Source organism: Lissotriton vulgaris, chromosome 7 (genome assembly GCF_964263255.1).
Source record: "Lissotriton vulgaris chromosome 7, aLisVul1.2, whole genome shotgun sequence".
In the NCBI taxonomy this organism is placed as follows: Eukaryota; Metazoa; Chordata; class Amphibia; order Caudata; family Salamandridae; genus Lissotriton; species Lissotriton vulgaris.
The window spans coordinates 1,667,428,143-1,667,490,811 of NC_141695.1; the positions used below are offsets into that span (position 1 = coordinate 1,667,428,143).

General features: G+C 45.0%; 1 protein-coding gene across 1 annotated transcript; it reads left to right on the forward strand.

The window, feature by feature from the left end:
• Positions 1 to 16,316: 16,316 nt before the first annotated feature.
• PDRG1 (p53 and DNA damage regulated 1) lies at positions 16,317 to 59,785 on the forward strand. Its single transcript, XM_086932681.1, has 5 exons — positions 16,317 to 16,464; positions 29,327 to 29,402; positions 40,447 to 40,521; positions 52,737 to 52,817; positions 58,803 to 59,785. The coding sequence occupies exons 1-5, from the start codon at positions 16,369 to 16,371 to the stop codon at positions 58,883 to 58,885; spliced, it is 411 nt and encodes a 136-aa protein (XP_086788807.1). The 5' UTR covers positions 16,317 to 16,368; the 3' UTR covers positions 58,886 to 59,785.
• Positions 59,786 to 62,669: the final 2,884 nt, after the last annotated feature.

A 62,669-nucleotide genomic window follows, 5' to 3' on the forward strand; every position in this document is an offset into this window, starting at 1 on the left:
GAAGACACTAGTTTGCAAGGAACCACTGGGTTGAGGAAGTCACAAAGGCAAAAGTCATAGCGCCTTGAGAACCTCACGGGTGAATAGCCATGCTTTACAAATCCCTGATTGATTGATTGATTGATTGATTGATTAAGGTCACATGCAGCCCCTTATCACTTCAAATCAGACCCAAACATACATCAAAGTCAGACCAATTTTAAACCGAAAACAAGAGCTAAACGTTTCTCTATTACCTTTGCTTTAGCATATTTCCAAATGCAACATTATCGCTAAATTAAAGATTGTGAGGCTGAGAATTGCCTCTCTGTTAAGCCTGCTGATATGAGCAGTACAGAGAATGAGTGCTGGCTTTAAGTCATCTGGATTTATAGGCTCCCCACTTTTCATGCCCAGACTAAGATCTGCCCCCTGTGTGCCCAGGTCCCACCTTCTCCTTCCTCTGCCCCCTCAGGCCCATGTACAAGGCAAACCTCTTTAACTCAAGGGATTCCAAATTGGAGGAAAACTGGTGATGGGTCCACGAGAAGTAGGGGTAGAGGGTGGGAAGACCACATAGTATTATGCCTTACCATAACATGTAAACAGGTCAACAGTCATGTATGGCTGATTCCTGAACCTTTTGAAAGCCCCCAGGTGCCAGAGTGGAGCCAGAAATATCTGCAAGCGCTCTCGGCGGCCTTGTTTGCAGCAGCACCCAAGGCTCCCACCATAGCCCCTTACTGACGCCGGCACCCATACAAACATGGACAGTGGCGCCTGCCCCACCTTCTGACTTTAGGCCTTAGACTTAGGCTATCCCGAAGTGCTCATGAGTTCAAGGCTACTACAGGGGACAAGGTGCAGAGATTACACTCTGTTCAACCCTAAGCCGGGGAGGAATACTGCCAGAGGTCAGGGAACATCTTTGGGTTGGACTCCGGTCACCTCATATGCCACTGGTATTTCTACATGATGATGATGACAGCTGTGAGAGGTTCAATTTGCTCCCACCTGAAGATGCAGACGTCACAGACAACTTATACCTTCAAAACGCTAATGACCTCGACACCACTCCGGAGGTAGAAGCGCCCCTCTGCAACCAGTCTGCAAAGGTACTGAGATTGCCCCTTCCAATGGCGGAGAGTAAGTCAGATCTCTTAACAGAGATCCTACTCCCCTTTTATGAGGCGCCAAGGGAAGCCTCAAAGCAGACTGCGACACACCCACTTCTGCACCACCGGTGTAAAGGATGATTGCTGTTGGCTACAGACTGGCACCCGGGAATCTAGAGTTACTGTCCATTCACGCTTCACCGGAAAGCCTGGTAATACAGGCTTTGTTGTGATCTAAACAAACCCCACGATCCTTCCATACTGCGCCTTCCCAAAAGGGAATCACAGAAGCTGAATGCAATGGGGGACGAAGCATGGAGAAGGAAATATTCTCTGTAGGACGCCTGGCCCTTAGGTCACTGAATGCCACATGCTTATTGGCCAGATACATCCTTGCACTGTGGAAGATTGTGCAGATGGTGCTGCCAAGCCTCCCAAACCAACGGAAAGATAACTTTGTGGAGGTAGTCCTGTGAGGGCAAAATGCAGCAAAGCAGATCTTTAAACTGGGTCAGGACTCCCTAGATTTAGTGGCTAGGGTGATGACGGGCTTCTGCGGCACTTTGAAGGCATGCATGGCTGTGTTTTATTGGCTTTTTAGATGATGTCTAAGGTAGCATAATGGATATGCCCTTTGATGGGTCTTGCCTCTTTGGCAACTAGTCTGATTCGACCATCAAGAGATGTAAAGCGGGGTCAGCTACGGCTTGTTCTTTAGGTTTGGCGATTCCGGCCGCGAATTCCATAGACAAAAATGGCCATTTTTTGCTGGAGCTTCAAACTCACTGAGGCAAACATTCCTTATGAGTCCTGTGGGGGCTGCACCAACCTGTCAGGAGCTGTGCATGTGCATCAGTGTCAGCTGCAAGAGGGTCTGGTGGTCGCCTCTGCAGGACTTCAGAGCTCTGGATCACGTATGCGAGTACATGGGAAGAGGGCGATGGGCTTTCGTGAAAGCAAGATAAATGGCCTAAGGGTATCATAGTCCACAGATTTTCATCTGCAGTAGCACTATGAAGCTAATCCTATTCACCCCCACAAAGAGACCATGATTTCTAATTGCAATAGAAATCACAGCTGCCTATACAGAGGGGACATGGGGAAGAGAGGGAAACCACTCATGTGAGGCTCATCACAATTCCTTGGGAACTGCTTATGGAAGTCTGCAATGAAACAATTCAAGATAAGAAATTAACCTTGTGACATGACATTTAATATCAAATACAATCTTTTCACCTGATTACCTCAAGTAACAAATCTCCCAAATTAGCCCTTTCTCTTCTAAAACTTACAGCAGTTCTCTCACTGGAAATATAAGAAGCCAATGGTTATTACTTGTCCCTTTAAAACTCCTCGCGGTGCAGGTTTTGCAAATGACTTTAATGAAGCTGCAAGAGAGTTTGATGCACATACGTTCCAAATGAGTTCCAGTCTTGTAAATCCAGGAAAAAATGACGATATAAACAAAGTTGATGATGTGAATATAAGAATGTGCCCAAAAAAACAAAAAATGTGGTAGAAAATAGTGTGCACACAAAATAGATACAAATGTACAAGGCCTTCACAATAGTAATGCCTGTGAGAACGATATGGATAGATAAGCCACCACAAAAGTAGGAAGTCAAAGTTACAATTCGAGCCTCTTACCACAAAACACTAGCTCCACAATGATCCTCTGGCCCCCTTCCCTGGGCCTCGCGGCACTGGGCCGTAGATGTGACACAGAGGGGACGTGGCCCTACCCTGTCCTAGTAGTGCTGGATCATTGAAGTGAACCCTATAGGATAGGGCCCAGTGATGTAGTAATAGTGCCATGGGCTCTGATACAAGCAAGGGAAATTGACTATCAGCCACCTGACTCCCTCCACCCCTGTCCATTGACCGGACATTAAAATACAGCCTCAATTTGGATGCTTTGGGCCTCTAAATGCTCTTGGGCCCGCAAATGTGCCTGGTGCACTATGCACAGGTGAGCAGGGGTGTAGTTAGGCCGATAATATTTGGGAGGGCGCACTTCAGATTTTCCGACAATCAGGCTGGCATATACTTATTTTTATTTATTTATAAAGTTTTATATAGCGCAAACTTGATCCCGAAGGATATCAGAGCGCTTTAAAATTTGAGGCAATTAAATAATGTTTAAATACTTAATAGGACAAGTAGGGTGCATGCGAGGGGCCTAAAGGGAAAGTGGAAAGTGAGAGGAACGGGGGTTGGTAGGGGCACTAGCGGAGAGAACACAATATTTTGTAATATAACTAATATTCTGAGGACATTCAAAACAGAGAGGGAGAGAGTGTGTATTTTATTTACAAAGTTTTATAAATTGTGTGTGTGTGTTTTTGTCTGTGCATGTAAAAATCCCTGGTAAAATCCGACTGGCATCTCACAATACCCAACTGAAAGCACCTGTACCCAAATATTTATCAGAAAATACATTTATTAGAGGGGTGTAAGACCCCAAACACCCCCCACGACAGACATGCCCCTGTAGGTGAGTTGCTAAGAGGGCCCCTTCCTCCTGTTCCTCACAAACCTTTTAATAATATCCCATCATGCTCTGCCAAGGTGTGTTGCAACCGCGCACCAGAAATTGTGATCAAAGGGGCACACAAAGCTGGTGTAAGGCTATAGACCGGTGCCCGCACGCCCCATGGCTATGGCCGGCCCTGCTGTTGAACGTTTCCCATTAGTAGCGTTTGAAAAAAATTGAGAGAAAAATTTCTCCAGCTTTTAATACCAGCCCTTTGAAGATTTGTCTACTGAACATTTTAAGAATACTGCAAAGACAGATTTGTTCCTCTTGCAGTTGCTGCTAGAGTTTCTACCTGAGCCAGCAATAAAAGGATTAAGGCTGGCCACAGTACTCAAAGCACACTTAGATAGCTTGTAATGTATGCTTAGTGATGTCTTCTCGGTCAGAATTTAAAGCCACATGATCATTCCCTCTGATCTGGACCCAATTTCATGTCATGATGTCCTGTGAGGTTCTTAGCTCATTTTGCCTCTGATGGCCGGTGATGTTGTTAGTATGCTATTTATCTGTCTTGACACATGATAATCCTAACTCTTTCCGGTCACAGAATTTTGAAACGAATATCAACAGTGCTCTTCGAATTATACTGGCTCGCAGGTAACTCCTGAAAATATTTGATGTACTGCACACGTGGGCACAAGGCCTTATATGGAGATGGTCTCAGCTACTTGAAGATAGATTGGCATTCTACAGTCCACCCCAGAACTTGGACTCTGGAACAAACAGTCACAAGAAAAAACCCAGTGCCCAGGGAGGCTTGTGTTGGTGGTAATGATTTAGCATTCCAGGCCAGCAAAATATCTAATTCTACCCCAACATCTATATGGTAGATCAGCAATATATTCAGTTTTACGAATAAAAAATAAAAACTTAGGGGCACATTATGATGGAGGATTTTCCACATCCTCCGGGCCGGCGGAAGCCCCCGCCGGCCCGGCGAATGCGGAAAATCCTCTGCGGACCCACCAAAGACCCACCGCCACATTAGGATGGCTGGTGGGTCCTGGTTTAGGTCCGCTTCTTTTACGCCGCGGTTGGCTTACAACCGCGGTGGAAAAGGGCTAATATGGTGACAGTGTCTCTCAGACACCGCCAGCCATATTAGGATGTCTGAATTTCAATGCCTTTACACGGCGGCATGTCCGCCGTGCAAAGGCATAAGGATTCTTGTTTGGGGGCCCATTGCGGGCCCCCAGGGGTGAAGGGGGGTGCACATGGGGGGTACATATGGTACCCCCTGCATTTGCGTGCACAGAGTGTGGTGCCTGCTGCTTTGTGTATGCAAATGCAGAGCTTTCATTTTTAACAATGCGGCGGGTGCTGCTTGAAGCAGCACCCGCCGCAATGTTAAAAATAGAGGATGTGACCGCCAGGGTGGCGGTCACATCCTAATTGCACAGGAGGGAACTCCGCAGGCCATGCGGAGGTTCCCTCCTCCTCTATGGTCGCGGACAGACTCAAGTCCGTCCGCGATCATAATGACCCCCTTAATTTTCTTAGTTACCTGTTCACTAGATTGTTCTTTTATGTACTTGGAGGCCTTCGTGCAATGTCAAGGAAAAAGACTAAAGGCCTGATTACGACATTGGCAGCGAGGCACCGGGTCCGCCCCACTGCTGCACCACAAAAGCTGTGTTCAGACCACCCTCCAGATTAGGAGTTTCCTCCTGTCTGGCGGGCTTTGTTTTTGACGTTCCCGCGGCAGTGCCCTGAAAATTGACACCGCAATGGGACGCCAAAAACTGTTCCTGCATGGCTAGGACAGTAAAGTCCATGCCGTGCAGGAAAAGATGTGCATGCACATAGGGGGGGCACATGTTGTGACCCCTTTGTGAAGCCACAGAGCGTGAGGTCCCAGGGGGCCCTGTAGGGCCCCCTTTGTTTCATCTCTGCCACGGTTTTTATGGTGGTGAAACCGTCATGAAAACCGTGGCGGAAACTTGTGTTATGCTCCGCGGGACCATGGCGGTTCCGCCAAGCGTATTACTGCCTCCAGACTGCGGCAACACCGTCAGGGAACAGCACCCATATCGTAAGAGGGCAGTCAGGAGACCGCCATCGCCGCTCCCCCACAAGTCTGGCGGTCCGTAAACCGCTAGACCCGTAATCAAGACCAAAATGTTGAAAATGAGGCTGAAGATAGACCATGACACATTCTCATGTGCAATCTGCTGAATGCTGGAAGCAGCTTTCTGAAAGGCTACAATGAACTAATAATGACCTCATAGGCCAATAAGGGCCAATTAGGTAGCCTGTAACAAACCCATTCAAAGGCTCAAAGTGCTGACAACGGATGTTAATACCAGATAGTGGTTACTATGTGCCTTGGTCGCCGGTGTCGGCACCAACATTTGTTTTTTGGGAATAGGGCATATATTTCATTATCAAACTTGTGCACTTTTGAATCCCTCCATGCAAGAGAGAAAAAGGCATTGAAAGGGGGAAAAAATGGAAGACCAATATGGTGACAAAGGGAGGAAGTAGGGATTGAAAGGAAACTGCAGGAGTAAGATAAAGAGATATGAAGTTTAGGGTGGTGTAGAAAGAGGAATGAAGAATAAGACCCTTGGAATTTAGCAACCTTGGTATCAGCCGTGCCAGAGGCTGGCTACTAAGGAAAACTTTGGGCCCCTTCACTTGCATGTTTTCTTTGTTACAAGTTATTGATGCAAGTCTGATCCTGTGATCTCCAGGCTACGCATGGTTCTTCATACACCAAGAAATTTGCCCAGTAAGCTACCTAGGAGAGACATAGTTGTTATTATTTATTGAAGCTGCAGGAAGGGGCGTAGGTTCGGGGGGGGGGGGGAGGGGAGTGTTACAGTGTTTCGCCCCCCCCCAATAAATGCATTTTCTGATAAATAGTTGGGTACAGGTGCTTTCAGTTGGTTATTGTGAGATGCCAGTCAGATTTTCACCAGTAGACAGAAAAACACACTCTCTGCTTAGAAAGTCCTTAAAAATATTGGTTATTTAAATTTTTGATAAAATATCGTGTTTTCTATCTTGGTACCCCTATCAATTCGCATTCCTCCCCCTTCCGCTGCCCCTCAGGCCCCTCTCATGTACTCTGCTTCTCCTATAATGTATTTAAACATTGTATGCCAGCCTGATTCCAGGGAAATCTGAAGTCCACTCCCACCAATCTAACTGACCAAACCATGCCCCTGGCTGCAGGGCCGGTGGACTGCCTGCTTATTCCATCGGGTGTTTGTTTTCCGGGTGGGACGGAGCTACTGGGTTCTGGTTTCTGAAAGCAGGGGGCTGCAGTCGGCTCCTCGGCCTCATTTATCCAGCAATCCAAGGCAATGATAGCAAGCACAATAGAGGAGAGAGAGAGAGGGGGAAGGAGAGAGAGAGAGAGAAAGAGAGAGAGAGGAAGAGGGAGGGGAGAGAGAGAGAGAGAGAGAGAGAGAGAGAGAGAGAGAGAGAGAGAAAGATAAAGAGAGAAAGAAGGAGAGAGAGAGGGAGAGAGAGAAGGAGAGAGAAGGAGAGAGAGAAAGGGAGAAAGAGGGAGGGGAGAGAGAAAGAAGGAGAGAGAGAGAGAGAGAGGGAAAGAGAGAGAAAGAGAAAGAGGGAGGGGGAGAGAGAAAGAAGGAGAGAGAGAGAGAGAGAGGGAAAGAGAGAGAAAGAGAAAGAGGGAGGGGAGAGAGAGAGAAAGAGAGGGGGAAGAGAGAGAGAGAAAGAGAGGGGGAGAGAGAGAGAGGAGGGAAGAGAGAGAGAGAAAGAGAGGGGGAGAGAGAGAGAGAGAGAAAGAGAGAAAGAGGGAGGGGAGAGAGAGAGAAAGAGAGGGGGGAAGAGAGAGAGAGAAAGAGGGGAGAGAGAGAGAGAGAGGGAGGGGAGGGGGAAAGAAAGAGAGGGGGGGGGGGAGAGAGAGAAATATATATATAGAGAGAGGTTTGAAAGCACTTGCCAGGGATGTTCTAGTTCCTATTCCGGCTCTGAGCAGTTGCAGTGGCATCGGGGCCCCGTGGTTTAAGGGGCCCCCTGCACCAAATTGCGGGTGTTTGTATTACTGCTGAAAAGGACCACTATACTTAAATTCAAACAAACGAGGATATGGCGCTGCTACGTCACTGCTATTTAGCAAGCGTCCCGAGCAAAGCAGAAGTAACTCGTACTAGAATATTGATATCTGCATCATTTAACGACGCCGTTTATCTAACAAATGCTTCGGATCCCAGAGAGACGGTTTTTAGTGCCCTATTAAAACGGTCTGCGGCAACAAGGACAGAGCGTCTGGCTGAGCCGAGACTGCCGCCGGGCTATAAACCAAGCGACGGAGGGCTGAAGAGACGGTGACAGGATTCATGCGCCCGGGAGCACGACGCAGATCTGTCAATGGAAATCAATCTGCGAGCGAGGCGCGGTTTCCAGACAAACTCTTGTGAATGGAGAAATATGACCGTCTCAGCCGGGTCGGGCCCCGTCTGGGCAACAGTCCCCAGCAGTGACTCAGCAAGGGCGCCAACCAGGGGCCCAAGGCGAGCAAGAAGGAAATAGAGCCCCCAGGCCGCCAGTAGTAAAATACAGCAAGAATTAGCATTCAGTAGGACCACAGGACTCCGGGTCCCGGTGCAACTGCACCTGCTGCACCATTGATAGCCTTGCCCGTGAACTCCGTCTGTGGAATAAAAACACAAGTGCGGCCTTTCTTCAGTGGCTGTTGCTCGTCACCATGTTTGCACTGTATAAATTGAAATTTAGTGAATATGAAGTGTATTATGTGAGATTACTCTTAGCATATGTTTTTCCTGTCAAGGATGTCGAGTCACCAAAATGCTAGGAGTGCCTGATGAAGATACCTCGCCTTTTAAACATCGATGACATCACTGTGACGCCACCAATGCTCAATGTGATGTCAACAATGTTCAGTGCGAAGGCCTGCCCTTAGGCTCTCAACGGCCTTCTGTTTTCTGCACAGTGGATTGGGAAATGACAACTGGACTGCAAACTGCAGAAAGTAATCCGGATTATCAGACACCTTCTTTACTTTCTGTCCGTGTCTATCAGTGGTTACATTTTTTTTTCTCACACTGCTGCCCACTAGAGGTTGGCACTAGAGTGATAAAAACTCCCTTGGAGTTCCCTAGTGGACCTTGGATTATTTTTCTAAATGGCCACGACTAAAAATTGTTAACAGTGTAACTCCTGATGTTATGATAGTATGTATGGGTGATGTGTTTGTAGGGGAAGGATGGCTTAAGGTAATTTTGATGGACATTAGCCCAGCGTTTGATTCAATGCATATGGAGTGTTTATTGAACCATAACGGGGTTGATCATAATCATACTGCTTTGTATCATCCACAGGAGGATGGACAACTAGAGAGGTTCAACCGTGTGTTGTCGAGAGAATACAACTGCTCACTGTGACCTGCATTGGAAAGGGGAGGTTCCGAAAATGTTGTGGAAATATAAGAGTACTGAATGAAAATTTGACATAGTCGGGGGGGGGGGGGGGGGGAGGGTGGAGTGAGAAGGTAGGAAGGTATCAGGAGGGTTACTGAGCATGTCATTCAGCAGAATTGTCAGAAATGTCTGCCGGCAAGTGGCATTTATTATGGCATATGGTATACACTGTGATCTTTGTTTGGTTGTCATGTTATGTTCATTGTTATTTTTAGTATTTTCTTTAACTCTCTGTAGTGTTTATTCTGAATGTTTCTGAGATGCATGCATTTTGGGACTCTGTGGAGTAATGCTAGGAGTGAGGGTTCCAAACTGGGCCAGATGCTGCTGGCAAGAAGAAGCCGTTGGATGTGTACCTATAATCATAATAAACTCGTATTTCATATAAGTTCCTGTGCACGCTGCTAAAGACCACGCAAGATGCTGCAGACGTGAGGGCACAAGCGAACCCCATAAAACCACACCAATCAAACAATAAAACGACAGCGATCAATCATACCCAAAAGGGTGGGCAAACGTAAACTCCAAAGACTACTCAGATACTGATAATATACTAAAAGAGCTCAAACCTGTAAACATTTAATTCAACACAGTCAGCGAATACATCAGGAGACAGTGTAGAGCCAATAGAAATTGAAGATTTACACAAACAAGAACACTGTTGCAAGAACCACCGGAACATCTGAAGAGGTTTTGACTGACCAATAGCATAATATACAACCTAAAATGACAACACCAATATTATGCACCGGAAAAACACCTAGAACGCTATGTCATCTTTGACAGTTCTGCTACGTCACTATGATACCATGGCACTTGTTCCCCTTTAAGGTCTTTAAAGACACATGTTGCTCTATCACAATCAAGCTATCCTGGCTGATGAGGGCTGAAAACCTGAAACTGGTCCCAGGATGCTTGTTTCCAGTCCATGGAGGACCTGGCCTGGCAGTTTGGGCTGGACTGTTCCCATTGGGTGTAGGGTCAAGACTGATTTGCATATGGCTGGGTCCAAACTGGAATGGCATGGTGAGCAAAAAAACAATGGATTTAGGCCCAGATCTCTGTACTGGGGCAAATGTATGACATTGTTCTGCATTCTGTCCATCAACTATTCCTTTTGCGCTCTATCACAACCACCAGTCTCAAGGGCACCATGTCAAGAAACAAATGTACTCTAACCACATGTTGCACTGCACATAATCTTCCTCCGGAGATCACTGCACGTACAATAAGCACAGAGACACTTCTACAACACCTATAACTACCCTAACGACAGAAGATACACAAGGCCGGTGCATAGCTTTCAGTGGTAGAGCAAATTCAGTGGCACCTGAGCCTCAGAAGTCAGGAGACCAATGTGACCAGCACAGACTGCAGTTAGTTACCATTCTGTCAGCTCAGATTTTGTTTGTGATTGCCTGCTTGAGGCTTGTCCGAGTTTTTGTTTCAGGATGGATTGGTGACATAGAGGGAGGCAAGTCCCTGGTAGGCACTGGCACCCCAAATCGCAGAGTGTACAACTTGGGCTTGTATTGAGTTTCTGTAAGCATAGCCGGGTACTAGGCTGCTGCTAGCTTGTTCCACACATGTGACTTGTTGAAGCTGCTGATTGGCCACTCCGCAGCTGTGCAGCAGGCAAGCAGTTCCCAACGATACAAAAAAAAGTCTCCATGTGCCGGGCAGGAAGAGAGACCTGGTAGGCTTTGGTACGTGCAGCAGAAGGGTGCGACATGAGCGCTAACCTTGGTGTGGGAGAGGCATGGCAATTAAAATCTGGGGTGGCTCCATGCACAATATCAGTGTTCTGTGGCATTTGGGCCTGAACCTGATTATCGACCACAGTGGCAGCCACGTGTGGCTACCATCTTGCCCACAGCCTACGATAGTGATAATGGAATCCGTTTCCTAGCCTGGCTAGTAAACTATATTTCCGAGCCACCATACCCAGTGAGTAGACCAAAAGTACTAATTGTAAATGGACTCTGTTTCTAAGCGTTTCCAATAAAAAATACTAATGTACAGCTTTCTTCTTGGAGACAACACTGCTGCTGACAGTTTTAACATAGTGCGGCAACTTTTGTCATCCGGATCAACTTATTTCAGCCAATGCTTGCGTGACAACTTCAGCTAATCCTAAGCTTTGGTCAAGCACACACACATTCCAGGGCGTTTTGTATCACTTTTACCATTGTCATGTAGGCTTTCAAAATCCTAACAAGCAAAGTGTTATTGACTTCAAGGGTCAGGAGTGGTTGAAGGAATCTCACGCGGTCAACTGGCCACTTGGCAAGAAGGATTGTGCCACTTAAACAGGTATTTTGTGCGTGCACTTTTTAAGGAGACCCAGAGCAAAGCAGGTCAAACCTTCACCACCCATGTAAAGTTCTCATACACATACTGTCATCTGGGTACATCTAAAAATCTGGGGACATCTAATAGGACACTTCAGAGAATACAGTGAGGGAACGTCAATTCCCCATTATTAAGCATTGGAGTGGAGGACGTTACATGGGAGGGCGCTAAAATACTATTTGGCTTAGAAATTGTGAGTCTTGCACCTAAATTTGGGAGTTTTGGCATATACGATGCATATCACATTGAAAAGGCAATAAAACAAAGAAGACAGATTCTGACAATTAGAAGTAACAAGCCAAACTGGAGATTCTTGAAACTGCACATAAAAATTCAAATTGAAACGTAAACAGTTGCACTCAGAGTGGTTTCACTGAAATAATCCTCTAAAAAATAAATGACATATGGTTTATTTATAAAGCAAACTTGAAATTCAAAAACCAAACGCTTTAGCAGAATCCTGCTCAGCGATACTTTTTAAGCAACATTTGTTATTTTATATCACAGACACAAGCCTAGACCAGGACACTGGGAAGTTTTACATTTTCTAAACTCTTGCTGTCTTTCTGAGTCTTGAAGTTCATAACAGGCCAGATGCACTCAGTTGGGGAAAAACCAGGAGTACCCAACGGATGGATCAGCTAATGAAGCAAAGATGTTATAGTCCAGTTTCAAGTTTATTTTAATACATGCTTGTAAGACCCAGTGTTTTTGGGTTGGCTGGGATGCAACAAAGGCAGTCAAAATCAACGGTTCCAAATAGGATAAGTACGATACACTTGTCCGATAACCAGTGCTGACCCTCTGGTAGCTTGACACTGAGCAGCCAGGCTTATCGTCAGGGTTTGAGTATATAGTATTGGCACAACACCATAAAAAGGCTCCACACGTAATGTATAAAACACTTGTCTTTGTATTACACACACATGCACACTGATATCAAAACGAGATACGCATTGTATATACACTTTAAAGTTATACGCAATTGTCAGACTTCTCTATTGAAATCAAAACAAAACACCCATTGTATATACACTTTAAAGTTATATGCAATTAACTGACTTTCCCATTAGCAGAAAGGTCAAACAGTCCCAGGTCTTTGACTATGCATCGTGACCCAGCCCCTCAGTTCATCAACTCCACCACCCACCGATACACGTTGCCTCGGCTGGTGCCCCAATGACTAAGCAGTCAGAACCACCTAACAGTTACTTAGTTTTGTTAGGATTAGGCCTCTAGGTGCCCGGCAGCACCTGTGCGAGTGCGGGATCACAATCCCCCATATATAAAAGGTTGTAACCTAGGAAGCTGGTGTGCTTCCAGGTCTGTAGAAATGTTGCCCCTCAAGCCGAGGTGTGACCTGCCGTAGCCCCCAACAGTCAGCTGTAGGTGCCAACATGGCACCTGAAACCTCTCGGGCCTCATCACCACAGTTCCCTCGAGAAGGCGCCTGTGCGGCCGCTCATCTTCATTCTTGATGCCACACAGAGATGGATTTACAGTGCGCACACTTTTAATATGGCAGATGACTGATAACTGCTTCTTCGTCAACATCCTATCATACGGTTGTGTATTAGGCCAGCTTTCCTTTTATTAAAACTGTATACATGTCAAAGATCAGAAAGGAAAAGCAGCATGGCTACTTTCTAAAAGCATGCACAGTAACATGTTTTCATTTCTAAATGCAGCAGTGAGATTTCGGTGTTTTCTTTGGAATGGTGATACTTCTCATTAAATAAGCTTCTTTGTAACTCGAACATGCCTAGTCATGTCTTCCCTTCTAGACAGAAGCCTTGTTCACTCCTTTGTTTATGTTTTAAGTAAAGTTTATTTAGGCTTTTCAAAATAAACTGAAGAAAGAGGTTGCTTATAACAACTGAGACCATTTCAGCTGGTTCTTTTGCCTCAGGTAGACAGACAGATAGATAGATGGATATATTAGTGCAATGTCCAAAATAAAATGGCTGTTGTTAGGTTGGTGCTAAGTACGACTGAAGACTCTTCGCTGCTACTTCAGTCCGGACCTGCTGCAAATCCATCTTTCCCAGCACAAAGAACATATACTATTCTGCCAATGTATCTCCGTACCTACCAGGAGGACATCTCAATCCTGACTATTATCACAATGGCACATAGTAAACTATGAGAAGTTTTTAGAACCTGCTACTGGGGTCAGACTCAGCTCACTTCTGCAGGAAAAGTAAACTTAATACCGGTCCATGCCAAATATAGCTCCTCATGTCTGTAATAGTCTATGTCTAGGAACTTGTACTTTAGATGATACGGTAACTGAGACACAGTGATGTAAAGCGACTTGCTTAGGATCACACAGTGTGGTTAAGAGGAGAATGTAGGACTTAAGAGAAAACAAACCAGTCATGAAATGAGAGTATGAGAGGTGGTAGAAGACTGAATATTGGTGCATCATGGCAATTAGCCATGGTTTTTAACAATTCACTTGTTCGTTATTTTTTATTTTACTCTATTTTTTGTTTTATTTTTCAACCATCTGTACACTGCTTGCTATCTTTAGGCTATGAGGTGCTCTATAAACTATAGCATTAAAAATTATAAATGTGAATTCGTGTTTGTCATGTGTGTATCAATAGGTGTTTTTTAGGGACACGCATTCTTCTTCTCCCTGCAGTTTTGTCCAAATTACGTGTCAAAGTGCCATGTATGTCTACAGGCCCGATATGGCAATGCCCATTGGGACTGAGGCAGCAGAAAAAAAATGCATGTCTCACAACATAGATAAGATTCATGCTGTTTACACTGCCCACGTGTATTTCAAGAATGCTGATATGTGAAAGGGAAATAAAGGCAAATTGTGTTAAGTGATTTGAATGGAAGAAAGAAATTAAAGAGGAAGCCAATCCTAACAGTAGTATACAGAAGGGGCAGAGGAACCCAAGGTGAGGAATACAAAGCGTAAGAAATAAAGAATGGGAGAGAGAGAAAGAAAGGAGGGGAAAGACTTAGACAGGGGAAAAGGGAAATGGAGAGAGGTAAAGCAGACCATCTGCTCAATTAAGATAAGCAGAGCAACAAAAAGTGAGCCAAGTCTATATAGGAATTTAAAGAATACAAAATCTGGGCCACTGTACATCAAATTTAGAGTTGGGGATTGGACTTTTTAGTTTTTAGTATTTTTGTTAGACAAAATGTTATGTTAAAAACTGGAGGTAGAATATTTCACAATGGCACTGATTGTTATGTATGGATCTAATGACGTGGAAGGCATGGATTGAGCAGGTCTATCAAATAACCAGCTCTAGGGTTTAAAAAAAACAAACATTTAAATATATACTGTATTTTTATAACTTGCCAATAATTGTAGTATACCATTATTTCTGTCATGGATGTATGTAACTGGATTCATTTATTTGATTTTTGCTCCATAATAAAAAATAAATTAAAAAAAGAAAGTGGGGTCGGTATTTTTTCCAGCAAAGGTGGCAATCTCAGGCCACTTACACACATCTTAAGTAACAGAAAATAGCATAAATCATAAGGCAACACAGAAATGCTCAAAGTTCAGCCCGTTTTTAGGTTGAGCCTGGGCAGCGCATGTACTGCTCTGCGAGGCATGCTGTATTTAGGTATGGAATACAAGCTCCGCCCATTTCCCGCCCATCTTGTCAATTGGCTCCTGTTACTGTCCTTTCAAAATCATTGCTTTTGATTGATAAATAGGCTTAGTAGTCCCTCCTTGGTACCGCCTTGTCTGCATTTGTAACCTCCAATGAGAACTGGACTTTTCACTTGTGTTGTTACACAGTCTGCTTTATTGAAGCTGTGAGCCCTATTTTGTTTAATGATCTAACACTATTCCACCCACAACAACATGCTTTCCTACAAGGCAGCATGCCACCCACTTTTATATTTTTAATAGTAATATATTTATTTAATTTCCAGCACTGTCCGCTTTAACTATAGCGCCTGCACTTATTTATTTAATTTACAGCGCAGTCCTCTTTCACTATAGCGAAAGCGCTTATTTATTTAATTTACAGCAGGGTCTGCTTTCAGTTTAGCGGGCACGCTATAGAACCTTTAGTTATTTATTTATGTTTTCTTTTTGGGTGAAAGTGTCCCATACTGCGCTTTCAATTTAATGTTGACTGCACCCCTTTCTTTAGACGCTGCTCACTGTAACCTGAATATGGCGAGCAGCATCTAAAGAAAGGGGCGCAGCCACCATTAAAGTGGTCTTGTATCTGCGAGAGTATGAGCAACTGGCATTATAAATAACAAAGCCTTTTCTATGTGTGTTGCTTTTAAAAACACATAAATAAAAGGCATTCATTTACATTTCCAATAGCTTAAACTCTCGCAAATGCGAGACCTTTTGCATTGACAATGCTTGTTAGCAGTGGCAATCAAAATAAAAGACTGTCAGCGAAGCCTTCGTAGAGGAGCCTGCTACGAAACCCGAATTATGGAGTCATGTCTTCTTCGGAGTACCATAATAATAGTTTTACTTTGTCTAATATTTGTCTCCGGTGGTTTTCTACTATGCTTTAAATAACAGAGGCACTGGTATTAGAAAACAGTTAAATCAGCTAATTAAAGCAGCACTTTACAAGTAAATGTAGCGAAAGTTCATGGAAGAGCTGCCGACTTTTCAACTGCAAAACCAGGTTCTAATCTCGGCGTGGGCTCAGCATCTTGTGACTCTGCGCAGATCACTTAATCTCCTCGTTCCTATAAAAAAAACAAATGAACGAGTCCTTGTGTAACGTAACTGGTGATCATGTAAAGCGCTCAAATTCCTTTGGGTCGAGATCGCGCTATAAAAATCAAGAAATGTCCCTCCATGGGTCTCATGCTTCCCTTTAAGTTCTACTTCCGTGTTCATGCGCGTTATGTATTGCATTGGGCTACTTTTAGTAGAAAGTGTGCTTGTTGTGGGCTTCTCTTGACGGGTGGTTGGGCTTGTCGCAGGTTTCAGATCTGAAGCTTTGGAAGAAGGATGGCGCTGGCTCAGGGAAGGGAACCCGACCTTGTGTTGCGCTTCCTGCAGGAGGTGGAGGAGCGAGCCGAGGAGGTGCTGGCGGACAAACAGCAGGTGAACAAGGAAGGGCATGGGCACTGGGAGGAGTATGCAACTGAGTTATGGAAAGGGCGCACCAAGCAGGACGCAGGATCTTGTCTTAATCACTGACACGGTGTTTGAAATAGAGAGTTCTGACAAGACCGATGGAAAAAGCATAGCAGTCAGCCAATTGGGGATATTAAACAACAAAACAAGCAGAAGTTGCCTCTGGCGTTTGAATTCAGCCATAATGACATAGCAGAGTTAAACGTAGTAGTTTTGGAAACTCTAAAGTATCTTATGTTCGCCTATGGCCTAAGAGTAAGAGAGCCCTTGTACAGTGGCAAAACAAACGAAGAAAGTATGAGATAAGCGCAATAAGTAAATTACTTAAATTCTATAATCTTCAATTTTGTGCAGTCTTAGTGATGAAAACGAAGGAAGGTTAGACCAGTACATTACATAGGTTCAGTAAACGTTCAATGTCAGAATAGCAAACCATTGTGTTATAGTTGCGAATTTTGTGGAAGAGTAGGGTCAGGAAGTGTAAGTCTTGGTGGACAGGTTATTTTGTGTTTTGAAGGAAAATGCAGGTTAAGGAGAAAAAAGTTTTACCTTTAGTTTGAGAGGGTGTTGTACGAATGTACGGGAGGTGGTGACAACATGCGAAAGATGCGAGGGTGAAGCTTCCAATCACTGTAATCTCTCAGATGACGAGAGTTCCAGTCTGCAATCCGATTGTCGCGACCCGGCAAGTACTCTGCAATAACTGTGATCTGACGTTGCAGACAAAGATGCCAGAAGTTTTTCGCAATCTCCGCTAGAAGTCTGGACTTGGTACCCCCCAGTTTGTTGACATAATGCACTGCCGAGATATTGTCCATTCTGAGAAGAATGCAACAATTCGTCTGCTGAGGAGACAGACACCGAATCACGAAGGAGCCCGCTAGAAGCTCCAAGCAATTGATGTGAAGGGACAACTCCTCCTGGGACCATCGACCTCCCGTCGCAACTGGACCGCACCGGGCTCCCCAACCCCAAAGGCTGGCATCTGATTCGATCACAACATTCGGTGTCCTCCTGAACAGCGCACGGCCGTTCCAAGATTCCATGTGGTCCAACCACCACAACATCTATGCCTGGGCATCCTCCGTCAGAGGAATGTGATCAGAAGACCCTTCTGCAGATGTCTGATTTTGAGACGCTGCAGAGCACGATAATGCAATGGGCCCGAAAAGATCGCTTGAATCGAAGAGGACAGAAGACCTACTATTCGAGCCACCGATCTCAAGGATACAGTATGTTGAGCCAAGAGCAATCGCAAGTCCCTCTTGATGGACCTGATTGTCTGTCCGGGCAAGAGGAGCTGACAGGAGACCGAATCTATCCGAAAGTCAAGGAAATCCATCGACTGAGACGGAACAAAGTCGGACTTCTGTGGATTCACTAGAAATCCCAGAGATTGTAATAGATCTATGGACCAACGTAAATGAGTCTGAAGAACAAGAGGGCACTGAGCCAGGATGAAAACGTCGTCCAGATAAACGATCAAGCGAACTCCGTGCGCCCGCAAAGACTCCATCACTGGACGAAGAAGCTTCGTGAAGCACCACGGAGCCGATGAGAGGCCGAATGGAAGGACTGTGTACTCGTACCAGGTCCCGAGCCACTGAAGCTGGAGGTAACGACGATGAGGGGCGTAAATCGGAACCGAGAGATACACATCCTTCAGGTCTAGGCGAACCATCCAATCGCCCTCCCGAAGCAGATCTCTCAGCAGATGGATGCCCTCCATCTTGAAATGACGGTACACCACTCCGCCATTGAACTCCTTTAGGTTGAGGACCAAACGAGCACCTCCTCCCTTTTTCTCCACGAGAAACACGTTGCTGACGAATCCCTGTGGATGAGGTGTCATGGAGACGATGGCCCCTTTGGCCAGAAGAGAAGCGATCTCTTCGGAAATTAAGGGCTGATCTTGTTGGGAAAAAACAAGTGGAAGAGGCCGATGGTGTTGGCGAGGATGACTGTAAAGCGATCTCTTCGGAAATGAAGGTCTGATCTTGTTGGGAAAAAACAAGTGGAAGAGGCCGATGGTGTTGGCGAGGGTGACTGTAAAATTCTATTTTGTAATTTTGCACCGTCTCCAACACCCAGGCATCGTTTGAGATTAGTCGCCAATTTTGGAGAAAAAATTGCAGTCTGCCCCCCCAAATCACATCTGAAGCGAGAATCAGGCTCACCTGAGTTTGAGGAGTCTTGACGTCCTCCCTGGTTGCCGTTGTATCCGCCTTTCTTGTATTGTCCTCTGCGTTTCCGAGAGGGGTGGAAATAAGATTTTCCGGAGGAGTAATCCTGACCACCTTTTTGGGTCTTGAAACCTCGTTGAGAGTTTTGATCCGAAACACGGCCGAACGAGCGTCCCCGATGTCCGGCCCTGCCAAAAACTGGGCGAAAAGCCCAGCGCAGATTAGATTGGGCTTTATCCAATCCACTAAACGTGGCCACAAATTTGATGAGTTCCTTAAGGAAAGGGGATCCAAACTGCAAACCTTGAGCTTGTGGCCCTGACTCGGAAGAAGCCAAGTCCGTGAGCTTGGGATCTAGTTTCATCAAAATTGAGCGGCGGCGCTCGGAAGAGCGAGCACAGTTGGCATTTCCCAGGATACAAATAGCACTCTGCGACCAACCCACGAATTCATCTGGATCAATTAGTGCGCCGGAGGCTTTGGCCCGAAAACCCGAGTCAAGAATTAGGATGAACAGTGTCGGTCGGGTCAAAAGTAATCAATTGGGGCGTAGAAGGAGCATCGACAAAACGTTCCTTACGTGGCTTCTTGGAAGGAGGAGGATTTGCTGGTTCAGAGGAGGAAGAAGAAGATGAGGAAGCGTCATCATCAGAATCCGAAATGGGGGTTGAATGGCCAGACGTAGCAGGCTTCTTGGTTGGAGGCGCAGAAGACAGAGTCTTTGCCAATTTTACGAAATCAGAACGATGAGGATTCTTTGGAGACTTCTTAGCGTGTCCAGAAGACTTAGGCAACCAACCTTGTTGTGCAGCATATTCGGACAAGTGGCGTTTCAGAGGGGCAAAAGCCTAAAACAAAGCCTGACCCATGAAATCATCCACAGAGCCAGAAGGCTCTTCACCATCATAATCATAACCCTCTTCATCGTAGTAGTCTCCCATGGCGACAAGAGTTCGCCAATTAAATGCCCATGTGAAGGAGAAAGGAAATGTCAATAGCCAAGGCCAATTCAGGGGGAGTGGAACCCCAAAGCAAGACAACAATGCAGGAAAAACCTGTCAAATATATCAAGAGTGGAGGGAGGGCTTGCCAAACAAAAAAGAAGAAAGCCACTCTAGGCAGAGCCTAAGCAAGTTTTACAACCCCCCAACTATACTGTTAGGGGGCGTAGACGGAGACCAGACGACAGGATTGTGGGCACGCTGAAAAAACAGCTGTCAATTTTGTTCCCAGACAGAAGCGCTGATAAAGGAACACCGGGCCAGCCAGAGGGAAGGTAAACAATGCTGACGCGCATGCGCGAACAGCCGCCTGCCGAAGAGGGAGACGAGTGCGCTAAGTGCGCATCTGCCGATCCCCTATCTACCGCTCCACAACGAGAAACAGCCGCGAAACAGCACCCGCCTGCACAAGGGAGGTGACACACGCTCCCAGAAAAACGCCGGCAATAACCGTCTACGCTGAAGGAAATATATGCAAAACCGCTACAAAGCGGAACAAGAGCAAGCGCATAAAGCGGCAAAACACAAGAGGAGCACACAGGCAATATAAGTAATATGAAAAGGCACTTAACTGGCTGCGAAGCAGCAAAAAAAGAGGAAGTTGTGACCTCCTATGATCCTTTATATAGGGTGGTGTACTCTATGGTTACCCAGACATCATGGGTATTGTAGTTGTTTTTTGCTTTACTGTGTACTGATTGGCTGCTGTATTTCAGTAAAGGAATTGAGAATAGCATAATCGGAGCCTCCGTCCTGCCATAGAATCTTAATTTCTTGTCAAGATGGTGATGATGGTGAGCATGGAGGAGTTTGTGGACAATGCGGGATGTCTTTCAGGTAGCTTTAGTAGGAAGCCAACCTAAATGAGTGATGGTTATGGTCTGATGTGCTTGAAGCATCCAACTCCTGCTATTCAATGGAGAGAAGTATGCAAGGAGACTTTGAGCGTCAAAAGATGTATTTTCAGAATGCCAGATAAAATTGTGTTACCGTAATCCAGTCTGGATAGCACCAGTGCTTGCGTAACTCCCTTAATTTGTTTTCTTCCAGTTAGAAAGGTTTGACACCCTTGGTTAGTCTAAGTTGGTTCTTCACAATATTAGCCGAAGTGTGTGACGTAGTTATGTAGATGGAGTATATTCTCAAGAATGAAGCACAGCGTTTGCTAGCTAGAGAACATCCTGAGAGTTTGGCGGAATCCAGCCTTTTTTGACTGAGAGGAAGGGAATGTATGACGAGATCAAGAGAAACTCAATTTTGTCAGGGTTGAATTAGAGGCGATGTTCGTTCATCCAGAATTCTGTTTTGCAAAGAGTATAGAATGGAATGATGCTATGTCATATTTGCAGGAGATTTTAATGTTCAGTTTGGTCTTATCAGCATATTGTGGTACACAATGGCAGATTCTTCGCCTGTGTTGCTTAAAGGTTCAAGATGTAAATCGAAAAGCATAGGAGCCAAGGTAGAGCCTAGTGGGATACCTTGAGAGAGAGTGCATGGGTCAGACAAGGAACTGGCACTTTGGATTAATTGTGATTGGTTTACAAGGTATGATAAGAACCAATCCTAGACCAAGCCCTTTAATCTTTTAGCATGTGGTCAAGGAAGTCCTGGTTTACCCTATCAAAGGCCACAGAAAGATCAAGTAAAAACAATGGATAAGAGTACCCACTGTCGAGGATATGTGGACTATTGCCCTTTTATTGTAGGATAGCGGTTTCAGTGCTGTAGCCTGCCTGCCTTCCGGAATGGGAGGCATCAGGAATGTTATTGTGATATGCAAACTCTGTGTGGATTGGATACATGGGTTTCCAGTATTTTTTCTGCAAAAGTTAAACCGGTGATAAGATGGAAGTTGTTGAGGTTTTCGTAGCTGGGGTTGTGCTTCTAAGGAAGTGGTCATACTTGTTCTACCTTCAGGCATTCAGGAAAAACGTCTGGGAGAGAGGTTGATGGCTTTTGTGCATTGAGGAACTAGGTACAAATGAATTTCCATATTAAGATTGTCAAGGAGGCATTTGGATGGAAGGAAAAGAAACTTTTTTCTTTGAAAATAGGCGTTTTCCTCAAACGATGGAAAGCGTCACCAATCCGCACTCTTATCCATAAAGTTTAAATAATTGAAAAATGTACTTCAATTGTAATTCCAAACGTTTATTTATTTTTGTAATGTTCTTTTTTCATTTTGTGACGTTATCTTCACATTCAGTTATCACCTCATAATTCATGCGCTGATGTGCCCTATGCATTTCGGGCTATGCACTTCATCAGGGGCTCATTCCTAGATGTTGGTAATCGGTTTAAGACGCGATTCCAATATTCTACATAATCTACTCCTGTTGGTGTATGCCAAACTGCGTCTTCAAAGGGCTCGAACATTGGGATCGGCATGACTGCTGCAGGACTGTGACGGCGGACTGTAGAGTGAAGCGGCCCAGCGAAGCCGGTTGGTGCTGTGTGCCGGGGGACGCTTGGCTGGCCCTGGGCTGTGATGCATGAGTGCAGTACTGACGGTGGCCCCTAGCCTAGATTCGGTCCCTCTTAGGCCCACCTAGTTGCATGTGGTCGCCTCTGGACACATCTATGAACACTCTGTTGGAGTGGAACTCTACTTGACTCCGCTCCAGGGTGTTTCCTGCGGCAGAGAGGAGGTTCTCAGAAATGTGCTGCAACGAGGAGCGCCTGGGACGACCTGGGTGTGGCACCTGGAGATTGTTGAGTGGCCTCCCCGAGCCCACACTGCTTGTCTGTCTGGGAGGTGGAGTGGGGTAATGGTGAAACCCCAGGTGATAACGTGGTGATCTTGGTGGAGCGATGAGTGCCTGGTTCCCTGCGCTGGGGGATCCCCATAGAGGCTGCTGATTGCGAGGGATTCCTCTTGCCCGCCTACCCATTCCGCTGTGGTGCAGCAATTCTGGACATGGCTACGGCTTAAGTGAGGCCCGTCCACTGTAACATGAGGGAGGAGGCGCTGAACCTCATAAGAACTGTGTGCCGCTTGTACTGGGTCCCTGCTTGTGGCTCTTACTACTACTAGTGTGGAGGAGTCTACGTTGGGAAGAACTTGTTGTGACGCCTATGTGTCTGGGTGGTAGAAACGGGCAAAACCAGAGCAAAACTACAAAGGACTGCCACGGAGCAGGAGGTGGATCAGCGGCGACTGGCTCAGATTACCCCTGAGGTGCCACACCTTGAGGACCCCATACAACAGCAGCTGGCTCGGATTCTGGAGGCAATATCAGATACAAAGGAGACCCTGTACCAAGACATAAGTACAGTGTCGGTAGGATGGGACTCTTGCGTGCCGAACACCAGAAACTCAGTGACTGGGTAAAAGTGGTGGAGTCTTCTCTCGAGGAGCTGACCCCGGCCCACCAGGCGACGCTTAAACAAATGGCAGATCGGAACAACACGGTCAAAGTACTGGAGGGCAGAGCAGAGAATAGTGAGGGGCGAAACCGAAGAAACAACATCTGCATTTTGGGCATGCCGGAGGGGATTGAAAGTGGCAATATGATGTCCTACTTGGAACCATGGCTCCGTAGAGTAATTGCACCGGAAGGGCTCTCACAGTTATGTTTTATGTTATGTTATATGGGTATTTATTACGCGCACGACTACTCTTGAGTATCCTGGCGCAGAGTTCTATACTCTGGAAAGAGCGCACAGTGTCCCGGCGCGGCTACCGGCGCTGGGTCGCCCACCGAGGCCGTTGGTGGCCCGACTCTTACACTAACGGGACAGAGACTTTTTATTACAAAAAGCTTGCCCGTTTGCAGTAAGGTCTCAATATTCCCGGACTATACCCTCTAAGTGCAGCGGAACCGCGCCTCCTTTCTTGAGGTTAAGAAGGCACTGAGAGTGGAGGGCCTCCAATACTCCCTTATCAGCCCTGCTCGACTACGCATCATAGAGGATGGCAAAACGTACTTTTGTGAACACCCTATGGCAACTTGGGAGTGACTGGAGGAGTAGAAGTCTGGGGCCCCCGAGTGGCTTGGGAAAAGGCACCTCGCCACCAAAACAGACGGACCGAAAAGCGAACCGGTAGATGACCAGTGAGGAGCACCCCAAAGAAGCCAAGCCCTTCTCAAACGGAGCGAGAAAGAGCAGCAGCACTGCAGGCGGTGGCTGAGATAATGCAGGATGACAGACGGCAGTCAGAGGTGGGTTTGCGCTTGCCGAGGGGCACGGAGGGCTTGGAATCTGACTCTTCCAATGCGGACACTCTAATTATGCCACAGATCACTCCGAAGACTGCGGATGAGATCATATAGAGGGGGCTGCAACCTGGAATGGACTTGGTCGTGTAACCGGCTCCTACTGAGGTAAAATGGTTCAGGTTTGATTTTTGAGGTGGTCGGTGCCTGGCACGGTCCCTGACGCTCTATACGGACATGAGACCCTGAACAAAGCCATGACCCCCAGTAGGACCTCACCATAGTTGGTTTGGACCTCGGTTGACTATCGAATTTGCATGAAGGGTTTGGGCGGGTGGCCGTTGCCACACTGCTCTGGGGACTGAGGAGTTGGTCCATGTTGGGATCTCTTTTCGTTTAGTTTTGGCTTTTTCTTTCTTACATAAGACCTGTCTTGCCTGCAGCGCGGAGCTCGAAATGCTTTTCTGTCTTGGGGTGGCTAGGGGGGTGGTGGGATAGACTGATTACTTAGCTAATAATGCCAACACACTACCAGACGATGAAACTACTCACATGGAACATTAAAGGGTGGGGTCCATGTCTAATCGCCACAGCATACACAACTACCTTGGGAGACGAGGAGTGCAGATAGCCCTCCTGCAGGAGACGCATCTGCTCCAAATAGAAGTGGACAGGCTGCGTTCAGTGGAGGTGACAGGTATACGCTATGTCCTCGGCATATGCCCGTGGGGCGTTATTTGGATTAGATTGGGAGTGACCTTTGAGTTGGTACGGTCTGCCATCGACAAGGAGGGCAGGTATGACTTCCTCTTGGTGAGGTTATTTGGGCGGGAAATCACGCTGGGTTGTGTGTATGCCCCTAAACAGGATCGGATGTTTCTACTCATATAGCGGACATGATGGTGGGTCCAGTACTAATAGGAGGGGATTTTAACATAGTAACAGATGTGAACTAAGATCAATCTCGCCCCTCCCCTGCCCGGGGCCCAGACCTGCGGGACTGGATGTCTCATTGGGGACTGCAGGATATTTTGAGGATCCAACACGGATACACACAAGAATATTCCTTCTATTCCCCAATGCACCAACTCCATACACGACCAGACGTCTTCTGGTGGTCCCCCATCTTCAGTGAGTCCATCACACATACAGAGTATTTGGGACAAACTCTATCCGATCACAGCCCATTGTTGTTGACATACCGGCCACATGGCGCTAGAACCCCAATACCCACATGACGCCTTAACCCGGTGTCCCTAGAAGAAGCACCGTTTGCAGATTTATTTATTTATTTATGGGTTTGTACCGCGCTAGAATTGACTCCCGAAGGAGTATCTCTGCGCCCAACGCAACGTGAGAAGAAGAATGGGAGAGCTAAGAATCTAGAGAAGGTGCTGAGCCTGGAACAAAAAAGGTTTTTAGCCGTTTCAGATGGTCCGTATAATGCCTAAGAGAATCGGGGAGTTTATTCCAAAGGCCAGCGCCGAGAAAGGACAAGGCTTTTCCACCCTGTCTTGCCTTTTTAACAATTGGGATTTGCAGAAAAGACTGGTTACTATTGCGGAGGGTACGTGCTGGGTTATAGGGAATGAACTTTTCGGCCAGATACGATGGACCTAGACCATGTATACCCTTGTGGACCACACAGCAGGTCTTGAATTTGATCCGTTGGCGAATCGGCAACCAGTGTAGATTTTCTAGCAAGGGGCGTGATGGAGATCTAGGTGGGGCATTCAGGACCAGCCTTGCAGCAGTGTTTTGCACCACCTGAAGCCTGCTAAGTACACCATTGTTTGCCGATGCCAACAGCCTGTTGCAATAATCCAGGCGACTAAGCACCAAGGCCTGGACCAACATTTTCCTAGTTGTGTCTGGAAGTAAAGGAAACACTTTGCGAAGTAGTCCAATTACATGAAAGCAGGACCCGACTGTCTGGTTTAAGTGGTCCTTTAAAGATAGATCTTGATCCAGCCACACACCCAGGTTCTTTACCACCTGTTTAGGGCTAGGGACAGAGCCTAGATTTGAGGGCCACCAGTCTGGAGTCTACAGCATTTTGGCATCCCCAAAAAGCATAACCTCTGTTTTTCCCACATTGCACTGTAGGAAATTCAGGGCCATCCATTGAGAGACCGCCTTCATGCCTTCTGAAAAGGACTGTTTGACCACGGAGCGTAATGACTTGAATGGAAAAAGGAGCTGAGTGTCATCAGCATATGACACTGGGATAAATCCATATGATCTCATAATACTGGCCAGAGGGGCCACATAGATGTTAAAGAGAGTAGGGCTTAAACATGATCCCTGTGGCACCCCCTTTGTGAGCTCTAGAGAGGCAGATCGAAATGATCCCATATTAACACACTGTATACGGCCAGATAAAAAGCTCCTCATCCAGGCCAATGCCGAACCCTCAAGCCCAACCTCTACCAAACGCCTGAGCAAGATGTCATGGGATATAGTATTGAATGCTGCCGATAGATCCAATAGCACCAAAATCATTGAATATCCTTTATCCTGGGACATTCGGATGTCATCTGCCACCGAAAGGAGCGCTGATTCGGTGCTATGATGTGGCCTGAAGCCGGACTGAGAATGATCCAGACTTTCTGTTCGCTTGATAAAGCTTGACAGATGGATATTAGCGTGCTTTTCCGTTAATTTGCTCAGGTACGGGAGGAGAGATATGCGCCTGAGGTTGGACAGTTCTGTCCATGGGATGGAAGAATTCTTCCGAATGGGTCTCACCAGTGCCGTCTTCCACTCCTGTGGAACCCGGCCCTCGGAAAAGGAAAGGTTGACAAGGGACTGGATCACAGGACCGAGTACCTTGCCGACCGATGACCAAATTCTTGCCGGGATAAGGTCTGATGGTGAACCACTTTCGATTTGACCAATAAGGTCCTCTACCTCGCCCAGGGAGGCAGCAGGAAACTCAGTAAGCGTGATGGAATTAGCAACCCTGCTTTCCTGAGATGGCACCAAGGGCTGGCCCATGGAAAGGCCTGAGTCAGTGATTTTATCATAAATCCTGTCTATCTTGTTGGTGAAATAGAGGGAAATATCGTCGCATAATTGTTGCGACGATAGATCAGGACTCTCGCAAGCCATGGGTTTAGTGAAGGTTTGAAGAATCAGATACAAAACCTTGGGGGCATGGCCTGCCTCCGTAAGTTGTGAGGCAATATAGTTCTTATATCTGATATTCTTATGATAGGAAGCCAAGGCTGTATAATAACTATTCTTATCAGCCTCAGAGTGCGACGATCTCCAAATCTTTACAAGCTTCCTACAAGCCTGTTTATGAGACCGTAATTGGTCAGTAAATCAAACTTCCTGCCGTTGTGCAGGGCGTGGCTTACATAATTTCAAGGGGGCAATGGTTTCCCCGCAGAGTGGATGGCAAGGTTGTATTTGTACAGGGCCAGCTCAATGTTATCAGAGGCTGTAATTCGGGGTTCAACAAATATCTCTTGTAAAACTTCTTGAGATATTTTATGCCACTGTCTCCGCAACAAAGGTAAAATTAAGAGCTAGCTAGAGGGTTTAACCCAATCAGGCATGACGAATTCTATGACCGAATGATCGGTCGAGTTTACCTGTTTGGGAGGGTAGTAAACAATCTTGGGAGAGTTAGATAAAATTAAGTCTAATGTGTGTCCCAGGTGGGTGGGGCCCGTGCTATACTGTGTTAGGCCCAGTAGAGAAAGATCGATTAACAGAGACTGGGCCTCCACATTATCCAGTAATTCACTATGTACATTAAAGTCCCCTAGGAGTAGGAAATCATTACCGGAGTTGATGTGCGGGGACAATGCTTCAACTAGTGAGATGGAGAAAGTCGTACAAGGGCCTGGGGGGTGATATACCAAGGCCCCTTTCCAACCAGCCCTTGTGTAAGTATTGATCCTAAAGATCATTAGATCCATATCTGCAGTGCAACAGTGATCTAATATTGAAATGGTTACGTCGCATTTATGGACTATGGCGATACCACCACCAGTTTTTTTAGGTCTGTCCATCCTCACTATTTTTTATCCTTCCGGGATGCCAAGTGTAATTGCAGGGACCGAATGGGGCTTCAGCCGCGTCTCCGTCAGGAAACAGCTCAGGTTGGGAGGTTGAAATCAGGTCCCAAACCTCTGTATGATGTTTAGATGCCCTAAACTCCCATGTCAGCGACTATTTTGTCAATAATGAGAGATCCGCTTCCTCTGTTTGGTTAAAGCAGGAAGCATTAAAAGTGGTGGTGCAGGGATAGTGCATTGGGCGAAGTGTAGGATGCGCAGGCAGCTCTTCAGAGATTTGTTGGCTAGAGAGGGAAAAATACGAGAGTTGGATAACCTTCAGGGACGTGACGCGCAGGCCCAAGCACGTCTTCTGGATAAACGCACACAATACACTGACAAATTAGAGCAAATTAGGTCTTATGACTAGAGGGCATGTATGGATAGGGCACAGAGGAAGGAGGGACGGGCTGGTCGTCTCTTATCCTGGTTGATTCGTCTGGAGATGCATGGATCTCAAATCATGCGCATACGGACAGTTGACGGTTTGACCCTGAATGATCCAGGATTAATTAATGCTCTGTTCAAGGGACCACTATAGGGCCCTCTACACCGCCACCCCTGGGTCTCCTGGTGTTACTGTTGATACCTTCTTAGATCTGCTAGACCTCAGCACACTGGATGCAGAGGCTTGTGAGGAATTAGGTGGACTGATAACTCGCATTCCTTACTTTGATTCCCCTTTGTGTTTCCCCATGCGCTTCAGTGGCACATCTCAGAGCTGCAATGCACACGAAACACACAATGCACATTGCAGCATCTTGGGAGTATAGAAAGCAATGTTTGTTGCTTTCTATACGTTTAGCATGGCCCATCAGGCATCAGCAAAGCCAATTGTGACGCTTACTCAACATTGGGGAAACGAGTCCAGTTGGCTCTGTCAGTGCTTGTTTTATATTGCTGTCTGTTTTGTGTAATCCAGAACAGTTTGTTAACTTTCATAACTTGAGCCACTTGTATATTTCTGTCCTTCCCACCTGTTCCTGAATGTACCCCTTTTCAAATACTACAAGTTTTCATCAGAGCTGGTTTACTCCTCTAGATTGTAAGTCCTCGTATTGGTAATTGTGTAATGCTTATGCCGCCCTGGGGAACAGAAGAGGACAGGCGGTGACGTGAGTGTTAACAGATTGTTTCAGTTTGAGAAACTGCTGCTGTTTTAATGGACTGTTGCTCGACTATTTATTTTACTAATGATTAATTGTATTTGTTATCCTTGAGCAGTCTTCTTGACCTCGCATTTCTCCTCTATTTTGCACAGACGGGTTAAGCGGACATGTGTCTGGTGCCTACTTCTGTTCTATACACACACGCACCCCCAACCACCCATCCACCTACACTTTGTTGGTCTTGCAATTACTCTGTATTTTGGAAATAATGTTCCTCAGTAAATAACATAACGTATTGGTTATCTCCAGATAGTGGACCTGGATATAAAGAGGAACCAGAACCGAGAAGCACTGCGGGCCTTGCAGAGAGACTTGGGGACGTCTGGTGAGTCCTTTTAAAGAGAGGTGGCCCACACAGAGCAGACTCCTACCTGGCTGCACCTACATTGGTTTCAGGGCACCCAAGCAAATATTTGCTTACACTTTAAAAATGAGTCTAAGAACAGCTATAGTAAACCCTCGTAAATAGGAAGTTGGAGGAAATTTGCAAATAAGTTTGTAAAATATCTGTTCTCAGAGGTAGAGGTTCCAACGAAAAATGTGGTAGTTGCTGTTCTTCAACTGTTATCCTGTAAAAAGCTCTCTAATGAAATTCCCTTTTTAAGGTACGCTGGTGAGCTAGAGATGAACCATGTGTAACTACTGTCCAGTGGTACCTGGGTGGTAGACTGTTTAATGCTCATCATTGTTGTATCTTGCCACCATGTATTCATAGGTTCTACTTTTAGAAGCTGCAATGAGGAATTTGATCATAAGTAACTCACATCTATTCAAATTTTCTTATCAACATGTGGGAACTTTTCAGACAGAAAATTCACTGCATGCCTTATTTCCCTCTGTTGCATCTCTAATTCATGTCTAGTTTCTCTCTGTGAAATTCCAGTCCTGCAAGTTCACTCGGTGTCGATTGTCTGGCTGTTCTCGGAGGTCAGTGGGGTACCCAAAGTGCACCTTTCTTTTCAAAGAGAGGCTACTGAACTCCCTCCTGGGCTATGTGAGACAGGAAGTGGTGGCAGGATGATTTAGTGAAGGAATGGGCCTTTTTTAAGTCTCGGCTAGCGTAGGCTGCGCGCATGCGCAGTCTCGCTGGCGAGAATTAATGATTCTGAGTAGCGAGGGTTAACCCCTCCCCTCTTCTCCATTGGCTGGCCTCCTGAACGGCGGCCAGCCATTGGAGAAGGTCTCGGTGACGAAATTCTCTCGCTGTAAGCCCCATCCCTTTCGGATTGGGGGCGTGTTTTTTCAGTTTGTTCTACCCTCTTCTCCATTGGCTGGATTGTAAACAACAAGTCAAAAACACGCCCGTTGTTTACATTCCAGCCAATGGAGAAGAGGGCAGAAAGAAAAACACGCCCCCCAGTCTGAAAAGGACGGGGCTTAGAACAAATGGCGAGCGCATGGAGCAAAGCCTGCCTCTTCCATCAAAGCAGAGCGGCGTGGCTGGAAGAACAGTGCTATGAGCTGGGGCAGCTTTGAAAATCCAAACACAACTACCTTCCTGCTTCCATCATCCCACTCGATATTCAGTGACATTCAGGTCCCGCTCGAGACACCCCGGCGCACAAACAAACACCACGGGTAGGGGGGAGCCATACTCCCAGCCCTGCCACTGTCCGGAGGAGGCGCTGAGGAGCACGCGCTAACAGCTGGGCCGGTGCAGGCTCACAGGAGGTCCAGCACGCAGAGGCGGGGCATGCGCTCAGCCCCTTTTGAAGCTGCTCCTCAGAGCCCGGGAAACCCGACACCGCCTGATGTTACGGCACCGAGCACATCATTTCACATGCACCATCCTCCTCATGGCACCCGAACAACAACCTCCACTCCTGCTGCACGCATAAAGGAATACAAGGACTGCCTGCGCTGACCGAATGTCTTTAAAAGTAGCAGTTTTTCCGTGTACAAAGTAGAACCACAACAGATACTGAAATGGACTAGGCAGCACATACACAACTCAACCAAAGAATCGAGAGCATACAATGCAGCACAGATCGCAACAGAATCTGCCAACACAACAATGCCAACTCAAACCGTTCTGCAAGTAAACCCTGAGAAGTTAATGTTAAAGATCCGCGCACCTACCGCCATCAGAATATCACACATGTCATCAGAAGGAAGCTTTAACGTGTTTAGCCTTTGTGAAATAAAGCCCAAAGCTTTTGGGAGTCTGACTACCACAACAAAAGAGAGGCTAGTTTCATCTTCCTTCTGAAATGAAAACACTTACAAATGCAGCAGTTTTCGACTTGTACCATTTCTCCAAACCCAGCCAATGGCAACAATTGTCAAGGGTTTTGGAGAAATTTAGCTAAGCATGTACTTTCTCATACCCAGAATATATGTTCGCATGGCCCTTATATGCTCTATGCGGTGAGTCCATCGATTTGACCCCTCCCCTCTATTTCAGGTCCCTTGGCGGCAGAGGCAAAAGTCTCCTTAGGCTGGCCAGTGCAGATGCTGCGATCCGCCAGGGGGGAGGGGTAGCACAGCTCCTAGGGGGCACATGGCTGCGGTGGGCTATCCCGGGGCCTCGGCCCGCGTGGGACTTCGTTGCATGTTGGAGCCAGCTACCCCCCCCCCCCTGACCTGTATTGGATCTGCTAGGGGTGGGTGGGTTCAGTGAGGCGCATCGCACCCTCCGCTGCCAAGGCATAGCATAGTAAGGGTCGAGCACCAGTCGTGGGCCGGATGGCGCAAGGGGGAAATGCAGCGAACACTGCGGTATCCTCTTAATTGCTCCCTGAAGGTATAGGGTGTGGCTTAACGGCTTAGGGCCCTCATTGAAGCTGGGGAACGTGTTCGAGTCTCCGCAGGGACACTCAAACACTCCTGTTTCGTGACACACGCTAGGGTTCTCTGTCACAATTTCCGACTCAGGAATTGCCACATTTAGGGATTATCTATGGGGTCTTTAGACTTCCGGTATTTCCTGAGGCGCGGTCTTGCTGCCCCACGACCACCGTGAGCTGGCAGAGGGGAAGAGGTCTATGGAGTCGTGGGCATATTTTTCTAGGGCACATAGTGAAGGGGTTGACACTGGAGCTGTTTGGGGGCTCTGCCTCGTCCTGACTGAAGCTGATGTCGGGCAGCCTGTTGTCCTCATTTTGCTACGACTCCAGCGCGCCTAAAACAGCAAATGAACAGCCAGGTTTCCCTGACACAATTTACATCTAATTAAGCGATTTGATGGTTTCTGTGTGCCCTTGCAACCCAACGACGGGTGTTGTGCGGAAATAGCCTGCCGCGGCCTCCAGTATACGTGTTTGTCATCCTGGGGCACTGCAGTTTCATTCACGTTGACCCCGGTACGTAATTTCTTCAGCAGTGCTGTGACCTCAACACAGCCATCATTTGCCTGTTTAAAGTCCCGCCGACTGAATCAAACTCGGCGCTCAGCAACAGAGGGCTGGGGCTGTGCCGAGCGCTGCACCTCGGGAACTGCACATAAAATCAGTCATCACGCCCCTCCCCCCAACTCTATGTCAACTGAGGAGCCACTCCCCCCAACTCCGGCAACTGAGGAGCAGCCCCTCCGATGTCTGGGCCCTCAAACTTCTGCTCTTTGGGAAGGAGCGTGGCCTAGCGGTCTAAGCAGTAGGGGTACGGTTCCAGTCTCTCCGTAGGCATGGGTTTGAGTCCCATTGCTGCCAGTTATTTTCCTGGAGTTGCCGGGTGGGACATGTGGCGTCTGCCAATGTAGGTACAGATATTGAGTTCCTTTGTATCTCAGATGTGTCAATATGCACGATCCTGAAAGCGGCATGTTTTACCACGTCAAGTAGGTGAAGGTGTTCCATGGCAGGGGAACTTTGGTGCATCTTCCTCTATCACCCTGCGTCTCTAAGGCATGGCTCCCGCAAGTACACTGGAGGGACAGTGGGTGCAATCACACAGGATGTTGCACAAATAAGGATACCAGGAGCTATACAAATTTTCTGTAAATAAATCCTGCTTCTCCTTCACATCCCCAGTAGAAGGCTGAGCTCTATTGTGAGGACAACCATAAACCATTCTCTAGAATTTCACACCAAATAGGGCAAGTTGTGTGTCTTTTGTCTGTTACAGCTTACTGTGTGTGTGGGGCTCTGTGTGTGTGGGGCTCTGTGTGTGTGGGGCTCTGTGTGTGTGGGGCTCTGTGTGTGTGTGGCTCTGTGTGTGTGTGGCTCTGTGTGTGTGTGGCTCTGTGTGTGTGTGGCTCTCTGTGTGTGTGTGTGTGTGTGTGTGGCTCTCTGTGTGTGTGCGTGTGGCTCTCTGTGTGTGTGGCTCTGTGTGTGTGGCTCTCTGTTTGTGGCTCTCTGTTTGTGGCTCTGTGTGTGTGTGTGTGTGTGTGTGGCTCTGTGTGTGTGTGGCTCTGTGTGTGGCTCTGTGTGCTCACTGCTAATACTCTGTACTACTCTCTAATGCTTAACAATTGCAATTGTAAATGACAATACCATATATTTATCGGTTTAAATTTTCTTTAAAAAGTGAAAACAATAACATTTGCAATACCAGTAGCTCAAACTTTAACAAAGACGAGACCATTGCATTGTAAATGCTTGTTTACCTATAACCTTCATGGGGCGATGTCGTAGCTGAGGGGGGGCGGTCCGCCCCAGGCGGCACCTTTTTTGAGGCGGCTGAGGCGGCCGCGCGGGCGGGCCGGCCGGCACACTGACTGACTGACTGACTGACTGACTGACTGACTGACTGACTGACTGACTGACTGACTGACTGACTGACTGACTGACTGACTGACTGACTGACTGACTGACTGACTGACTGACTGAGTATAGACTAGGGGGTTACCCAAATATAGTCACTGGGACCTGGGTTCAATATGTACTGAGAGGAAGGAGTCCCAGTGTCTGTGTAGGTTAATGTTAAAACAGTCAAAGCAAATAATTAACAATACATTGAATGAGTCCACATTGTTTTAATCACAACGAGACTGGGTATATTAAATATACACACGAGTAAATCAATAAGTACACTTGGTTGTACAGTGCCCCAAGAGGGAAAGGGAAGGTGAAGGTAAGTGATCAGGTGAGGATGAGGTAGTGAGGATGAATAAGTGACAGTAAAATCAATGGATCAATTACACTATCTATTAGTCATATACAGTACGGTGGACCAACAGTTCATGATAGTTGGGTTAGGGGATCATACTTCACATAGAACAATAAATGAAGCAATTGATGGCGTGAAGTTGATAACTAGTGGGCGGTTGTCGACGTTTCGACCCTCTAAGTAATGCAGGGATTAGTTGAGCCCTTGCTGTGGGGTCTTCAGCAGGACAAAGAAGGGGGGCAGGCAACCTATTTGAGTATATAGAATGCAGGATTATAATTCACATTGTGGGGAAATGTCTTGTGATAACAGGTTAGCACACACATATTACGATAATTCGACTGGAAATTAATCTCACATTACCGTCAAACACATATTAAGTGCCTAAGAGTTAAAAACAATTGATTGCGGAGTTTTACGCTTTACCAAAACGGGGTATGCCTCGTTATAACAAATTGCGGCTAATTGCATGAAATTATCAAACATTGGAATTGAAAGCCTTTATCAAAAACTTAATTGGTTAGGGCGGGATTTAGTGGATCTAAAATGAAGGAGTCAAGATCACATTGGTGCAAACGAGCGTTAAGAGCCAAAAAACGCCCCGGAGGCTAGCATCGGTTAAGTCATTAATACATTAGTGCCCCAAGGAATACCTGGTATGCGATATAGAATGGCGGGGTCGCAAGTCTTCAATAAGTGGGATCCTATCCTACACGTAGTATCTAAGGCAAAATAAAATAAAACATGTAGACTAGGGCGGCGCAGTGATTTAAGCAGACCATGCATGCATTTAATTATAAATGTATATCGGTTGGTTCCACTTCACTTCCGATTCGAAGCAATCACGACGTCATCAACTCGGGGCCCCCACCTCCCAGCCTCGCTCACAGGGCCGTCAATCAGGTAGCGTGCGCGGTGCGCACAGCCGCAACCAATGATGGCCCTGTAACATTTTGGGCCAGCCCTCTCGCTGCCGCACCGTAGCCAGCCAGCTGAGCCAGTGTGACCTGTGACGCGTTACGCGCTGCGGCTGCGCGCTCACCGCCCCAGCTCCTTCCGTCGTGTCAAGGAGTGACTGTGGAGACCACCACCACCACCATTCTTCTTGCCTGGCCTGGCCGGGGCCCTGCTGCCCTGCCCTGTTCAGCACTTTACAGTACTGTACCTGTCTCTCTGTACTGTGGCTGCGGGCGGGCGGCACTCTGCGCGACACAGACACACACCAAGTGACCAAAATAATTGAGGTGAGAGAGAGTCGGTCGCAGCGGGGCCCGGCCGGGGGTTTAGGGGGGGGGGGCCGGAGAGAATCGAGTCGAGTTCAGAGATGGGGCAGACATACCAGGGTGATGGGGCTTGATAGCTGAGTTTCAAATCGCTATGTGTGACTGTGACATATTCATAATTTCAGTGTAATTATGAGTGACATTTCAACCCCTATGAGTGACACTGTCTTGCAAGCAGAATATCATACAATGAAGACGCTGGAAGCTTATAAATATTTGAAATTAGACTCACTTGGGTATAGAGAAACTCTGAGAAGATCTTAAAACTGCTGCAAATGCCAGATTTGGCTGACTCACAATTACAAACTAAATTATCAAAATCATGTCACACCTACTAGCAATCTGAAACCTTGTCAGCTATGAAAGAGGGTGGGCATCACTTCACATGACAAAGCTTTGAAGACCATGCCCATACTTACATATTTCATAAAAGTGTCGATAGGAAGTATGTTTTTATTCTACTGCTATTTAATTGCTACCCCTGTACAATGCTTCTTGCATAGTAAACTCGTGAATTTTGGATAGAATAATGTATTGACTAATGAGGAAAAAGGTGAAAATAATGCTAATTAGGCAAAAATAAAAGAGAAGGAGCATGTTAAAATAGGGAGAATAAACCAAATCACTTTAACCATGTGGTGGCTCTTGTCCAAGTCGGGATCATGCAAAAATGAATGTGATGGGAAAAGGTTTATCTCATGGACTGTTGTGAACGTAGTCGGTAAAGCTGCACTGCAGGGGCCACCTTATTCATAAGCAAATGTTGTAATCTGGAATGTAAGACGTTTCAAGTAACTACTAATATCATCCATCATCTCAAGAGTATCCCTAGTTTACAGTATTGTCTTTTTATCGTTATTGGTCTTGTGTCTTTTTATCTTTATTGGTCTTGTGTTGAGTCTATGCATAAAGATACGTATTTTTTATAACTACTTGTGTGGTGTCCCTTTGTAGTGTTCTTCAATATGTTACTGTGTATGATCATAAATGCTTTTCACACTGCCTCTGAGATAAGCCTAGCTGCTCGTGCTACGTTACCACAGGGTTGAGCAGGGGTTATCAAAGGGTGTAGCCCCCTTACTCTGACTTAGGAAGAAGGGTCCTCACTTGGACACTGGCCAGCCATTGCCAACTAGAGATCCCCATTTCTAACAAACAACCATTGCAATTTTGAGAGGAGTAAACATTTCAATGCTCATTAGATTCCCCATGTTAGACTAATGTTCTGATTTGTTACCTTTGCCTCAAATTGTAAAGCGCTCTGATATCCTTAGGGTTCAAGTTCGTGCTAAATAAAACTTTATAAATAACTAAATGTAACTTTCATGATCGAGGTAACTGTTAGCAGCAATACTACGCGTCTCTCCTCGGAGACTCTGGCATCTTTCAATTGCTCACTGTCCTTTTTCCCAAGCACCACCCCCCACCCCCTCCAAGGGGCGGCAATCTGAGGGGTAGCCCCGGGCGCCACAAGCTCTAGCTACGCCCCTGTCTCCCGCCCTTCCTATGTAAAAGGTCCACTCACTCTCACCTGGACAGTCCCCTTAACTCCGTATAGTGTGAGGGATGTATGAAGGGTGAATGTGCATGCCTGTGTTTATTTGTAATTCAGTGGAAAGTCTGATGTGTTAGTCTGACTGTGTGAGTGTGTGTTGGATGTTATTGGACTCCATGTGTGTGTGTGCGCATTCAAATTGGTAGTTGGCTACCCTGTGTACATATGGGCCCTGTGACCCTGCACATTCCCTTCACATTCCATACTCCCAGTCCACTCAGTCCCTAAGAACAAATGTTCCTGAATGTTGTAGAGTCTCTGCTCCTCCACTCTCCCTACCTCAATCTGCATACCTAAAGGACCTGACCTTCTCGACTGTCATTGAGAAGCATTTTCCTGGTCCATTGGAATCTACACTGGTTCATGACCCCTGCTTGTGCTGACCATGCAGTGTCCAGCCTCTTTTGTTATGGAGGCCCCCCTGCCTCCTCTCCTTGAAAGCCAAGGATGAAGAAGAACTGTTTGGTCTCTTGACCAGCATGTAGGTCGAGAATGTTTTCAATATCCAACGCAAAGGTGCATATGAGTGTAGCCGAGATTACTGCGCTCTATGGATAGCACTTTTTTGGTAACCACCTTCATTTAAGACTGGAGACAAGCCTGTGCCAAAAAATAGAGAGGAAATTATGCTGGGATTGTCTTGTTTAAGGAGCAAATTTAAGGAATCCTTCAGAATAGCTTTTACTCAAGTCGAGGGCAGCCTATCATTACTGCATAGAAGTTATCAATGTTGGAGAAATCCTGATTTCAGCTTGCACAGAAACCGTTTGGTCTCTTGACCAGTACTTTGTGTCAAGATGGTTTCAACATCCAAAGTGAAGCTGCACATATTTATTTACATTTATGTAAACACACACACAGGCCATTTTAGGCTTGAAACGTTTTCTTTTGATCACTGTTCAGGTCTAAAATTATAATCCGAACAATTTCTGGAAACGCTTTACATGTGTCTCAAACCAGTCATGCTGAGTTCACCATAATGTAGCTTTGTTTGAAATTTCTATTGGGTCACGAAAAAGAAGGAACATAGCTCAGTAGATTGAGTGCTGACTTTGAGACTTGCAGGTCATGTGCTTGGACCGTAGGCTGGGCAATTTAGCCTTTCATACTTTTGAGGCTGATGAAATGACAATCATTAAATTTGGCAGTAACTCTAATTTTTGGAGTCTATAAAGTGCTTCACTTGATCCTCCTTTTTGAACCGATTTCTAGTGAAAACTCCAGCCCTCTGTCGCAATATTTTTTATAACTCTTTTTCGCTTTTGGTGTTTAATCAGCCCAATCGGTGATTATTTATAAATGTAGTGTTTTCTTAAAGGCAGAGTACACAATTGTTTTGCTGATTTAGCTACAATAATCCTCAAATCTCTTGTGTTCGATGCTTGGTAGGTGGTATTGGACAGCTGGGGCAGATTGTCAGTTGCTATCTCTCAGACCCTAAATGAAATTGTTTTTATTTTGTGGACTAGAAGAAAGTGGAAGTAAAATCATAATCCTCCCTGTTTAAAGTAGCGTGGTAAGTTTGCACTGCGGTTTTGCGGATGCTGAGAGAAGATAGAACTGATGCTTTTCACCATTACCACCTATCACCCATTGACATGAGGTGATTTCCACAGAAATATGTTTCTTTCAACTGAAAATCTTCAAACCAAGGTTAACTTTCAGAAATAGAACTTGCAACTCTGAGCAGTCTTCTGAACAGGTGCTGCTGCCAAAGCTTCCAGGAGTACAATTTATAACTTAAACTTGTGTGCCAGTGGTCCTTGAATACTAGAAGTCGCCTGAAACTCGGCGTTAAAGTACGCAAGGGGGAAGCAGGATACTCAAATTGTCCCTGATGGTCTTAAGTCAGAAAAAGAAAAGCAGTGCCAGAAGAATAGGCAAAGCCATGGTCCTGATAAATTAAAGGTGACCCCAGAATCCAGTGTTAACAGCTGCCAGTTTATACATGTATTCGATAGCGCATAGCGGGGTCAGATCCAAAGTGAACTGTGTTAAATAACCTGACCACTTGAGGAGGATTTGGCTATGGCACAGTAGGATTCATCGTAGAAGCTGAAGTAGTGGCATTGCCTTCTTGTATAGAACATATAGGTTTGTGGCAGTTTTCTCAATAAGCAGATCTTCTGGAAAACACGTCCATGTCTTGCAGAGGGAGATGGGTGGGCATCGCCTCCATTTCATATTGAAGAGAGGGGGAAACGACTGGCAGGAGTTCTCACAGAATCAAATATTTAGTGTGCAATAGTCATTTTCTGCACTGGGAACAAGATGAGTGCACACACCACCAGTGAAAACCTGTTGGGATCCATGGTTCTATGAGTCTGAAACCTGGATTCCTTGGTCAGGAGGCGTTGCGTTAAACCATAACCTCCGATTCCTAACTCTCCCACCTTCTCAGTGTTTTTGTCCCTAACCCACCTTGAAGAAATGAGACTTCATTTACCGAAATATTTTTTTTTGTCTCTTCATAACATAAATTGAAATATAAGACTTAACAACTCGCTTCTACCAGGTGTTGATTATCTGATGCGTATTTAACATGAGGATTGGCCTTTGACTTCTACTGCTGTAAGACCCGGGAAACGAGATCCAGCCGACCAAGACAAATTTTGACTTTTGCATGCACCGAACTCATGTTATTGACAATGAGTCCTCATATGTTTTGTTAATTCACAACATTGTTGATTTAAAGTGTAGGAGGAAGGCAGTATAATGTGTGCAGTTGTTAACAGCTGAAGTTCAATCTTAATTGCCTTCCCAAACCCAGCACCAAATATGGGGTGGACTCCATTGTTGGCATGATGTTTTACCATCTTCGATTTGCTGGCAGGCAAAAATGCAACTTCTGCTGATCTATCTTGGCTCTTGGCTTTAATGTTCTCAGCTCGTTGAGGAAGAAGAGGTCACCAGGCAGTTGACCTAAGCTTTTAAATAACAGTAGTCAGTAATAAGTAGCTGGGAATGCTGTCCTCGGTAATGTTGGGGAGTGTGGTTCTTTAACACTGGTTCCTGATGTTTGGGGGAGAGAATGATTTCTCCTGCATGATCAGCTTATATTTGAATTGAATTTTTAAATTGCACAAGGAATTTAGGGGGCCACCTCTAACTCTCCAGTGATGCCCTGAGATCATTCATACAACACAGGATGTAAACATGTAGTCTTAAAGAATAGCCCCCACATTAGAGATAATTTAAAAGATAAAATCTAACTTATTAGGATGGATTTACGTTACCATGTTGGGAAGCGAATAGTTGAGCCCGGACAAACTATGTAAATTGTGTTTGAGTGGGGCTTAAAGGGCCACTGTAAATTCCAACCACTGGGGGCTGCATTGGGTAAGATGTTCGATTGTAGTGTGCAGATTTCCTTGACTTACTGGCAGTTGTGTGTGTCTGCAGAGATGTATGCTGAGAAGTTGATGAACTGCATGCTTAGAAGGGTGTGTAAACTTGTTCTGAGGAATTCCTTTCATTTCTTTCAGAGAAGGTGATGGTCTGCTTTGGGGACATGTTCATTAAGTTTCCAAAAACAAAGACGACAGAAATGATTATAAAAGGTAAGAAATTCAGATTCACCCAGTGTATGTTTGTCACTATGATCATGCCTGTAGCAGAGATTGCCCCACTCACACCATGTGCTGCACACAAGGCTGCATGTACCTGGAACTGTTAGCTGTTCAACCCACACCTTTCATAAAATCTGTTCCCTTCACTTGTTTGACTGCATTGCTACATTTTTAGTTGTGAATTTAAGCAAAGCAAAAGCCCAAAAAAATTAATGTGGATTCTACACAGTGACCTACATGGGGCTAGATAACAAAAACAACTTTCCTGTATTTGTGGAATGTGCTATATGTTTATATGCTTAGAATCGCCCCCTCACTGTCGCAAGACAACTAGTGGTTCAATTTGTAAAAAGTGCATTAACTTAATTTATTATACTTTATAAGCTTTGTAGAGAACAAACCTGTAACCCTGTCTCTACTTCTGCGATCTGATTTGGTTCGAAGTGAGTAGCTGATGTTTGGTGTAAATGGTACAGGCCATGGATGTGCCCACCAGTGTACCATACCGACTAGTAATGCTCTTGATTAGTCTTCAGATGGCAGTGTTATTCATATTCTCTTGGGATTAGAGTTAGGTAGTGAGTTTGATGGGTCAGGGACAGGAAGCATTTTGAATGCTAGGGGCTCGCTGTATTTGGCTTTGTTTTGCAAGTCTATTAAGGATACTCCGAACAAGGTGGATTTCAGTTGTTTAATCAATAGGCAGTAGGATGGTTGGGTTCCGAGGGCTATTGTTGTTTCAGAGCAAGGAACTCAGTTTCCAACTTGTGGTTCTTTTAACTAGACAAGTTTTGGTAGATCGGTGCAGAATCTTATACAAACTAGGACCTATTCACACAGTGAATCTAATCCTCAAAATCCCACCCAACAATTGGAATATTTGTTGGGGCAGCAGCTACCAATATGCCGTCTGTGCCTACTGGATCTGGGTCACCACTTTCAATAAATTAAAACTGGTTTAAAATGTTGCGCTGTATTACCCACTGTCTTCCCCCTCCTCTAAACCCTCCCCTCCTATGAAGGGCTACTTCAAGTGAGGAAAGAAGGGGAGAAAAAATGTGTGAAAAGGGATGGTGGAGCCTCACAGGAGTAACACCATGGAGGTCCGCAGGATGGTACTCGTCTGCAACCTAGGTTCTTATCATCAGCCTAGGTAGCAGGCGAGTACCATCCTGCTGAACTCCATTATGGTACTCCCGTGAGGCTCCACCATCCCTTTTCACACATTTTTCTCTCCTTCTTTCCTCTTTACTCACTTGAAGTAGCCCTTCATAGGAGGGGAGGGCTGCCCCAACAAACATTCTAATTGTTGGGTGGGATTTTGAGGATTAGATTCACTGTGTGAACAGGTCCTAGTTTGTATAAGAGATATTGAGTGGGGGATGACCTGTTCTCTACCCCTTTAGCTCCTTTATGTATGACCTCCTCTGCAGAATATCTGGACTTTAGATCACCAGGATGCATCTAAGGGGAGGCACTTTTCAGGATATTGTTCCCTGCCATGGGAGGCCTTGTGTAAGAGATCCACTAAGAATTTTGTTCTTTTTTTCATTGAGCGCCATGGAGTCATTTGAAGATCATGGTTATCAGGTTGTGTTTATGCTGCATGAGAAGCACCTTGCTCGCATTATTCTGCATGATCTGCATTTTTTCGGTAATCATTTCAGGCAGGCCTTCATATTGAATAATAGAGTAGTCCAGTCCTGAGAACATTGTGACCTGCAAAGCTCCAAACAGTGGTTTCAATGGGGTTGTAGTAAGACCAGCTTTCGTGAGCTTATTTGTGTGGTACTTTTTTCTTGTTGACTTTTACATTTGCTTGGGCGATGAAGAGAGGGGGGCGGGGGTGGCGTGAGGAACAGCTGTGATTGTACACGTTCCCCATTGAAAAACATCTGTGATTAGGTGTTGTCCATAAATTGTGCCTAAGCAAAGGGTAAGATGTTGAAAACAAAGACTGAAGAAAGCGACAGACAAGCCAGGTTGCACCTTATTTAATTTCCAAACGTAATGTTCAAGACCTGTGCACAAATCATCCTCACTTGTCTCTCTTCAGTGCCTCTGTAAGACAGATTCCAAATGTGGTTGAAGCAATGAGGTGCACCAGGAAAACAAACCCAGTCCAGTATATTTCTTGAAAAGATTCTTTATTCCAAATTCATGTACAATAAATGAAAACCAGCCAACGCGTTTTGTTCCCAAAAAACACTCATGGAACTTCGTAAGGGCTCTATATTAGAGTAGGAAAATGTCATAAAATCCATAACGATCCAACAGCAACCATTATAATAATTGGGAAATCCCAGGCCCAATGTGTGACACCTTGATAAGTATCCTCTCGCGTGTACTTGAGTTTCGGTGTGCGTCAGCTGGGTATAGGTTGGTTCCAGTGGCAGTGTGCATGGGACCAACATCTGGGCATACCCATCCCACTTAGGGTGACATCCTAAAGCATACAAAAAGTGATGGATGGAATACTTGCATCAATAGCCACTTGTAATTACTCTGGCCCCATTGCAATCCATCCTTATTTTGCACACCATGCCACCTCAGTTTGGACCCAGCTGTTTGCAAACCAGTCTTGACCCTGCTCCAATGGGAACAGTCCAGCCTGAACTGCCAAGCAGATCATGTCCTGGGATATCCAAAAACAACTTGAATAGTGTAGCAAGCTAAAAGCGCTTTGTTGGAGGTTTTGAAGGACTGTGTCAAAGCGAAATGAACTATTACTGGGCAGGCCTGAGCTACCAGTGTATCAGTTCTGTAGCCAGAGTCTGTATAGTGATGTATGGTTCATGTGTGACAGGCCTCAGGGTCTCACCTTACAGATATCTTGCATTGGTATATTCTGCAAGAGAGTAACAGTCCCTGCTTTCTGACCAGTAAAATGAGCCTCAGGTTTATCTGCAAGGTCCTTCAGTCCCTTTTTATGAAAACAAGTAGTGATGCGAGTATCATTTTATCTAGCTATCGTATACTTTGAAGAAACCAAGTCTGTGCAGACTAGCTGTTTGGACTGTTGGGTACATTTAGTCTTTTCAAAGTAGCATTTTAAAGATTTTTTTTACATCTAAGAGATAAATCGATCTTTCCGCCAGACAAAATTATTTGGATAGAACATTGTAAAAGATTGTCTGAGTTTTTTTTTTAGTTTTTTTTTTAACTTTATTTTACATTTTAAGCCAGTACACCAAAGAGTAAGCAGTACGTCTGCTATTTGGCACACACATTAGGCATGGTAAACACAGTCAGCAACGTATTACCAACAAATTTGACCCAAGGCCAGTAAGCACTGCAAGGTCTAAGTAAGACTATAAAATTACCCTACAATTAGTTTTGATAGTGGCAAGAGCAATCAAACTCCTTGATGGTGAGGACGCTCTTTTGGCCACATCTGATCTTAATGATGACCAAATATTCCTTGGGTAGGATGAATAAGGAAATCGGGATGGCATACATTTCAGATTGTTCACATCATGTTGATAAATCTCTAATCCAGTGCTTCAATTTAGGGTCCTTGCCATGGATACAAATCATAGCCACTCTCTATTTTGCTAAGAACAGTGTCAATGCCATGCATTGGCCCTGTCGGATATTTTTTACATACCTCAGCAATCCCTTGAAGCGTGAAATCTGCAGCTAAGAGCCTGTCATTTTCAGCCAGTGCAGCTATTCGATCTTGCCTGAACCGCATTGTTTGGCGACAATGCGAGGCAAGATGTAGGGATTAAGCCTGGCACCACAGTGTGGCTTTCAGTAGCAGATGATAGCCCATATATGAGCATGCTCACTAATAAGTTTGATGTATATATTTTAAGTGTATTAAACAGACTCTACCATTCGTGGATCTCACTTGCATTTGCTGGCCACAAAAGGACCACTATTCAGTTAAGTTCAAGTGTATTTGTTTGATTAGATTCGGACTAGGCTAAACATTATAATCATCACATACAGTTAGAAATATCTAAAATTATTAATAGTATGCGTCTGAAAAGCTGTAAACACAAATTACAGAATTACAGTTGGACCACTGAGCATCTGTTACAGTATGTTCCAGTTCACGTTTCCTTTTGTTTTTAACATTATTTCCTCTGCCGGTAAGTCATCAATGATACTATTGTATAGTCTGATGAGCATTTGGGCTGGGCTAGGATTAGATTTTTCCATTATGATGACCTGCCCCTTTAGGAGGCTCCTCCGGTAGAGTGGGGAAAAATCTAGCAAAAGGATTTGCATAGGTCTCTATATACTAATACGTCATTGAGAGCACCATTCATATATTCTAAATTGGTCTTAATGGTGGTGTTAATGAACAGATCACCTACAGTATGCAAGTTCTTGTTTCCTCGAACTTTTAATTGTGTTCCTTTCTTTTGTTATTGCTCAGCTTGGAGTATTAATTAGTGGGATGGGCGGCAAGTACATTTCGCTTCTGCATGTCAGTAAGCCTAGTCCATGAGAAGATTGTACAGTTTACTGCATGTATATCTTTCCACTGTCTATATATAGTTTTTGAAATAAGGCTGCCTTTAATGTGCAAGGGGCTATCAATCCAGCCTCTAAATTCTGGTGCGGGACATGCTTCATTTATTGGAACCAAAAATTGGCACATCAGACCTGGCCTACGTAATAATGATTCTTGAAATGTGGGACTGCATATCCCCCTTTTCATATGGCAATTGGACCTTAGACCATATACTGGGCTGGCGGCCTTCCCATGCAAGTCTAATCAACATGTATACACAAAATGGGCTGCTCCTAGAGTGTGTTATTTTCAATTCCTTACAGAGTTAAGCAGAAATGCAGTGCCAACAGGGGCATCTCATAAAAAGTTATGGACTGGCCTCACACACCGCCCGGTGTCATGCTTAATCATCGGCTGTCCTCGCCCTCTGAAAACTTGGTTTGATAGAGGGCGGGCATACACCTGGATACAGGGATGCACTTCTAAATCTAAGTGATGGCCGTGGAAAAGTGTTAGGTGATTTAAAAACCATTACATTCGTCCATATTCATGGCCCAAATATATGGTGATTAAAAGAAGTAGACAGTGATGTGGGATATTATTCTCCCTTCACCGTGTGGTATGTGGTCGACATCTTTCTGCCATAGTGTGCCCAAGGGGTACGCGGCATTCTTCAGGACCAAACAGAGGGAGAGGTGGGTGGGCGGGGAGTGGGAGAAGGGTTTGGTAGGGGGGGTTAATTACCTAAGGCTTCACGTTCCCACACCTGGTGTGAGAGAGGAGGAACTTTCCTCTAGCGTGACAGAAGGGGCTATGGGATTTAAAGCGCCCTTCTTAGTGTAGTACCAATGCAAGTAACTCTGTAGAGAAAAAAAATCAAAAGAAGTGAAGGGCAAACAATCCAAATAGTGGAAGTATGCACGCAAAATGCATCATCCTTACGGTGTCATCCATAAAGCGCGCGTGGTATGGTCTTTATGAGACACGTGACATGTAAACGTGTACTCATACAACCAAAACAGAACAAATGGTAAAGTACCACCTCTTACCCTAAATTCTAACCTACTTGCTCCATGGGAGGGCGGAGGAGAAAGGACCTACGTGTGACTTTCTGAAAATGAGAAGTACAAAGGGTGTCCGGCATGGTGGTAAAACCACCATCACAAACTAGTTACCGGTAAGTTTATTTAAAAAGGTAGTGAACATGTCGTCCAGTATCTCCCTGGGGGTTGGTGGAAACCCAATCCAGGATTCAGCATTAACCAATTTTTATCAAATAATGTAAAGTTTTTAAAAAACCTTAGAAATTGCAGGATTTCAGCTAAAAAAGGGTCCCAGAAAGGCAAACGCGTGGTATCCTTCTCTGGTGAGCCAGAAAAATTACCTTACATTTTCCCTAGTTTGGGGAGTTTGAAATGGGGCAGTACAGTAGTTGTTTTTAATCAAATGTTAACCATACTAATTTGGAACTACGTTTTAAAACCAAAGAAGGTAGTATAAATGTTGCCTCTTATAGGCATGTTTTTCACTTAAAATAAATACTTCACATACATTTTTTTTAAATGGTATTCTATGCAGATGATGTGCTTCTCTGTCTTTCGCGTCCATTGCTCACTATTCCTTGGAGGATGCTGATCCTTGGTCTATATGGGGATGCACACGGCTTACCATCAATTGGCTCGAATCTATTTTTATACCCTTAGGTGGTCGCAGATTGAAGTTATCCTTTGTTGTTCTGCTTAACATCGAACCTCATTCTTTAGGCTAAGTTGCCCCTAAATGTCTTGGACTGCACCTCTTTGTTTACAATAGCGCACCCCAGCTTGCTTTATATATTACAAAACTATCCCTTACGACTGCTGCAATTTTGGTGGTGCCAACTGCAGGTCACGATTCAGGCCACCTTGTAGCTTAACCAACCTTCTGCTTAGCGAATGGGGAATACGTCTCTATTAAGGCTGGTGGTCAATATGTGGGGGATGGGGGAACCCGGAGTTTCAGCTGGAAGTATCTGGGATGGGTTTGTGCAGGATTGATAGGTTGCTGTATGGCACTCTTATTCCATCTTCTCTCCCTGAGCCTACAACGGTGGTTCTTGGGACAAGACGTTCTAGTGGGCTTGAGGGGATCGAAAGATTACACTGGCAACCTCCTATGGGTAGGCCGGTGGTTGCATGAGGCTGCCTTCTTTGAAGGGTTTGGTGGGTGGGACAGGATTGGGATCTCCAGAGTGGTGAGACTTCTGGCAGGGCGAACACCTTAAGTCCTATGAGGTGCCGCAGGAAAAGTTTGGCCTGCATCGGTTTCATTTTTTTGGGGTACCTGCAGCTGTGCCACACCCTGGAACAGCATTACTGCTCAATGAGGAAAGTCCCTGAATGTAGTCCCCGACCCCTGGAGGTTCCAGATCCTTATTGGACCTATTGCGAGAGGGGGATTTCACAAATTTACCAATCCCTTATAATACCTATAGGCCCCAGCGGAGAAGTTGTTTAGCCGCAAGACCTGCAGGTTTAAACCTAACTTACCTGGGCTCACCGTATGTGCCACTTTTCATACTTCTCTTCATCTCACCAAGCTCCTTAGCATTAACTGTCGCTCACTGGTGCGTCGCCATGCTGACATTTTGACTATTTTTTCAGGACCATTTCCCTGACGACTTGTTTCTAACAGAAGGGCCCTCTAAAGCTTTCAGATATGCGATCATTAGCTTCATATTACTGCTAGTCTTAACACATGCTAACTTCAATATTATTTGTGACCTTAATCTTCAGTTTGAAGGCTGGCGAAATTAGCAACCTCTTCGACAACATGGCAGCCGTGCAATTAATCCAATGAGTTACATGCGCAACTCGTGCTGCTGGTCACCTACTTGACTCCATTTTCTCTAGTCTAAGCCACCTATGTGTCTTACCCCCTCTGCCCGTGGCCTGGACCGATTACTTCCTGATCTCTATGTCCATCTGCATAACTTGCCAGGCTCCCACCCGGGCACTGGACCCCAACCTGAAACCTCTCTGGCATAAATTACACCTGCAGGAATTTTGCTATTTCATTGAGGCTATCCACCCCCAGCTAGCTCATAACAGCTGACCCCTCACTGAAATCTTGGCTCACCTCCGCCCTTGACAGTATCATAGCCGCCAGCCAGGCCTTGGTCAAAAAGAAGCATTCAGCCCCATGGTTCCACAAAACCCCCATCTCCACTAAAAAATAATGTAAGGCTATAGAGCGTTCCTGGAGAAAAACGTATAATCCCTTCTCTAAAGCACATATATGGATCAGCTATCAAAGCTTGCCATAAACAGTTTCTGAAGTCCAGTGCAGAATATTTTTCGTCCAAAATCTTGGATATTTCTCAACACTGTCTCAGGACTGCACATAGTATAGAATCTGCTCTACTAGCAGTTACTGAAAATCTCCACAGTTCCATGGATGAAGGCAGATTGTAGGCCCTGATTTTGCTCGATCTGAGCACTGCGTTCAACACAAAAAAAGAATAGTACAGCACTTACACGATATTCCTGAGCGAGCGCTCGTTTCAAGTAATTTCCTCTCCTTTTTTTCTTCCCAACTTCAACCTCTGTACTACGGATCCCCCAGGGCTCTTCTTTGAGCCATATCTATTTAATAATTACATCCAACTGCTCGCACAGGTTAAATCACTCCGGCTTGCACTGGTATCGTACACGGACAATACCCAGCTCATTCTTTCTCTTTCTGAGAATTCAACAAAAGTCATGGCCAGTTTTCAAAAAGGAATGATTGCCGTTGCTAACTGAATGAACCAAATTGTCTTAAGATTAAATGCCAAGAAGACAAAATATTTTGCTTGGCTAAGACTCTTTGGGTGACCATTAGTGGCCAGCTTCACCTCCTAAGCCCAAATCAGTCTTCAAAAACCTGGGATTCTGGATGGATGATGCCCTGAACTTTGAGGCCCGAGCTAAATCTTTGACAGGCAATTGTTTCTGGCTTCTACAAAGCCTCAAACCCATCATTCACTTTTTCGACCCTTGCACCAGGCAAACCATTGTGCAAGCTTTGATTCTGTCCCTTGCCAATTCCTTCAATGTCTTCTATTTAGGAGCAAACAAGGCTGTCAAAAAAAGACTTCAGATAGCCCAGAACGCTGCGGCTAGACTGTTGTTCTCCCTCCCAAAATTCTGTTCCTTCTCTGGCTCCTCCAGAAATTGCACTGACTTCATGTGGACACGGACATTCACTTCACTTGTATCGCCCACAAGACCCTACACTCTAAGGGGGCACCCATCCTGGCAAACCTAATTTCACCCTATCTCCCATTCAGTCCTCTCCAGTTGGCCGATATTAATGTGGCCATTGTCCCTAGAGTCTGAGAACTAGGGCGGGAGGGAGTTCCTTTCCTGCAATGGCCCCCAACTCTATGGAACAATCTGCCTCTCCCTCTCAGGAACACCCAGAACCTTTTGCATTTTAGGAAATCACTCAAGATCTTGCTCTTTGCCAACTAGCCTTCCCCTCTCCCTTCCTGTTCTGTGTAAGTAGTCTTAATCCCTGTTCTTGGGTTCAGCGCTGAGAAGCTCCGTTGTTGGGGCAGCTATGTGCTTTACAAGACTTTATAACAACCGTACACTCCCCTGACTGGTTTGTGCTTCTCTGGCAAGATGGGAACAGTGGATGGAGCCCCAGGACATTCAAATCGGAGAGATGCTTGTATGGCACCCAGAGTGCAGGTTATCTACTCACGGTTTCTGTTCATATTGCTCAGTCAACTGCACATGACCTGTAAATAGCCTGATCGACTTTGGCACGTGGGTGTACTAACGTCACGGGCATGTTGGCACTGTTCAGGGACACCTGCTCACTTCTATCATATGGTATGGGCATTTCTGTGATTGCGAGATACTGGAGCAGGATCGTTTGCATCCTGACTAGGGTTCTGGGGAGGCCCATTGACAACTCATAGCTGCCCATTCTGTTGGGAGTCCTGGATGGGGTGTGCAATGCCAGTGGGGATTGAAGTGACACTGGAAAAGAGATAATGTTAAATGGTGGCGGCTGCCCTCTCCTCCCCCCAATGGATTCCTAGAAGCAGGCGAAGGACTGATGCGCAACACAGGAGAAGGCCGTATTCAAGGCCAGGGGATGCCCCAAAAAGCATGCAAAGTTATGGGGAAAATGGTTGGAATGCCGTGAAGGTAATGTTCAGGTTGGATGTGATGATGTACTCATTATGTACTTATTTTACTGTATTTTTGGACATGTTTAGGGTTGTTGTTTGCTTCAGAAATCAGTAAAATTAAGTTTTAAAAAAAGTGATCTTGCTCATACTACAATATTTTCAAATTGTTTTTGGATACCAGAGAGAATCCCAGGCCAGAGAGCGAAGGAATCAAAATTTGTCTCTGTCATATCTTGAAAACCATCTCATCTTTACAGCACCACATAGTCTCACTACTTTGGTACCTATTGTGCAGGGGTGTGGGATTCTTCGAACCCGGCGCCCAGGACATTTTGTTTGGGGGCAGGAACAAGTTTTCATGTTTATTTGGTCCTTGGGAGAAGGTGGCCCAACTCCCTGCACTAACCCTTTGGCTGCCAGTTAAAATGATCACATTATGGTTCAAGGAAGGGCATTGTCTGAAGTTAAGGTTATAATTGTGTCCATGTGTTAATGTTGTTAAATCTTATATTTATGATTCATTAATACAAAGCCTTTTGTTATTAGGGTGAACGCTCTAAGGAAATGTTGCAAGTTGCTCTATGATTAGATGTAAATATACGCAAAAGCTTAAGTAAGATTGATGTTTCTTTTGCTTTCACAACAAAATGTTCATAAAAACGCAACTAGGCAAACACTGTTTTGCTAAACTACTTTGAGATTTTAGTTGCCGATCCTTTGAAGCATCATTTAGTAAAATGTGTTGATGCATGCTAGTATTTTCCAAAACCTATTCATAATGGGAAGTCAGTGTAACCCTGCTGATGAGGCCCCTTACATCCAGTACTGTGGTTTCTATGTCTATCATTGGGTTTTGCCATTGCTGCTTCTGGGGTAACGCCCTACACCTATTATTGTGAGGTATTTTGATCTGATTATGATTCTTGGCTTGTGTCACCTTTCTGCTGCTGTCTGCCACTCCATAGAAAGATTACTCTGATGGTTCTCCTTCCCCTTGGGGTGTGTCGGCTCTGCTTCTGGGTAAACCCATTATGCCAACTACTACCTTAGTGTCCATGGTCATCCTTGGGGTGCACCACTGCCAATCCTATATTCCCTCTTCTTTATATCCACCTACTCAGCTGCCTGTACATGTAACCTTCATAATGTATGTATGGAAAGAATATGCTACTGGGATTCGCACACCTTACTGTTACATGTGCTTCAGGACAGCAACCAGGTTTCCACCACAGTCTGAGCTCCCTCCGAGGCTCCTAACCAACACCAAAACTCTTCCAAAATAGCCCGAGATAAAAATAAAAAACACTCTACCAAACGTGTACAACAAACAGCTTTAATTTAGTTACTTGAACACACGCTTAGTGCTTTAGGGACAAGGGGGAAGGAACGTGCTATATACATTGCCTATATAATACAGTACAGCTCAACATTCTTAGCACTACGTTGGGAATGTGCTTTACTGTTGCAAGGCAGCCGTCTAAAGACAGCATGGTTTCAGTGGAAAGAGGGTAGCATTATTGTTCCCTGTTCCAAACTCTGTTTTTTGATTGATTTTTAAATTGATATATTTTTCTTTTCCTCACATTAAAATTCCTCAGTGGTAAGAGGCAAACCACAGGCTATTATTTATTCGAACATCTTTGTGAGCAGCATTGATGCCAATCGGGCCAGGGAATATGGGGGTCGGCTAGGCATTTGTTACCACAAGATTGAAAAACACTGGAGGGCAGGAGAGGCACAGCAACTCAAGTAAAAATAAGGGAAAAGATTGTTTTTCACATTGATCTCCCTGTGATGAGATTTTAACACATCTCAAAGTCTTGTCTCTGAATAGGCACAGTTTTACAGAGCTTGCCATAGCTGGTAATCCGTAATCCTTATCCCCAGGGACCAGTTTAAACGAAGCTGGGTAAAAGCCCTATCCCCCTCCAGGATGTAAGCCTTTTTTACCTTCAAACTTGGCACCTTAGGCCCACTTAAAGCATTTCCAAACTTAGCCCGGAGATGAATTCATCTAGAAACTGCTGCATCTGCATGGTGGTTTCTTTCTCCTCACTTAAAGAAAAAATAAGCAATTTGTCATGATTCTCTATCGTTGAGAGGCCAAAGATATGTGGCTCTTAATCCAATGTGAAAATCATGATGGGAGGAAACAGGAGTTTAGTTGATTTAGTTGATTTCTAGAAGTATGAGGCATACAATGTTGTGGAGCGTTCCCGAATGCAACTGCTCTCCTTTCGGTGTAATTTCACATTTATAGCTGATGATCGATATCGCTTATTTTACCGCTTGCAATGCTTGTGGTGCACATTTTCAGAGCTTTATATATGCAGAACCATGAATGACAGCTGCTTCTTCGCTGACCTGTGATTTGAGATTTTCTACATAGATGCAAACGGACAGAAATCAAAAGAGGACGGCTGTTCTCATCTACTCTGTTCATATCTCTGCCGCATGCGTAGGCTTCCTTGGCATCTGTCTTTGCTTCTAAGCACGTCTTACTTGCAGGCTGTACACAACTCGTTGGCTGGTTCTGATTGTTTTTTCAATCTTTGTCTTCTCTTTTTGTACTTTCAGATCAGCAGCGGTTGGATGAGGAAATCAACAAACTGCGGAACGAGCTCAAAGTGAAGGTGAACAAGCTTTATGAAGCACAGGGTGAGTGGACACCGTGTGAGGTGCCTGGACACTGTGTGAGGTGCCTGGACAGCCAACAGCTGGGTCTGTACATGGAGAAAAGGTAGATATTGAAAGTAAGGCAAGTGAATGACCCAAGGAGGTGTCTGTTTGCCAGAGATAGAGAAGGTACATTTTCCATACGACCCTGCTGCAGTCACCATTTGTGCTTATGTTTGGAGCAGTGTATTTCCAGTTGAAGGCAATGGTGTTTGAGCCTTGTAACCTTTTATTTTCAGGGCACTTGCACCCAATAGAAGCCAAATGGGGTTCTCCAAATACGGGTTTCTACTGTTTCCTTCTTACATATCCAGGCAAATGATTTTTGTTTTAGCACACTCTGCGCTATTTTCTATTGCAAACCCTTGCCATGACCTGTCTGCAGGCTGAATATGTAAAAAGAAACTCATTTTGAACGAAATTCCGTAATCCTTTGTTGTTTTATTCAGACAGATGAATATTAATCCAGAACACTCGCCAGGGAAAAGCTTACCTGAATCTAGAAACTACAGTATCTCTAGGATTTCATAGAGATCATGTCTGCATAAATACTCTTAATGAGCAGTAAATTCACAATTGCTCACTAGATGAGTACAATGTCCCTTTGGTGAGCGGTCCCAATATCAAGAAGCAGTCGAAACCTAGAAAGAAAAAAAAACATTTTATAGTTCGGCACACACTATTTGTGGGCTACACACATTTTTCCCCAAGCTTGGCCGATGAAAAGAGCGTGTCATGTGCCTTACTATTTATTTTTTATTTAAAAAAAGGATGTTATTTCATATTTTAAAGCTTGCTTTCAAGACAATTAACGTCTTGGTTCTACCACCATTGGATATCCTGTGTAGACTGGTAGTCTCCAATCATAGTCTCGTTGTTTTTGCCCTGACAGATGGCATGTCTCTCCTAGCTGCCTAACTCTAGCAGTTGTCAGTGGGGAAGGTGGTCTCTTATTCCTGAAAAGGCTGACCTTTTGAGTAGACTGGATTCTTAAAGCCACGTGGAAGAGAGTACGTAACTGTTTTGGGTTGAACATTTTTATCTATGGGTTATGCATTTTTTGGTAGCGTGTGACCACATGGTAGCAAGATGCCTAGACTGCACAGGCCTTGGAGCCTCTAAAACCAGCATGTTGAGGTATGGGGTCGCGACCTAGTACTTTTGCTTTAGTGTCTCTAATCTCTAGAGAATTCTGGGCCTTCCCAAGAGAAATATCCAACAGAGTTCCTATGAAATGGCGTTCTTAGCAATGAGCTAGAGCTAGCCAGGAGCTCTTTAAGTGTATAGAAAAATCTATGTTGAGACAAGCGTTTGAACTAACTATCGTTTTTTTGGTTCTGTCTTTCTCATAGACTGTGCCTTTATTAGCCTGTTATTGTGATATGGGTGCCTGCTTGCAAATATGAGATTCAATTACATTGACCAGTTCAGCAAACTCTTTGAGGCTAAATGGGAGGCATCTATCTATATTAATTGCTTCACCTGCGACAAACCGGAGGTCTTGCTAATGATTCTTCTTGAGGCGAATATTAAAGTTGCATCTTGGAATTCTTCTGATACCTAGATGTATTGCCTCCAGATTTTTTGCCAGATGAACCACCATAAATAGGTGCAGGTCATAAAGGACTAAGAAAGGGTTGATGTCCATGGTCTATTCAAACGCAGTGAATCACCTGGAGGTAATGCCTTTCTTTTGTTATGGAACCATTCAGTAGCTTGGCAAAGCAGAGGCTTTTGTACCGCCTGTCTACTTTATGAAGGGGGTTGGAATGTTCAATGTGTTTCTTTGCAATGTTATTTTCACAACCCATTGGTCTTTGCTGGTAGGAGGAAATCCTTCCTACCAATGGAATATTAAAGGAACTGTGGTCGCTATAGGATGAAAAATGTTTGGAGGTGTCTGAACAGTGGGCATGAAGGTCGGCAGGCTTCTGTGCTTGGGATGCTATATGTCCTTTATTGAGGAAGTATTGGAAGATAGTTGATTTTATTTTGTTGCAGTCTAGCGTTGCATGCTTGAGAATTATGGTAGCACAATGTTGTTGCAAGTAGTAGATCTGCAGAGCTATCATTACATTGTATTGTATTGTACTGCAGCATTTCTATATGTTTCACTTCCACTGTGTGGGCTACCAAAGCTCTCGTCTAAATAAAACTTCAAGCTCTGCAGTGTAGGATTTGTGGTTGGAATAGTGTTGTCTTTGTTTGTGATCCTATGTGGGAAGTGTTTCCTTGGTGTGCTGGATGAACACTAGGTGCGTTCATTGTGTTACAGGAAGCAATACTTAGCAGTGTGATTGATGAAGAGGTGTGAGAGACCGACAGTTTATGGTTTTCATTGGGTTGGCAGTACTTTTTACAACTCTGCCATTTCCTGTTGTAATTTTTATTATAGTAGTCTACTTAGTTGGTTGATGCACTATGTTGTTGAATCTGATATTTTGTTTAAAGTTTTTTGACCTGAGCTGGAATTATTGGAGAGAGAAATGGTGAAGGAGATCTTCCCGGACAGGCTTTCCTATCAACATCCCATGTCTGAATGGTATTGTGAGTTGTAAAGCGGCAGTTATAGTGTGTAGCTAGTTGAAATCTGCAGTGGTGGGCTACATTAGAATCGGCTGGTTGGACAGCAGCTTGTGACAGATCTTTTCAGCTATCCCATGCCTGTTGACTTGTGGGGATAGCTGGTTTATTGGCTGGTACTGTACTGGGTGATGGTCATGACCTGTAGCATGTATGTCTTATGTATGTGTGTGTAAGATGATATAGTTATAGTTTTCTGCCAACAACTGAGAGTTATCATGTGTTTGTTGGCCAGAAGGATTATATATGAATTGGCAATACTATTTAATGCCCAGATCAGCCCTTTTTAGTTTACCTGGATTGGGAAAGCAGCGTTCCTCTTTGGCTGTTTCAGATCTGCGGGTTGTAAGCGTAGACTAAACTTGTAAACTTATCTTTGTGGGTTCAATTCTAGGGTTGAGGGACAATGTAGCTATATTGGCAATAAACACGTTTTCATCTGTCTTCTGAAGTGAATGTTTCTGCATGCTTCAAATCTTGTCCGGTAGCAAGTTCCAGAGCTTGGCAGTTTGTTCTGGTTTGTTTTTATTGCTTAAATTTAACTTGTAGATATACTGGTCCTTTCCCTTGGAAGGGTCTGTTGACAATGCAGAGTGCCTTGAACGTTGTTGCCAGTGTAGCTATAGGTATCCAGTGAAGTGATTGCAGGAATAGAGTCACGTGTTCTCTGAGGCGAAGATGGAGAAGGAGTCTTGTGGCAGCATTTGGATTAGTTTTATTATGTACATGACAAATCTGGGTCCACTAAGGCATACATAGCCTGTTGCATAGTCATAGCTTGGAAATTACGAGTGAAGATGGCTTGTAGTTTTTGTGACTGTGTTTTCATTGTGTAGAAGGCGCTCTTTATGATGTTGATATTTAGTGTCCAGGATAGGTCTGATGAATACATGGGTTACCCTAGATTTTTACGTTTGTTTTACATGTTTCTAGGACTTTGTTAGGAATTGGAGAACACTGGGCTCTGCCGTCAGGATATCAGAATGCATCGCTGTATGTTAAAACTAAGGCTGGTGTGCCCCTGCAAACACAATGATGCTCTGCCTGTAGTGTCCTGTAAGTCTTTTTGACTTCAGGTCCACAATAGAAATTACTTAACTACTTTGGGAAGAAACACATTGTCGATAATGGCAACACTTTTCTGATTTTAGCTGAGCATGCTAATGGAGCATTAAGCTGCTTCGGATAGAGTTGTCTTTGTAGCGAAACATGGCTTTGCCAGTGTTGGTGGATCTAGAAAGTAGTACTCTGGCAGTAGGCTCAAACACTGGACCTAAGTGAAGAACTACTTTTGTATGTCTGTAAGTAATGGTTTCCTTTGGCGAGGTGGTTGAATTCCTGACATGTTGGGAGTGTTTATATCCACTTTAGCCTTTTTAGGCAGTATCCAGTAAAAAAAGGACTATTCCTGCTGTTGAGGTGGATCTGGAATGTGATCAGCATGATTTTGCTGACTCTTTTTGATCTGTTTGGCTAAAACATACAGAAATGATGCATAAGCTATGTACCTCATGACCAAATATGTTATCATTCTATGGCATTTATATAGTGGGCAATCCGCCATTAGATTGACATTGTATAACTAGTAGTAGTCTGCGTATGACTTTCCAAAAGGTTCTGGATTTACCATCACAGACTAGAGTTTGAACCTCTTTCATTACGCTTGTTAAAGGGTCTAGAACAGATGTCCCTTTTGTTTGAAAAGGTCCGCAGCTGAGTCTCTTGTGGTGATAACCGATGCAGCTTGGAGGAGAATTAAAAAAGGATGAATATTGTAAATGTTTGACATTACAGGGTTAGGCCTCAGTACATTGTTCAAAAATTATTAGAGCAGGTGAAGTAGGAGAATGAAAAAACTTCAGAACCATGGTGATCTGATGGAAAATAATGAGTGCAGAACTTCAAGATTCATCAGGCAGCTGCAAATAACTTCTCTGTAGAATCAGTTTATTGGGAAATGGATAACATTTCTGACCCAAGGGAGGACTCAAGCTGTCAGTGCCATAGAGGTTCAATGTATCCTCTGTTAATGGATGAAGCTGTAGTTATGGGACCAACACAGAGGAACAGTGCTCACTGATGAAGCATCAAGTTCTGCTCCGCTCCTACCAAGGTGCGAAAGACTGCCGCAAAGTCCATGAAATCTCTCCCTTAGCAACATCTTCTGAGCTTCTACGTGGAAAGGACGGGGACTCGTCAGATGAAAGTTCCTTAAACCCTGTAGGCAGGCAGTATGAGGAAAAGCTGTTTAGAAGAAACTTCTGCTCTTTATGCTTTACTTGAAGTGTCTTTAACACGTCTTTTGGAAGAGGGGATAATTTCTTGTGGCAATCGAAAACAAAAAGGGCAGCCAAAAGAGCACCCCTTCCGTAAAAGGTTTGATAGCAAAAATATATTGAATGCCTCAAAAAGGGGGACGGTAAGGTGATGCCTTTTTTCTGTAGATAGGTAAACAAGAACTGGACTTGGTTAGTAGTGGCACAAAGTGAAGGGCAGAGTCCGCATACAGGAGAAGCTTTATTTTTTGGTCCCAATTGTGGTGCATTCCCAAAAAGTTGTGAAGATTGTAGTACAGAATGAAACAGTACCTGGTTCATAAAATAAAGGCCAGGCCTGTGGTGGATTGTGTTTTATAAGATTCCAGATTTTCATTGCCACCTATTTGATAAACTCTGCCTATATAACATAAAAATAAGTGACTGAAAGATTCACCACTATACACTTAAGAACAGCACGAGTTTCATCAACCCCTCAAAATACCTCTTTGTGAACATCTTCAAGGTTTTGAGGAACACATTTGTATTAAACAAAACTTCCTCTGGTTTTATGAAGGGGTGTGAGATTCTGGATGTTTTCCAGTGTTTCCCCCCCCACCCCGCTCCAAATATAACGACTTCTTGTTCAGGTACTCCTCTTCCCCATGATTTCTCCTCAATCTTTCTTTTATTTATCTCCAACGTAAGCGCTTGGAAGTGGCACCCAGCACTCTTGAAAAATAAGTTCCATTACCTGAAGCTCAAGCAGGTCAAAACAAAAATCAGGCTGTTGATCTTTTAGTCAATTGCACTAGCTCCAAACAGCAGGCAAGACATGTTTTGTTCTGCAACAAAGACTGTATCACAGGTTATCACTGCATAGTCCATGTGTGATTCATTTTGTATTCTGGAACCTGTTGCCTGAGACACAAAACCTGCGTAAGTAGGGGAGGGCAGGACTGTAGAGACACCTTCACACTTATGGTGGTAGCACAGTAGGCCTCTACTATCAGCCTCTGAAGGATAAGCAAATGTACTTTCAACTGAGAGTGTGAAATCCTCTCCGTCTCTTACATTTTTCAGCCACAAACTTGGTATTTAATTTTATTCTCTTTTTTTTCCCACCTAGGTAAACCAGAACTGAAAGGTTTCAGTTTAAATGCTATGAGCAAGGAGGAGATGAAGGCCCTAAACAAGTTCGTGCAAGGCTGATGACATGAACTTGACTAGAACAGGAGGTACAGGGGCTTTGGAACACACAGGAAAAAAGGAAGACAATCCATGGACTCGCCACAAAAAAGTAACCTGCACGGTCTCCTTAAGGTCACGGATGGCTTTGAGTGCGGTAATATGTTGGTCACCTGTCCTGGACACTAGCCACAGCGCCTCCCTTAAGGGAGGTTTATTTTTCTGAAGAATGTCTCATTTCGGGCTTCCACATGGAGGCAGAATATTGGCTTTAAAGCCTGTAACAGACATGTTAGGTCTCTGCACTGCATCTATCTCCGTCTTCAAGTAGGACTTCTGCTGTTCTTCTCCAGATACAGGACATAAGGAAGGCATGGGAGGACTGGGATCAGAGCCCAACTACTGTGTGGGTGGCGTGTGCCAGTGTGTGTGTTGGGGGCGGAGGAGGTTTGCTGAGAACTTCGTTTTCTTGTTTTGAATAGTGAGAATTTTTATAGAAATAATGTACTTGTATTTTATTAAAATGAGGCACAGATGTGTGTAAATATTACCAGAAAAGTATTGTTGTGTTTGTGGTAATAAGGTTAATACTACAAGAGCCTAATTGCTGGCCAGTTTCTCTTTTTGGACTCTGGAAGGTGACATCCATGTGGAATGACTATGTTAGGCATAAAACTAAATTTGTGCAAACAGTTGTGTGGAATATATTAAAAATGGCTATAAAAGTTATCTGAATCTGAATCTATGGCAGGGCTATTGGCTGTGGAGAACAAATAAATGTTTCACATTTATTTGGATTACTCTTGTTTATAAGAGACAGCTTGTCAACTGGCGAACTAAGAGAATGTTAAAACCCCATAGCAGTTGTATTGGTGGGATGTTTTTATGCAGCACAATTGGACTATTAAATGGCATGGTAGCACATTCAATGTCAAGTCTTTCTTTCATACTCGCGTGCCAGCAAAGAGGAGTTAAGTATACTGAGTAAGAGCCAGCACTGGTAATTTGACATCTCATCAAAGTGCTCTGGGAGGGATTTCTTGCCTTTCTTTGTAACACACTTCTTAATCTCCCCTCTTAGTTCCTTATTCTCCAGCAACAGTCTGTGTCATTAAAGCTCTTATGGTGTGTATCTGGGGCCAAGCATGCATGACCTGTCCACTTTCACTTTCTATTTACGTTCACTGTGTTCTTGAATAATCAGCTTCTCAGCCATGTGGGTCCCACTGTTCTAGATGTCCTCTAGGCTTAACCAGGACCCATACCAGGATTCAAGGGCTCAGGGACATCTTAAGGATTTTGTGGGCCCTGGGCCAAAAGCATTCTTGGTGCCCCTATTCTGAACTGCTTTGAATTTATGATCCAGTTTCATCTCTATAATTCCCTCTTAGGCACAGTCACTAATAGTGCAGCAGTACACCTTTGCAAATTCTAAATGTATTTATATCTATTATTCAGGGATAGTGATGTGTGTTTTAAACATTGTAATACAGAAGCATCTCACTTTTATTACTGCAAATAATTTCTGTGACACCATCCCATTTCTCATATGTAAGGTCCTGTTTTCATCTAAAAGAAACAGTTTTATGGATGTTGCAAGGCACATAAACACTACATTTGTCTGCAATAGCCTTTCACACATCACCCACATTAAAATGAAAGGAAAACACTATTTAAAGCAATCTGTTTAATAATCATACAAGGTCATCAGGGCAAGAGTCTCTCCAGAACAGAGCTGCCTCTATCAGGGGGCCCCCTGAAAGGTTGGACACTTGGGCCAGATCCCACTTAAAACGTCTCTGCAAGGGCTCAGTTGATTTAAAGGCAGATTATTCTCACAATGCATCAGCTAGACTTAAATCTGCAGCAGAAAATAAAGAGATGCAAGTGAGGCCCACGTTTCTTTAGGCTTCTCCTAGAGTGGGAGACAGTTACATTGCATTGTTGTCAGCTTGACTTGGCCTCGGAGAGAGCTGCTTCTACAGATTGACACTTTGATTTTTAGCACTAGTTTCACCACAAGCACATATTTAAAAACATTGACAATGGCTTAGGTCAGCTCATCTGCCATCAATCTCTGGATACTTGTGTTCTAGTGCTCAGTCAAGTTAGATGTCCAAAAATCTATGATCGTAAGCTCGAAGAGTCTACCATCTCTGAGAAACTAAAGAACAGATCCTCGTTGACATTTGTGGAAGACTAGACCAGTTTCTGAAGGTGCTCCTGCAGTCACTGACTGGTACGGTGAAATGGAGTTCCCTTTCAACAAAAACCTTCTCTGTGTTGCACCTCGGCTGCCTCCTCTACCACCAACAACACATGACTTTCTCTTTCAATATTGACCAGGGGGAATACCACACTCAACTAATGGTGAAGGCAGCTCACTTCAGCCTACTGGCCCCTTGCGACACACCATATGACCCGGTGCCTGTTGAGGACCCATGGGACGACTATATTGATCCCCCAGGTGATGCAGGCCCGGATCTGTACCCAGATAGGCCATCACCTGAAGATGATACTACTGTGTTTCATGAAGTAACAAGCATTGGAAATGCAATAGGTCTCGCATTAGAAAAGTTGGAGCTATTGGTCTTGTAAATGACAAATGTTTTATGTATTTGTTGCTTTTTAAAGTAGCTAAATTGATAGCTTTGTCATTTACAATGCCAATAGTTATAACTTTGGCAAATGTGACACCTATAGCATTTGGAATGCAACATGTTTTGTATTTTCGTGACTTAGATGGCAGCTCTTGTCGTTAGGCCACATCTCTAGAGAGCAGGAGAGTGCAGCAGGGGAGAGAAGCATAGCACTGCAATAGGTGTTGCATTAGGAAAGTTTGAGCTATTGGTATTGTAAAGGGCACTTTTTTATTTATGTGCTTGTTTTTAAAATAGCGAAAATAATTGCTTTGTTATTTACAATGCCAATAGTTTTATCTTTCGCAAATGTGACACCTATTGTAACACAATATGTGTTGTAGCACTGAGTGGTGTGAGGGTGAGTGGTGTGAGGGTGAGTGGTGTGAGGGTGAGGGGTGTGAGGGTGAGGGGTGTGAGGGTGAGGGGGGTGCGGGTGAGGGGGGTGAGGGTGAGTGTGAGGGGGGTGAGGGTGAGTGTGAGGGGGGTGAGGGTGAGGGTGAGGGTGAGGGGGGTGAGGGTGAGTGGGGTGAGGGTGAGGGTGAGGGGGGTGAGGGAGAGGGGGGTGAGGAGGGGGTGAGGGAGTGTGAGGGAGAGTGAGGGTGAGCGGGTGTGAGAGGGTCAGTGAGGGGGTGTGTGAGAGGGTGAGTGAGGGGGTGTGTGAGGGGGTGTGTGAGGGGGTGTGTGAGAGGGTGAGTGAGGGGGTTTGTGAGAGGGTGAGGGTGTGTTAGGGTGAATGAGGGTTAATGAGGGGGGGTGAGGGGGGTGAGGGTGGGGTGTTGAGGGAGTGAGGGTGAGGGGGTGAGGGTGAGGGGGTGAGGGTGAGGGGGTGATGGTGAGGGGGTGAGTGTTAGGGGGTGAGTGTTAGGGGGTGAGTGTTAGGGGGTGACCGTTAGGGGGTGTGAGTGTTAGGGGGTGTGAGCGTTATGGGGTGTGAGTGTTAGGGTGGGTGAGGGTGAGTGAGGGGGTGTGAGTTTTCGGGGGTGTGACGGTGCGTGAGTGTGAGTGTGTGTGAGGGTGAGTGAGGGTGTGCGAGGTGTTGTTACACAGAGGGTGTGTGACGGAGGGTGAGGGTGTGTGAGGGTGAGTGTGAGTCATTGGGAGTGAGTGTGAGTGAGGGGGTGTGAGGGTGTTGTTGTGAGTGTGAGGGGAGTGAGCGTGTGTGAGTG

Excerpts from the sequence above, each read along its gene's own strand:
- PDRG1 (XM_086932681.1), top strand. The coding sequence starts at position 16,369 with ATGGCGCTGGCTCAGGGAAGGGAACCCGACCTTGTGTTGCGCTTCCTG. Across the intron at positions 29,403-40,446 it reads GAGAGACTTGGGGACGTCTG|AGAAGGTGATGGTCTGCTTT; the intron begins GTGAGTCCTTTT and ends CATTTCTTTCAG. Across the intron at positions 52,818-58,802 it reads CAAGCTTTATGAAGCACAGG|GTAAACCAGAACTGAAAGGT; the intron begins GTGAGTGGACAC and ends TTTCCCACCTAG.